The sequence below is a fragment of the Mytilus edulis genome, chromosome 11 (genome assembly GCF_963676685.1).
Source record: "Mytilus edulis chromosome 11, xbMytEdul2.2, whole genome shotgun sequence".
In the NCBI taxonomy this organism is placed as follows: Eukaryota; Metazoa; Mollusca; class Bivalvia; order Mytilida; family Mytilidae; genus Mytilus; species Mytilus edulis.
Window position 1 is genome coordinate 66944277 of NC_092354.1, and position 72089 is coordinate 67016365.

At 31.7% G+C, this 72089-nt stretch overlaps 1 protein-coding gene and 1 long non-coding RNA gene across 2 annotated transcripts; both read right to left on the reverse strand.

Annotated features, from left to right (window-relative positions):
• Window positions 1-25356: 25356 nt before the first annotated feature.
• LOC139496101 (uncharacterized) lies at window positions 25357-27124 on the reverse strand. Its single transcript, XR_011657541.1, has 3 exons — window positions 27113-27124; window positions 26250-26267; window positions 25357-25556 (listed from the first exon to the last, which is right to left on the reverse strand). It is a non-coding gene; the product is annotated as an uncharacterized lncRNA (long non-coding RNA).
• Window positions 27125-30386: 3262 nt separating this feature from the next.
• Window positions 30387-46981, reverse strand: LOC139496102 (collagen alpha-1(XIV) chain-like). Its single transcript, XM_071284562.1, has 7 exons — window positions 46832-46981; window positions 38267-38565; window positions 36583-36880; window positions 35251-35452; window positions 33955-34052; window positions 30856-30936; window positions 30387-30439 (listed from the first exon to the last, which is right to left on the reverse strand). Exons 1-7 carry the CDS (start codon window positions 46887-46889, stop codon window positions 30408-30410), a joined length of 1068 nt encoding a protein of 355 aa, XP_071140663.1. The 5' UTR covers window positions 46890-46981; the 3' UTR covers window positions 30387-30407.
• Window positions 46982-72089: the final 25108 nt, after the last annotated feature.

Genomic DNA, 72089 nt, shown 5'->3' on the forward strand with positions numbered 1-72089 from the left:
TAATAGTTTGTTCTGTCTATTCGAAAAACGTGTAACGTCAAAATGTGGTTCAGAAAAAAATATTACAGCCATTCCTAAAAAAGTAATAATAAAATGCAAGAGTAAGTTTGTGGAACAGCCTTTAATTCACACTCATACCTTTCTGATTAATAATCCATGTGGCATCATTTCCCCATCCTGACCGGACTCCAATACCACGAATGTCAAATGTTTCACCACTCGTCCAATCAAATACTACCATTCCATTATAATTCCGAAGTACGAACCGACCGTCTGAAGGCCATGATAAATTGAAAATTTGGAATGCAGTACAACTTAGTAGATACGGAGTTGAATAGTGGGGTGCACTAAGTATATTACCAGGACTCTTTGTCAACCAAACATACGAATTAAGATTGGAATTCCCACCAATAACAATCTCTAGAAACTTTGATGATGTCAATGTATATGTTTCTGATAGTAACATAAAAACATTATCACATGCTTTAATAGCAAATATTAAATATCCGTTTGTAATTTCGGGAAAATCGTATGTTGACAATTTTGTATAGTAATTATATATATCTGGTACATTGTATGAGTTGACATTACCACTATTTAATGTTTTAATCCACAAATTGTCAAGCTGTTGCCCTGTGAATCATAAATTTAAAAATGTTTAACTATGCATTTTCTTATTAAAGATTAATAGAAGTAAGCTTCCACATAAACATCATTCAGTATACATGTATTCAAAGTACTGTGGATTCATTATTATCCGTTAGATACCAATTTTCGTGGGTTTCGTGGGTACAGGAGAACCACGAATTCAAATGTTTAACGAATAACGTATTTTCAATATTCTTTGAATACAGAGATTGGCATTACCATGAAATTAAATATCAACGAATATGTAAACTTTCAGGTATCCACGAAAATTGATACCCATAAAAATAAATGAATCCATAGTAAGATGAGTAACTAGAAGTAAGAAAATGTGGCATGAGTCCCAATGAGACAACTCTCCATCCAAGTCAAAATGAGAAATGTTAATTTTTTAATTTATCTGTAGACATTTCTGTTTAACGGATAATCTCCCCATTTATATTTATAATTAAAACTGAAGGGATTTAATTCTACAGTTTTTTTGCATACAAAACTTAAAATATTATTTTTTTTTATTAATTTTGGTAGAACACAAAATTTTAGTTTCAAATTTAGGCGCACTGAGTCTTATTATTTTTTTTTCCTTTTCTTCTACCAATTTGATGGATTAAAGTGTTGACTTTCTTAATAGTGATGTTTTTTTAAATGTGAACGATACTAGTGGGACATTCAAACTCATAAGTCGAAAAATAAACTGACAAATTCATGGCGAAAAATAAAAAGACAAAAAGACAAACAAACAATAGTACATTAAACACAACATAAAAACTTAAGACTGAGCAATTCAAAACCCACCAAAAACCAGAGGGTATATCAAGTGCTCTGGAAACTAATAATCCTGCTCAACATTTTGTACCCGTCATGGTTCTCATGTTTGAAAAACAATTAAAATAGGTAATAGAATACATGAATATTCACAGAACAAAATAAGTTGACAACATCAGAACAATACAAACACATATATTTGTGTGACTGATGGGCTTTTATTAGTCACACATGTTGATCTTTTGTTTTCTATGTTGTGTCGTGTGTGCTGTTGATTGTTTGTCCTTTTCAATTTTAGCCATGGCGTTGTCAGTTTGTTTTAGATTTATGAGTTTGACTGTCCCTTTGGTATCTTTCGTCCCTCTTTGATCATTTCATCATTCCGTCTAATTCAAACTTAGCAACACAGTTATGTGTCTTCACCATTTACAAATCTATATATTATTATTTTACCGCCTGACATAATTAGAATGAAATGAAAAAGGGTCTTGATTCAAATTCAGAATATCCGTTTATATTTCATTGGTACCAATAAAAAGGGATGTGTTCAATTAATAGACACCATCTGAAAGTACTTCAATAATGTATCTTTTTTACACGTCATGGACGTTTAGTAAAGCTCTGACAATATTGTGGTCACGATATAGTACATGGGGTATACAATTCTAAATGAAGTCTTAAAAGAATAAGAAGCATATACGAAAGGTTGTCAGAATCCAATACATGGATTTTATGTAAATAGTTATCAAAAAAAAGAGGGACGAAAGATCCAGAGGGACAGTCAAACACATAACTCGAAAAAAAACTAACAATGTCATGGCTAAAATTGAAAAAGACAAACAGACAAACAATAGTACACATGACACAACATAGAAAACTAAAGAATAGGCAACACAAACTACTCCAAAAAACTAGAGGTGATCTCAGGTGCTCCGGTTGGGTAAGCAGATCCTGCTCCAAGGTATCGTTAATGTATACTGTTTAAAAACAAAACAATTTCTGGGTTTGTTAAACAAAGAAACTCGAGAGACATGTCCTTATTTAGCATGTTCAGAGAAAACACGTAGTATGATTGTTAATGGAACATCTCTCCTCAAGAGCCCAAATAAATTAGACCATAGCAACTATAGGTCGCCTTCAACTATGGGATTAAAACATAAACATTAAAGCGATAAAGGTTCCTGACGTCACAAGTGAATAAAAATGCAACAGAGAAAACTAACTACCTCAATCATACTCAATAAATTAAAAAAAACTATATTAGGACAGCAACCACTGAGTTACAGGCTACCCTTGAAAAACATACATACTCGATACTGTGAGGCGAAATTTTATGGATGTCTGCGGGTGATTGACACTACCTATAATCCGCAACAGTTGCGGAACATAACAACATAAAAAATACATGAAAACAATGAAAAGACCTTGAATCATCATATTGGTACAACGTGTACAACGTTTACAAAAACGTCATGTTTTAAGACAAAACAATCTATACTCATCCTATGGATTTTGTGCAATACATCATAAAGAGTCAGAGAGAATGAAGGGCTGGTATAATGTTTGTTTGGCAGTAGCTGTATAGAAATACTATTACTATTAATTTGGCTCGTTTAATTTTCTTAAAATTTTGACAAAGTATTTACTTTGACCCTTTGACAAAAATATAAAGAAAAACAATTGAAACAACCGTTTAATCAGAAAAATTACACTGGTTATATAGCAGTTTGACAAACACTCATTTTGATTATTGAGAAGCTTAATATTCCCTTAAGAACACAACGTCATTAAAACGTTCTGCTGATTTTACAGAGTTATCTTCCTGTAGTGTAGTGTTAGGTACCACCTTAAGTTGACAACAGTCGTACCAATATAACAAATATTCAGAATCCTAATTGCAATAGAATATTAATAATATTCGAATAATTGAATTTTGGAAGTAACGCGTCTTCTGATTGGCTGACGTTATTTTCTTATCAGCCCATAGACATAATTTAGTCATGTGACCGTGAATTTATTTAAAAGACCGATAAGAACCCGAAATTTGACAGGCGCTGCAGACAGCATCACCGTTGAAAAGAATAATGTATTAGGTTTGTAATATATATGTGCTCAAACACATCAAATTAAATGATAACAACTGTCATATTCCTTACTTGGTACAGGCATTTCCTTATGTAGAAAATGGTGGATTGAACCTGGTTTTATAGTTAGCTAAACCCCTCACTTGTATGACAGTCACATCAAATTGAGTGATAACAACTGTCATATTCCTTACTTGGTACAGACATTTTCTTATGTAGAAAATGGTGGTTTAAACTTGTTTCATAGCTAGCTGAACTTCTCACTTTTGTGACATTCGCATCAAATTACATTACATTGACAACGATGCGCGAACAAAACAAACTAACATATAAGATAAAAATGTGAAAGATGCACAGATTTATCATAGTACAATAACACAATGACGAAATGTAAAAGTACAGGGCCACGTCATATATGTAAAGAAAAAAGAAACATACAAAGGCATATAGACAAAGCACAAAGCAATAATTAAAGACACAATGATGCATTTTGGTAAACTGTATTCTGTCTTTAATTGATGTCGTTGGTTCTATAGTTCATTGATAAAATATGAGGACAAAACATTTTTATATTATATTCTTACATTTTAAAAAAGAAATACTATTAATATCATGTCATAGTAAATACTTACCAGATGTATAAGTTATTGCAATAAATATGAAGGTACTAGATAACTTCATATTTCTTTATCCTGTCTTAAACATCAACAACTTATGCTTAAAGATTTTCTTCGCTACTTTGTTTTAATCAACAAACGCTAGCCAATCACGTTAAGTATAATCAGGAAGATTTTAATGCCATTTATGATACTGCGATTTTTGATTTTATATTACATCTACAATGTATGCCTTAAATTAAAAAACTATAAAAACGAACTTTTCTGTTTTTGATTATATATACGGATTAGTAGTCGATATATGATTTTCCTTGTTGTCACATCAAAAGATTAATAAGTTTTCCTAATCATTTTTGAATAACGTTTTGTTTTTTCATAAAACCTTATATATAATTACTAGTAATACTTGATGGTATGTTCTTTGGTAAAATGTAAATATAATTGAAAATGTGTTTTAACAAACATCATTAGATCATTTTAATTGGACAAATGATATATATAGCAAGGACTCTATTCACTTTTACGATTTGTATGCTTCAATACATATCAGAACTTAATGTCATTTGCATATAGTCTGAAAAACAGAAAACAGCAATGAAAAGTGAATAGTGGAAAGTGAGACTTGCCATGTTTTGTGTATTGAATTAAAGGAGTAGGGGCAATAAGGCCCTTATTTGGCCCAAAAATTACTGCAAATTTAAAATTTATCATACATATTTTAAAATTACTGAAAAGTATCTCAGGTAGAAGGTATTCAGAAAAACAAAATAATTTTGGACATTAAACAAGTTACCATGGCAACAAATCATGCCTTAATTTGCATATTTTGTAAAATTTTGTGATTTCCTTTGTTTTTCATCAAATTTTTAAGTATATATTCGATTGGAAAAGTATGTGCGCACCCAAGAAACAACTTTATATTTGGTGAGATTTTGTCAATAGTAATGATAAAGCTTCAGTTAAATTATTTTGTTGTTTCTTGGCTGCGCACGATGTTTCCACAACAGAAATAAAGATAGAAAACTGCATAAATTCTGAATTTTCATCGTTTTTGTGAAAACAGTATATATTATGACGTAATTGTGACGTCATCACATAAGAATATTAATGTTTTTCATTTATATTTCTTGACCCTATGCATTTCTAAAGATTATGTTACAATTTGAAAAAGTTATCAAACATTTTGTTTACTTGGGCCAAAACCAGGCCTTAATGCCCCTACTCCGATTCGTAATTTTATATATTTAGTCCTTTGAAAATTATTGTTTGTATGTTCTGTGTGTGTCTTTTGTATGTGATTTTGTCTGTCTGTTATTCTTCTGATTTGGTTGTGTTCTTTATTTTTCGTTTACTGTGTGTCTTGCCTACCCTTAAGCTACTATTGTGGTGGCACCCAAGGGCTTAGTATACACAATAAGTTGAGATAACAAATACCATTTGGCTCAAAAGTACGATTACGACTTCTGTATAATTCCATGAAAACGAATGATTAAGCCAAAAAACCTCCCTCGAAACCATGAATAATCTTATTTTTTATCTTTCCGATAAACAATGTGTCATAGAAATATAGTTGCTGTAAAAAAAAATAATTATTAAAACAAACTACCGTTGCAGCTATAATTGGTAATTTTTAAAAATTATATGTACATATAATAAGACCACATCACCTACATTGTACACGTTCAACTTTAAAACGCAATACATCAGTCATAATCTTTTTAAGTCAAATAACATTTAGGTATTGTCTCATTCAGAATAGAAATAGCATGCTCATGATAGCCAGTTGAAATGTTTAATTATTTAAAAACTGGCATGGTATTTTGTGTTTTTTTCTCCTTTTTTTCTTCTTTCCCCCCAAATTTGTCATTATAGGAGCTTTATAATAGATCTACTGAGGATAGGGATTGTTCATCAATGAAACAAATTCACTACATGAAAAGAAAAAAGAAAAACAAACATACAAAACAATGGAACAGCGCTTTTATTTTACGTTCTTCATCTCAAAATCATAATAAGATATTCAACACGAAGACAAAAAAAACTCTCCTCTCACTGTAAGTATATCAGTATCCCAAGCATCCATTTGAGAACCGTTTTTTTTTTAATAATATGGAGAGACTGTAAGTTGTTACATAATATTATCGGGCCCGATAAAGTAGAACATACTTGAAAGTAAAACAAACTAGCTTCCATGCATCGGTGTACTTAAAAACAATGCAGAATAATATACTTTGGTGATATGTGACCCGCCATGACATTTGCAGGCTTATGGAGGTAGAACGTCATTGTTAGAAAAATTATAAACATGATAAATATCTAGATTCAATAAAATACGTATTTGTGAAGAAGAGATAAACACTTTTCTTGGCTTCTTTTTTGCGGACGCCGACTTATACATCATATATAAGTTTTGAAGAAGTTTTACTTTATCGTTTGAAGTGAAATTGAATCTACATTTTAAACTGATACAAAAAAAAATCAAATTTCTGCTCTATAGATTTCCTTTCATAAATGAAGTCTGAAATATATCTATAATAAATGCACCGTATCAAATGCATATATGAGAACACCTAATTATAAACTGTTACGCGTCGCATACTTTGTACAGAGACATGCATAATAAATCTAAATTAAAAAAGGAATTTTTAAAGCTTACTTTGGCAAATTTTACCGCAACTAACTTCATTTCAACAAGTTTGATTTAAGTGTTCTAAAATAGAGCTACAAACAAACAAAATTAAAGATTTTCTTTCATAAATGAAGTCTGAAATGTATACATAATAAATGCACTGTATCAAATACATATATGATAAAATTGAGAATGGAAATGGGGAATGTGTCAAAGAGACAACAACCCGACCAAATAAAAAACAACAGCAGAGGGTCACCAACAGGTCTTCAATGTAGCGAGAAATTCCCGCACCCGGAGGCGTCCTTCAGCTAGCCCCTTAACAAATATATACTAGTCCAGTGATAATGAACGCCATACTAATTTCCAAATTGTACACAAGAAACTAAAATTAAAATAATACAAGACTAACAATGGCCAGAGGCTCCTGACTTGGGACAGGCGCAAAAATGCGGCGGGGTTAAACATGTTTGTGAGATCTCAACCCTCCCCCTATACCTCTAACCAATGTAGTAAAGTAAACGCATAACAATACGCACATTAAAATTCAGTTTAAGAGAAATCCGAGTCTGATGTCAGAAGATGTAACCAAAGAAAATAAACAAAATGACAATAATACATAAATAACAACAGACTACTAGCAGTTAACTGACATGCCAGCTCCAGACTTCAATTAAACTGACTGAAAGATTATGATTTCATCATATGAACATCAGGCACAATCCTTCCCGTTAGGGGTTTAGTATCATACCATCATAACATATATGAGAAGAACATAACCCGTGTCATGCCAACAACTGTTTTTAGAATAAATGTGTTTAGTTCCGATGCAAAGACCTTATCAGTGACTCAATATTAACGCCAAAATATGCAATCTTTAATGACTTGGCAACAGTATCGTAATTATATCCCTTCTTAATAAATTTATTCAAAGGTTTTGTAAGTTTCTGAGGTGAATACTGTTACCTTTGTGCTTTATAAAGAATATTACCATAAAAAATTGGATGTGAAATACCTGAACGTATTAGAAGTCTGCATGTTGAGCTATATTTACGAATGATGTCTTTATACCGATGATACAATTTAGTAAATGTTTTGACTAGTTTGTGATATCGAAAACCCTGGTGTAATAATTTTTCAGTAATACATAAATTTCTCTCGTTAAAATCTTAAACATTGTTACATACACGAGCGAATCGTACAAGTTGAGATATATAAACGCCGTAAGATGGTGACAAGGGAACGTCACCATCTAAAAACGGATAATTAACGATAGGAAATGAAAAATCATCCCTTTTATCATAAATTTTAGTATTCAGCTTTCCATTAGTGATAAAGATATCAAGATCGAGAAAAGGGCAGTGGTCATTGTTAGTATTAGCTTTATTTAAAGTAAGTTCCACAGGATAAATTTCATTAATATACATACTGAAGTCGTCATTATTGAGAGCCAAAATATCATCCAAATATCTAAAAGTATTATTAAATTTGTTTATCAGATGTTGTTTCGATGGGTCTTTGCTTATTTTTGTCATAAATTGTAACTCATAACAATACAAAAACAGGTCCGCAATAAGTGGTGCACAGTTAGTCCCCATTGGAATTCCGATAATCTGACGATATACGGAATCCCCAAAGCGAACAAAAATGTTATCTAGTAAAAATTCAAGGGCATATATAGTATCAAAGCATGTCCAATTAACATAGTTTTTTTGTTTATTGCTACTAAAAAATGACCTAAAAGAGTTTGAAGATATATATTCACATTCTGATTTTTTGAATGCCCATTTAATTAGGTATGTGAATTTTTTCTTAATGAGAATGTGAGGCAATGTGGTATACAGGGTAGAAAAATCAAAACTTTGAACAGATTTAAAATCACCAATATAAGCATGCAATTTATCAAGTACTTCCAACGAATTCTTGACACTCCAAAAGTAATTTATTCCACTATTTTCGAAGGCCTTATTTGAACAATTTATTATCAGGTTTTTAATTGTACCAAGTGTGCTGGTAAGAAGAATAGACAATTTAGTAGTTGAACAATGGCTTGAAGACGAAATAAATCTATATGTGTAAGGGGTTTTGTGTAGCTTCGAAGCCAATACATAGTTGGGACTTTCATTGTATTTGGCTCTGCTTGTAAAGCGGTGACTAAAAGTTTATGTTTGTTACAGATTTCGTTTTCTGAAAATGGAGTCAGTTGGAATGTTGGTGAATTGGTGATTTCCTTTTTCAGAACCTCAATGTAAAATTTACGTCAAACAATAATAATATTATTAGCAGCTTTATCTGCCGGGACAAAAACAAATTCCTTAGCTAGTTCTTTTAGTTTATGTTTGATACGAGAAATAACTTTATTGTGGTTATTGTTTATAGTAAAATGTTCTTTAAAATGTTGAATACGTATATCAACTATCTTCATTACTGAATTAAAAAAAGAGTCCAAAGATTTTTTGTCAGCTTTTTCCCGTTTTATCCATTTCATACAGTAAGTATGGAGTGAGTCGTGGATGATATTACGACACTCATTCCAATTAATAATTGACGGGGGACGATATTTAGGTCCTTTACTGAGGAATGATTTTAACTCTCGGTCTTGAACGATGTTAAGATCTCTAGTTATAACATGGGAAATGGGTCCATAAATATATTCGGAATTACTGCAATTACATGAAGTAGGTGTATTTTCACTGATATTAACATCTTTACACAATTGACTATAATTAAACACAAATTTCCGGGTAGATTTCTTGTAAATATAACAAATGAGAGGTAGCTTAGTATTGTCAAAATATCCAGGAATTTGTTCTTTAACAGAATGGTCGTTAAATATACCGGCAATATTTACAAAATCAAAGCCTTTATTGACATACTTAATTTTAATAAAATGTTTTTTATGATCTTCAGGGCGATCAATTTTGGGAAATAATTTAGAATAACAATATGCCATAATAATTTGAACAATTTCATTAGAATTTCATGAGAACACCTAATTATAAACTGTTACGCGTCACATACATTGTACTATGTTTAGAGACATGCATAATAAATCTAAATTAAAAAACGGAATTCTTAAAGCTTACTTTGAAAAAAAAAAGTAAAATCACAAAAATACTGAATGCACTGAAATACTGACAAATTTTAAACTAACTTCATTTCAACAAGTTTAAATTTCATGATCTAAAATAAAGCTAAGAATTGTTTTCTTATTGTAGTAAATTTACCTCTTTTAAATTTTATTCAAATACGCTACTGATCACTAAGAGCCAATAAATACAATAATTTTGTGTTTTATAAATTAGTGCCTTCTATAAATTAAAGTCGTCATAGAACAGTCTCATTTTCATACCGGTATTCGAAATGACTCGTTTCATTGCTATTGCAACAAATATGTCATAATACCATGACAGAGAGTTTTGTTTCGGAATATTCTAGGAAAATATACAAAATCAAATTTTAGACAATGTACCCTCCTAAGCCTGGGAATGGCCAGTCATATATAGTTAACGGCGTTTTTCTCACAATGACGTTCTACCTCCATAAGCCTGGATAAGAATCAAATGGAGTTACCAATTTGGTACATCACACTTCTAATAGCTAGTAAGGTCTAATATCGAAATGTTGGTATATAGACATATTCCGAAACCCTTATAACTTCTTAACATGTAAATGTACTTCACACATGCTATATAAATTTGTATAGTGTTAATATGTATATGTGAGTTCTCTGTGTCAATTGTTTAAGTACGGATAAAGTGTGCATTCATTCATTTATTCATTCATTCATTCATTCATTCAACGAAAGTAAAATTGAAAAGTTAAACATTGACAGCGACAAAGGCCAAGACTATGTGTGGTGCGTCATTTAATAAAATAGTACACAAACTTGCCTAAATTTTATCCTGTGTATTATGTGTCATACATAAGAGAAGATATGTCAAGAATAAATATACCATAACTTTTAAAATACAGAAGAGGGTATATACATATGCTTTGCTTTTTGGTATTCATATTGCTCCTTGTTTGCCGTTCTGTGACCTGTATGTGCTATTCCTCTGAGTCATTTACTCTCTTGTTAGGGGTTGTTTCGTGTTATTTTATATTACAATGGATGGCCTATTACAGGTTGCACTTTGTAAATACAGCTGGTTCAAACACCATGCTTTCTTGAAGAGATAGTTGATAATAATTGATATTTTTTGTGTTAACCTACTAGTTCCAAGATGTGGTCTCTATGCTTCATCTCATTAAGACACAACTTGTAAATTTCGCCAGTATAACTTTAAAAGGAATATCGTTAAATTAAATTCTGAGAAAGACCCAAAGATAAGGATCGAGAAGTACATATCTTTAGTATAAAATTAAACTCTTTGATGCATATAAATGTTAAAAATATGCATGTGCCTTACAGCAATATGTTCTAAACTTTGTAGGACTATAATTGTATGTGAATTGTCTCTTCTGGGATGTATTGGGTTTTATATTACACATCTGCATAGTATAAAAGAGGGACGAAAGATACCAAATGGACAGTCAAACTCATAAATCTAAAACAAACTGACAACGCCATGGCTAAAAATGAAAAAGACAAACAAACAACAGCACACACGACACAACATAGAAAACTAAAGAATAAAGAACACGAACCCCACCAAAAAACTAGGGGTGATCTCAGGTGCGCCGGAAGGGTAAGCAGATCCTGCTCCACATGCGGCACCCGTCGTGTTGCTTATGTGACAACGTTAACAAATCTGGTAAATAGTCTAATTCGGTAGGTCACATTCATGAAAGGGAAGGGGATTGTAGTCACGACGTAAGGAACATATCCGATATCATTTTTGAAACGGTTATTCAATAACGGTCAACAAACTCGTGATGGCGTCCGTAAAATTTACGAAGGGATGATTTCAACTTCACCATTTTGGAACTCTTGGTTTAATAGCTTCCTTGTGAGCAGCAACCCTCTATCAAGAAAATCATGATAGTAAATGCAAGCACGGGAATATCGTATCAATTGGGAGATATATACCCCGTATGCAGGTGCTGCTGGAATGTTGCTACTTAGAAATGGAAAGTTCACAATTGCAAAGCTGAAATCACCTCTTTTGTCGTAAAGTTTTGTTTTCAACCGACCCTCATTGTCAATTTCTAGATGTAAGTCAAGATATGAGGCCGACTTAACTGTATCTGTAACATCCTTTATCTCTAGCTCGATTGGATAGATCCGTTCCACATAGTCACCAAATTTTGAATTATTTAGTGAAAGAACATCATCTATATAGCGAAAAGTAGAGTTAAAGGATATTGCTAACTTCTTATCTTTCTTCCTAAGAAGTTCCTGCATGAAATCAGCCTCATAATAATAAAGAAACAAGTCGGCAAGTAGAGGAGCACATTTTGTTCCCATTGGAATGCCGACAGTCTGTTGAAAAACACGTCCTCCGAACGTAACAAATATGTTGTCAATCAAGAAATCAAGCATCTTGATAATGTCAGTTTCAGAGAATTTTTGTTCGAATCAGAGTGATTCTTTACAAAGTAGGATTTATCCCTCCCTAAGACAAGATACTTGTATCTACGTTGGCCATTCTTTTTTACGAAGCAAAACAATACCAACTCTTTCAATTTGTCTTTTAGTTTGGAATGTGGAATACTAGTGTACAGAGTAGAAAAATCAAATGTTTTATTACTGTTACAAGATGAAAGAGAGTTAAATTGTATGTACTCTAAAAGATCTTTGGAATTTTTAAGTATCCACATCTGATTCACGCCCCCTCTAGAATAGGCAGTTTCACAATAACTTTGAAGCCCGTCTTTGATTGCTGATAAAATAGATGTTAATAATTTAGAAAGAGGTTTCCTGGAGCACTTGGAAGACCCAGCAATATACCTTTGTTTGTAAGGACACTTATGTAGTTTTGGTATCCAGTACAGTGATGGCAGATCCAGTTCTTCATCTTTGGTTGAAATTCCAAAGGAACACAGAACAGACCTATGATTATCCAGGATTTCCTCTTTGGTAAGTGTCGTGAGGATATATGTTGAGTTTCTAAGTGAATTGTCAATACCTAATTCGTTTATCAAGCAGTTAATGAGTTTTACATACAAAAACGATGTTGTGTGGGGCCTTATCTGCGGGGACAACAACGTATTTGTCATGGAGGTAGAATAGGTGTTTTGCAACATTTGGGTCTTTAAAGATTGACTTAGCATGGGCATTGATAGACCCATTCAGTTTCTTAATTCTGATTTGTATCAACGACCGCACTGCCTTAATCCATTCGGAAAGAGTGTCTACGTCTTCCTTCTCGCGCTTAGCCCATTGCCTGGCAGGCATAATCCTCAACTGAATCCATCAAAATTTTTAATTTGTATTTCCAATTGATGGATTTAGGCTCACGATATAAGTGGCACAGTTGATATCATATGATAAAATGAGGTCAAATTGGATAGTACATAGTCTATATTTACTTGAGTGCAACCTGAATATGTTTATTTTCACCCAATTTTGAATAATGTATATAAATCTTTCATGTCTTTGGACTTTCATCTTATTTAATTACCAAGTCTTTATTTTTCAATTTGGACGAATGTACTGAATGCTCTAAGTGTAAAATCTGGTATGATTATACTTCAAACGATTTAAAAGGCAGCACCATAACATGATTAACAAGTTTGAATAATTTTCTAAGATCGAATAGGAAACTTTCTTTGGATCTTTTATAATTGCAGCTTGTTTTGACGGACAGATATATAACGATAACAATTGAACAAATCAAATTTGTGATTATAATAATGAGACAAATAATATATTTTTGTGTATTTTTTTGTAACCATATGTAATTTGTGCTGATTTTTCTAAAGTGCTTTTCAAACTTAAAAGTTAAAATTCAAAATGTTAGAGTTTTTAGCAACAGTGAATTACAAACTTATCGAAATGAAATAATTGCACTCAGAAATTTTCGACTTTCAGATTATTCAGTTTATAGTCACAGAAAAGACTACTAAGAACAATGTAGCAATCATAATGTTATTTCATACAGCACAATATTACTGCTACGGGCCTACAACTTGTATTGTTTTTTTGTTATTTTGATAGAAACCCAGTTATGAGGTATAAATACGTTTTCCTATTTAACTGTTAAGAAATGTTATCTACCTTCCAGTTGTATATACTTTCAAAGACATACACCTGGACGATTGTAAATGGTCATTAACGTTAAAATAAACAATTAAGATATGATTGCCGAAGTGAAACATTTTAAAATCATTTTGAAGTTCGAACGATTAAACTACGATTGATATATATAGCCGTTGGCTTCCCTTTTTAGTTTTTCCATTTTTTTCGACTTTTTTTAGCTGACCATACAGTATTGTTAGTGAAGGCGTATTAAGGACGTACCATTGTTAACTTCTCCGGAATTGGAATTCTGGTAGAGATATTTTATTCACAACCAAACCTCATATTCCTGTCAATATATACATTTGAAAATGGTGTTAATAATTGCCATTGGCATCAAAATTGATTACACACAAAACCTTGTCAAAACATCAACCCAAACCTGATTTGACATACGGGTTACCAGGTTTAATGTGATTATATGAGTATGCGATCTTGAATATATGTATTAAAAGAATTAACATGGAGGCTAGAAACAGCAAAAGCAAAAAATATAATGAAACGTCTCTAGTTTAGCAAACGGCGTGCATCTTCCAGTATCTTCTTTGATGTAGTTTGTCGAAATGAATAATATTATATAACACTCTCTTTAGAATTAAAGTTCGATCATTGTTGCCATCAAATAAATGAATACAAATCTATCACTATAAATAAAATGTATGGATTCCTTTGAATAATCTTGAAATTGTAGGGTTGGCTTAAGCATATGACATTATATTGTTTAAAATGAAATACATTAACACTTTTTATATATTGTATTTGAAAAACTTTCAAGTCATTCCTTCGACATGCAGGAAAATTTGTACCGTTAATGTTATTTCAGTAAACACGTTACTGTAATGCCGACAGATTAAAAACTAATTATGTGTATACTAGTCTACAATAATGCCAAGTTGAGTTGACATTAAGTTCCTGTTGACCTTAATTCTTTTATGATAAGACTTCAGTCTGAGACTAATCTTCTAGTACCGACATTTCATCTGATCAACCGCATAATATAACGAGTTTAATCATATATAGCTTTGTATAAGGCAACTTCAAAAAATGTTATATAATCTCTTATTAGTTATTTTTTGTCATTCGTCAAACGTATGAAATAGAGAATCAAATCTGTTTGAATCCTCCTTTCGTGATTGTAATACTTTGACGATGCTATAATGGGATCGAAGTTGCATATACATTTCAATTTATAGAGTGTTAAATATTCCGTTACTTTGATAACTGCTTTATAATAAAGTAATAAAAAAACGAGATTATAAATTAGTTATTACGAGCCTTTCATCGTTTTGATCTTTAACTAAGTTTGCAGGAAATATCGTTTTAATTCTAGAAAGCTTAAGTTTGACATTATTTTACACACATTGATTTCATGTTTAGCTGTTATTGGTGGGGTTTTTTTTCAAACTCATACTTGACAATGTAGAAAACTTATTAAAAATAGTATTTCACATCCTAAATTGTATGGTAATATTGTACTTAAAGCCTGGAAATCATTATGTGATCCGTGTAAACTTATCGAACTTTTAAACAAACATATAAGTGAGGGTTATCGTACCAATATAATAATTAGATAGTTTTCATTGGCACTAATATCGATTTTGTCATTAGCAAATTAAAATATAGCTTAATTGTATCTTCTTTTGAGGCGGGATATATAGAGACAAAGATACATCATTTTTTATCTCTATAGAAGTCGCTCCTCACTATCCTACTACCTATCGATACATTATTTGTGCATTTGCACAAGTCATGTCTTCTCTGACTGTTCATGACGTTAAAATACTGATGTGTTTTAGTTGATTTTAGTCTCTGATGCATGATTTGTTATTATTAATTGTTTTCGGCTTTTAACTAGCTTTCAGTTACTGTGAGTACTCTCAAATCGTTTCATGTTAATTCAACCTGATGATACTGTTTATAATGCTTTTTAGTTATTTTATATTTATATGGAACTTGTCTATATACCAGCTTTGATCATTTGGAATATCTTCTAATTTTCACTTACTACATTTGTATAAACTTCAAGATTTACCTGTATTATTAAAACCGGTTTTTTTTTTCCAAAAGTTATAATTTTCGAAGGGTTAAATATTTCGCAATGGTGTCTTGCCATGGTTTTGTATGGACTTGTTTGTTTGCTTTTTGGCCTTGAACGTTTTTCCCTAATATTCTATAATATGTTATTAACTGTGCATTTGCATTCAGATATTCAAATTTATTCGTTCATATTGTATTAATTTACGTTTTTTTTTTTATTGAGTTAAGCCTGCCAATTGATATTTTATCGTGTGTTTTTCTATGTTGTGATGTTATGCTATTGTTTCAGAAAAAGGGAGAAGGTGTGGTACCATTAAAACGTTTAATCCCGCTGCAAATGTTTGCACCTGTCCTAAGTCAGGAATCTGATGTACAGTAGTTGTCGTTTGTTTATGTAATTTATACGTGTTTCTCGTTTCTCGTTTTTTTTATATAGATAAGCCCGTTGGTTTTCCCGTTTGAATGGTTTTACACTAGTAATTTTGGGGTGCGTTATAGTTTGTTGTTCGAAGTGAGCCAAGGCTCCGTGTTGAAGGCCGTACATTAACCTATAATGGTTTACTTTTTTAAATTGTTATTAGGATGGAGAGCTGTCTCATGGGAACTCACACCACATCTTCCTATATCTATTGAAATATTTCGTCATCATTTTTTATGAATAACATACGCATTTTATTGATAAGAATTGTATGCTTGATATTTTTTTTCCATTTAGGAGATAAATGTTTTGTATTTCTAAAAGCTCCGACGACATCAATTTGTGATTTAATGGTCGCAAATTAAGTTTAGATAAGTGGCTACGCATTAGTCGAGACAGTAAACGGATAGTGTAACCATCAAATCACTAACTGATGCCATCGGAGTTGAAAATACAATATTGTTATCTCCATTCTTATGATACTGATATAAAACGAAGTTAAATCATACATATAAAATCTGCGGTATATCGTCTTGGCTTGTGTATACGTTTTCATATCATCAATTGCGAAATGAGGCCATGACAATTGGTGACGTTATCCTATCAACATCATCAAAAATAAACGTTACAAACAATGTTGTATTCGTTCTGTGGTAATGTGTGCTGTCCATGTGCATCACAAATTTCATTGATTGATTTGTTGTTTTTTTCAAATGTTTAGTAATAAAAGTAAGTTCCGCAATGTAAATGTAAATGCATAAGCATCTTTCTATTTAGGTTAACATTTTATTATACAGGTTATTAGTAACGTTCTGCATTTGTTTACATCAGCTTCTGTATTTGTATTTCATGTTTCTTTGTTAACTTCTATTTAATCTTTAGACAATAAAGTATCTATCTTTCTATCTATCTATCTAGGTAAACATAATTAGCGTAGATCAGAGGTACATACAATCAGGTAACACATATCTACGGAGGGAGCTTAGTAGTATTTTTCGATAGACAGTAAGCAACTTTTCATATTTTTGCATTATCCGCCAAGTGAATCCGTTCATTTTTTAAACATTAATTAGGCCGTTAGTTTTATTTTTTGAATTGATTCACATTTTTATTTCGAGGCTTTTTATAGCTGACTATGCGGTATTGGATTTGGTCGATGTTGATGGCCGAACCTATAGTTGTTAATAACTGTGTCATTTTGGTCTCTTGTGGAGAGTTGTATTATTGGCAATCATACCATGTCTTCTTTTTTATATAAAGATTTCACGATCATGGAATATCACACCTCGTAAGTTCGCCGTTTAGACAACTACTTTGTAATCTTAAATTCAGGCCGGGAACCATGTTAACAGTAGGTAAAACACATTCGTGGTGTATCGCTAAGTTTTTAGTTTTCTATTTTGTGATTTTTGTTATATTGTTTGTCTTTTTGTATTATTGAGTTTGACTGTCCCACTACTATCTTTCGTCTTTCTTTTAAGGTAGGTTAGAAAAAATACTTACACACATAGATTTTAAACATATTCCTGCTAACTCGGTGGTACAATATCATTCAATCGTCAAATGCATCAAATACTCTTAACATGTTCCTCTATCATTAGTACAATGCAGATGCATGATTATTCATAGTGTTTTTTTATTATGTAATAAAGTAACTACCAAAACTACAAAGTTAAAACCATTTCTTACGTCTTATTCAGAACTGTGACTAGCTCACTTGACCAATGATAACCATTAAAACGTTGACCATTTGTTAAAACACGTGTCATTAAAGCGCAACGTAATACAGTGTGAATCAATTCTTACTGTTGTTGTTCTTCTTTCTAATTGTATTTCGTAATTTGAAATGGCAGTTGATTTTCTTTATTGAACTATTTCGAATATCTCTTTGGTTTCTATCGCATCTTATTTGGAATGGAGAACATGCAGAGTACATCAAACATCGTTTCATCGTTTTGTTTAATTAATTGTTATTTAATATTCAACTGTGAATCAATTTATGCATAATGTATTAAATTCGTTGTCGAAAACAAGTGCCTATTTGGTATATTAAGATGACACGGGTTACATGTATGGTCTTGGCATATATGTTATGATAGCATTATACAAAACCCCTTACAAGAGGGATTTTGCTTGATTTTCATATGATAAATCAAAATCTTGCAATCAGTTAAATTGGGTTGAGGTCTGAAGCTAGCATGTTACTAATTGCTAGTAGACTTTTGTTAATTTATGCATCATAGTTATTTTACTTCGTTTCTTTTGTTGTCTTTTATGACATCGAATTAGGACTTCTTTCTAAAGTACGCCGCTAGATTAAAACTGACGAGGAAAGGTAACACACGGCCACCGAAAGCTTTATTATTGTGAAGCCAAGGTGGTCGTGTGGTCTAGCGGGACGGCTACAGTGCAGGAGATTTGGTGTCACGATATCTCAGTAGCATGGGTTCGAATCCCGGCGAGGGAAGAACAAAAAAATTACGAAAGCAAATTTACAGATTTACAGATCTAACATTCTTGGGTTGATGTTTAGACGAGTTGTATATACATAATGTACACAGCCATGTATCACCATCATTGCTGGTGATCCGATGAATAAATTTGCTGTCGAGTTGTCACTGAATCAGACGTACTTATTACTATAATTATTTTCTGTGACTGTATCTTGCATTAATTTGTAGGATCCTTTACTATAGATTATTGAACTGATCTGTAACAATAACATCTCCATGCCTTATATATTATGTACTGTAGTACGCCGCCAGATTAAAACTGACGAGGAAAGGCAACACACGGCTACCAAAAGCTTTATTATTGTGAATCCCAGGTGGTCGTGTGGTCTAACGGGACGGCTACAGTGCAGGCGATTTGATGTTTCAGTAGCATGGGTTTGAATCCCGGCGAGGGAAGAACAGAAAATTTGCGATTTGCAAACACTAAACTTTATAAATAGTACATGCTATTGCAGAACCAGTATCAGAACTAGTTATATTTGTTCCAATCTATGTGTAATTACTACAAGTACCATCCTTGAAAAAACCCAATTTAAAACTGAATAAAATATATAGTACTTATTCGGTTTATAGTAAGATATTCAAAAGGCAAAGATTTAATCATCTACATTTTGCTCCTATGACCAACATATGTGTTATAATTTATTTGTTTTTTGTATTACTTTCGAGTACGTTAGTGTTTGAAGTGCTGTACTGTCACTTTTTTGTGTGAAACCTGTTATCTGTTTAATTTCATATCCACCCGTTTACATGTTGATATCAAATAACCGGAAGAACACACATTTCGACGAGTTCTAAACTGATTTAGATATAAAAAAAGAAGATGTGGTATAATTGTCAATTATACAACTCTCAACAAGAGACCAAAATAACATAGAAATGAACAACTATGGGTCACCGTACGGCCTTCAACAATGAGCAAAGCCCATACCGCAGAGTCAGCTATAAAAGTCCCCGCAATGACAATGTAAAACAATTCAAACGAGAAAACTAACGGTCTAATTCATGTGCAAAAATTGAACGAAAATCAAATATGTAACACATAAACAAAAGACAACCACTGAATTACAGGCTTCTGACTTTGGACAGTCACATACATGCAGAATGTGGCGGGATCATCCCAACCCTTCCCCTAACCTGGGACAGTGGTATAACAGTATATCATAATAATTTCAACCATAAAAGACTGCATGAAAAAAAACACGTAATCTGCATGGTTTCAAACGGAAATTTGTCTCATAAACATTCATGTCATATCTTCTAAAGTTTATTTTTATTTTCGATTGAAATGCAGACATACTCATTGCAGACAAATGCTAGCTGAAGTCTTAAACTTGTAGCGATGTTAAATATGTTGGCTCCCTCGTTGTGACATGAAGATGAAGAACAGATTTAATAGCACCGACCCTATGCTATTTGTGCTGGGTTTTTTTTCTGAAATAGTTTTGTGTTGTGGATCGATAATATATATCCTTTTATAAACCCCTGTTATGCTATTATACAACAATAGTGAGGTGTAATTGTTAACTAGAGGCTCTCAAGAGACTGTGTCGCGCACCTTGGCTATGTGCATATTAAACAATGGACACAGATAAATTCATGACAAAATTGTGTTTTGGTGATCATGATGTGTTTGTAAATCTTACTTTACTGGACATTCTTCTTGCTACAATTATCTCTATCTATAATGAACTTGGCCCAGTAATTACAGTGGAAAATATATTCTAAAAATTTGCAAAAATTTATGAAAATTGTTAATCAAAGTGCTGGACAGCACCTCTGGAAAGTTTGCAACTGTATATGTGTATTATTTCAAATAGGTTACAGACGTGTATTATTTCAAATATGTATTTAATCACAGTTTGGATTATTTCAAACTGAACAATTGTCTCGCCAGCACTTTTCAAAAATCACTTTTTATGCCCCATTTATGGGCATTATGTTTTCTGGTCTGTGTGTCCGTCCGTTCGTCTGTCTGTCCCGTTCAGGTTAAAGTTTTTGGTCGAGGTAGTTTTTGATAAAGTTGAAGTCCAATCAATTTGAAACTTAGTACATACTAGAACACACCCGTGATATCGCGGTTCCATGACTGAATTAAAGTATATAAGCCTTATTTTAGTATTGGGATTGTCATCTGATAAAGTCATGCCGATTATAATATGCACAGTTTTCTCTGCTTTCAAAATCTTTCTGTTTGAGCCGGTCGACCTGGAACTTATCAATAATTGGTCATATTAATTATTTGGAAAACAAAAGGTCCTGGAACGCATGGGGTAATCAACAGCATTGACCTATATTTATTAATTCTGTATTATGTCATGCCCGCTAACAAGTTGAAAACTGTACCTATACGCCTTATCTTAAGTCCAGATTTTTGTATTCGTATTGTCATCTTAGAAAGTCTTACTGCTTTAAATACTACAATAGGGAACACTTTGACAATATTTGAATTTAGTAGTGTCAACCCTGTGATTATGACCCGTGTATAGAGCAAAATCCGAAATACACCGTTTGGTGGTTCCTGTCAGATGAGAAACGTACAGATAAGGTAATGGTAATAGGTGAATAAACTATTGGTATCGGTATCGGATCCGACCCGGAACTTGTTAATTATTGGCAATATTAATTGTGTGGAAAACAAAAAGGTCTGGAGTGGTGAAATTTTTAATCAACACCATTGTCCTATATTGGATATATATGAAATTGAATTCTTTGATTTGTCCTTTTTATCCCATGACGGCTGACAAATTGGACTTCGGTATTTTAGTATTATAGATGTTCCCTGTGATATAATCTTTCTAATTTTAATGCCAAATTAGAGTTTTTACTCCATTTTCATAATCCACTGAACATAGCAAAGGATAGTGCAGATGGGGCATGCGTGTACTATGGACACATTCTTGTTTTATATATCTATACTTCTAAATCAAAAGACCGTTTTTATGTTCACCTGATAAATGTATAACCGAAAAAAGCTACAAATAAACTCATCATAGATACCAGGACCAAATTTAGTACATACGCCAGAAGCGCGCTTTGTCCACAAAAGACTCATCAGTAACGTTCGAATCCACAAAAGTCAAAAAGGCCAAATAAAGTACGAAGTTGAAGAGCATTGAGGACCAAAACTCCTAAAAGTTTTGCCAAATACAGCTAAGGTAATTTATGCCCGAGGTAGAAAAGCCTAAGAATTTCAAAAAATTCTAAATTTTGTAAACAGTTGATATACTTTTAATCATTGTCTCTGTGTTAGGACGACACATTGTTAATTATAGGTCAATCTTAAAGAATCATACTACCCCAGGAATAAAGTGTGAGGATAAAAACTTCTGCATTGTTAAGCACTAAGAAAGTCATTTTGCTAGTACATGGACAAATGTTATTAAATCATTTTAATAATTTCTACAGCACTTGTCTTTAGCTTGATTTCGGTCTTGATACACTGAACTATAATATTCTAAGAAATAGATGATGACTCGGTTGGTTTTAAATTATACGGATGCTATAATGATACTTATTCTCATTGAGACAATGTTTTTCTGTTATCGGTTTGCTCCACTTAAGAATGCTGAACGAGTGAAGGTCCTTATATCCACATTGGAATGTGAAACAGCTTGTATTTAAATAACGGAATTACATGTTTTCAAATGATTTTTGGCATCAAAACTTTCAGATCGATGTCAGTTAAACAAACAAAGTGCACTTTTCTATTAAAGCCGGTATTTACCTTTACTCGTTCTTGGTGCGAGACAGAAGCCATGTATAATTATCGATTATTTTATATTCTATCACCAGTGTATTGTTAAAATTAATCAAACCATTATCACTTGTCAATTATCCGATAACTTGCATTTGTCAAATATCAACATGTTCTCCCATACCGGACTCTTTAGATACACTCGGGCTTTTACTTATTCAATAATAAACAGTTGTAAATATCGTACATAGTAAAACAATAGTGCGGGAAATGTTCATTCATGAAATATTCATGAATGAACCGCGGTCTCGAGTAGATTTTTTTTTTGATTTTCTCTTCAGCCAATGGCCGATCCGCAGAGTAGTGTTTGTGATACTTATGTTCAAAATAAAGTTGAATTCATCTGAATTGTCGGTGAACATTCATTCCTTTTTTATCTGTAATCTTTTCAAAAGAGTAGCAACTCAAAAGAGTTAAGAATCAGAATTCGAACACTAGTACTACATTATCTTGGAGCAGAACATTGCGATAGTCTGTCTCACCGAAAGCAACCTATAGCAAACTTTCCAAAAAATTACTATAAAGGGCAATAACTCCTTAAGGGGTAAACTGACAATTTTGGTCATGTTGAATTATTTGTAGATCTTTCTTTGCTGCTCATTATTGCTGTTTACAGTTTATCTCTATCTATTATAATATTCAAGATAATAACCAAAAACTGCAAAATTTCCTTCAAATTACTACTTATAGGGCAGCAACACTACAACAGATTGTCTGTTTTGTCTGCCTAATAGATTATCTTTCCCTATGTCAGATTTGCTATAAATGCTTTGGTTTTAGAGTTATCAGCCAAAGTCTACATTTTTACTCCTGTGTTCTATTTTCAGCCATGGCGGCCATCTTGGTCGGTTGGCAGGTTCACATTTTTAAAACTAGATACTCAAATGATGATTGTGGCCGAGTTTGGTTAAATTTGGCACAATAGTTTCAGAGGAGAAGATTTTTTAAAAGAATACTAAAATTTTAGAAAAATGGTTAAAAAATGACTATAAAGGGCAATAACTCCTTAATGGGTTAACTGACATTTTGGTCATCTTGACTTATTTGTAGATCTTTTTTTGCTGAACACTAATGCTGTTTACAGTTTATCTCTATCTATAATAATATTCAAGATAATAACCAAAAACTGCAAAATTTTCTTAAAATTACTAATTCAGGACCAGCAACAGGTTGTCCGATTTGTCAGAAAATTTCAGGGCAGATAGATCTTGATCTAATAGATTATTTTAACCCATGTCAGATTTGCTCTAAATGCTTTGGTTTTAGAGTTATCAGCCAAAATCTACATTTTATCCCTATGTTCTATTTTTAGCCATGGCGGCCATCTTGGTTAGTTGGCAAGGTCACGCCACACATTTTTAAAACTAGATACCCCAATGATGATGGTGGCCAAGTTTGGATTAATTTGGCGCAGTAGTTTCAGAGGAGAAGAGTTTTGTAAAAGATTACCAAGATTTACGAAAAAATGGTTAAAAATTGACTATAAAGGGCAATAACTCCTAAAGGGATCAACTGACCATTTCGGTCATGTTGACTTATTTGTAAATCTTACTCTGCGGAACATTATTGCTGTTTACAGTTTATCTTTATCTATAATAATATTCAAAATAATAACCAAAAACAGTAAAATTTCCTTAAAATTACCATTTTAGGGTCAGCAACCCAACAACAGGTTGTCCGATTCATCTGAAAATTTCAGGGCAGATAGATTTTGACCTGATAAACAATTTTTACATGTCAGATTTGCTCTAAATGCTTTGGTTTTTGAGTTATAAGCCAAAAACTGCATTTTACCCCTATGTTCTATTTTAGCCATGGCGGCCATCTTGGTTGGTTTGGCAGGTCACCGGACACAATTTTTAAACTAAATACCAAAATAATGATTGTGGCCAAGTTTGATTAAATTTAGCCCAGTAGTTTCAGACGAGAAGAATACTGTAAAAGAATACTAAAATTTACGAAAAATGGTTAGAAATTGACTATAAAGGGCAATAACTCCTAAAGTGATCAACTGACCATTTCGGTCATGTTGACTTTTTTGTAAATCTTACTCTGCTGAACATTATTGCTGTTTACAGATTATCTCTATCTTTAACTTTATATTCAAGATAATAACCAAAAACAGTAAAATTTCCTTAAAATTACCAATTTAGGGGAAGCAACCCAACAACAGGTTGTCTGATTCATCTGAAAATTTCAGGGCAGATAGATCTTGACCTGATAAACAATTTTACCTATTCAGAGTTGCTCTAAAGGCTTTGGTTTTTGAGTTATAAGCCAAAAACTGCATTTAACCCCTATGTTCTATGTTTAGCCATGGCGGCCATTTTAAACTAAATACCCCAATGATGATTGTGGCCAAGTTTGGTTAAATTTGGCCCAGTAGTTTCAGAGGAGAAGATTTTTGTAAAAGTTAACGACGACGGACGACGACGGACGCCGGACGCTTAGTGAAGAGAAAAGCTCACTTGGCCCTTTGGGCCAGGTGATCTAAAAAGAGGGGCGAAAGATACTAGAGGAACAGTCACTCATAGATCAACGCCATGGCTAAAAATGAAAAGAACTACAGACAAATATATGTTCACAAGAAACAACATTTCAAAACTAAAGAATGATCAACACAAACGCCACCTAAAACTGAGGGTGATCTCAGGTGCTCCGATAGGATAAGCAGATTTAAAAAATGGTTTCAAAAATATAACAAAACAATGAATACAGAATCTTTATTCATAATTTGTTTATCTTTCCTCGATTAGTTGGATCGATCTATTTAATCCATCTGTATTTTATGGAGATTACGAACAGCATAAACCATCGTCATTGCCTTCGGAACTCTCGCAGGCATCACACTGGGTCTGTGTAGCGTTGTTAGTTACTGGGCATATAGTAGGTAGAGCACATCCACAGACTGAAAAAAACAACGAATAATTATGTAATGTACCTGAGCAAAACGAGACATAGAGTAGGTAGAGCACATTCACAGACTGAAAAAAACGAATAACTATGTGCTCTTTATATGTGAAATCATCAAGCATGGTCGCCTTTTTTTATGCCGTCACAAAAGAAAGTTCAGAGGAAAGCAAGAAAATATTGACGTCATAATCGATTTTTGACCAATGAATAGTTATCAAAGGTACCAGGATTATAATTTATTACGCCAGACTCGCTTTTCGTCTATATAAGACTAATCAGTGACGCTCATATCAAAATATGAAGAACTGAGAACAAACGAACCACACATTGTTTAATTTTTTATACAATGGATGCAGAAAGGAATGAATTTACGAAGAATAAGAGAAATGCAGATATACTAATTGACAAAGGCAAATCACATTTCAAATGATCCTCAAAGACTTAACTATTTAAACGGTAAAGATCAGTCAATTGTATACTTTTCTATATGGAAACAAACAAAAATGCAAATATTATCCGATCGAATGTCTAAGGACATGTATTTGGTTTGTCCCAGGAAGTATGAAACACAGAACAAGTGTATTGAAAACAAAATCGTTATAATTGTGAGACAAATGAATACTAATAACATAGTAATCACAAACAAAAAAGGACAATGGTAAAAATTGTACAAGAGAGGTATACTTACATCCGGATGGTAAGATAACTGAAACATAACAGATTGATTTTATAAAATATTTTTGTGTCAGTGTCATGTTATTGGTATAAAAAATTAAAAAGATACAATAATATAAAGTTGAATTGTTTACCATTTTGCTATGTCAGGGTCATGTTAATGGTATTTAAATGCAACATTAAAAATAGCAAATTTTACTATTTACCTCATTGAAATATTAGTGTCATGTAACTGACATAAGATGTTTTTAAAGAGACTTTATTCATTAATATTTTATTAAACAAAAAATGATGTTAAATAAATAGGTTCTGTGAAGAATATAGTATAAAATATAAAAAAATTACCGAACTCAAATTTAAAAAGGAGATTTTTTTTAAATAACTGACAAATTCAAATGATATCAACGAACAGAACAGGTGAAAAATTAATACCCTAATCGCCTGTGTGAGTACAATTAGAAGTGTAGCATCTGTAAATTATTCACTGGGTCGATACCTCTGCTGATAAACTACCAGTCCCCGAGGGTACAATCAGCTAAGTAGTTAGTATTTCGGTACTGACATGATTTAACAAACAAAAAATTGTCCGTTTATAAATTTATAAATTATTAAGAAACTAAGGTTTCAACTCCTTCAGGCAAATTTGGCTTTAGATGAATTTAGCTATTTGTTTTAGGTATTTTTTACATATAGCTCTTCAAAGGTTTCGGTACCTATACATCTTAGGATTTCAAATAATTGGCTTTGAGCGTTCATGATTAAGGTAAATCAAGAAAATCGCTTCGGACGCAAGACATTAATAACGTGTTGTTTTTAATATTATTATTAAAACTCAGTTCAAAAGAGAAAACAAACATTTGACAAAATTATACTCACTAACTCCACATTCTACAAAATGAAAATGTAATTAATCGTCTAAAATTTAACAATGCAATACATGAGGGTATAATGAAAGGCAACAGTTGTATACCGCTGTTCATAATTCATAAATCGATTGAGAAAAAAACAAATCCGGGTTACAAAATAAAACTTAAGAAAACGCATCTTATATATAGGAGGAGAACTACGATACAACAGAAACACAACATAAAAATGTAACACACACAGAAAACGAACTATAATATAACAATGGCCATTTTCCTGTATATATGTTACGGGGAGAGGGGATTATATTATTAACTAGCATGGCACTTTTATTAAGTCTCCCAAACAAAGTTTGGAGACTTATTGTTTTTGCTCAGTTCTTTTTATTTTTATTAGGTCTTTCCACTTTTCTGTGGAAAGACCTATTGTTTTTCTTTTGATTATTTTTTTTTTTCTTCCGCCTAATTTTGTTCTTGCGATAAACATTTGTTTCGCAATATGTCGCTTAGATATTTGGTATATGATATCGAACAGTTTATGCGCTTTTGAAATTTACCCTGCGTAAACGAATACTTTTCTTTGTAGGAGTTATCTCCCCAAACACTGTTTTCCTTGTTAGCGCATCTCCTTCGCAACCGTAAAAGATTATGACAAATTTATTTTACAAAATTGCTCGTTATATCCTTCGCATGATTTGTCCTATTTTGACCGAAGCGATATGACCGCTCCATATGAGAGTTATTTCCCCTTATGCATCTGATATAAGTGATATGAATTTCTATCTTATAAATCATAAGTGATAGAGACCTAGGATCTTTTGATTTGAGGTCCTTGGTCCCAAAAAATGAAAATTAGGTCAAGGTCAAAGGTCAAGGTCATATTCTAATATTTGAATTTGGCTTATTTTCACTTATATCCAAAGACTGTATAAGATATCAACAAATTATTTTTACTAAATTGTTAGTTGCGACATGTCGTAAGATGTAAATTTTGATTGCAAGCGTACGTTGAATGTAAAAGGGAGTTTTCTCCCCTCTTGTATTTAAAAATACGCGTTTGGTGATATAACTCATTAACTAAATATAATAAAGACCTATGGTCTTTTGATTTGAGGTCCTTGGTTTATGACCTTGAAATTGATCTCAAGGTCATAGCTTAATTTGACGTTCTAGATTTTGACCTTTGCTTTTATTCTATATGTATACATCATAAAGATATACAACTTTTAGAAAAAGGTATCAAACCATTTAACCTTGTAAAAAACAACCGGAAGTGACCTTTTGTAAACCGGAAATAGCTATTTTTTTGAACTTTATTAATATAAAAGTATATAGAACCAGATATTTTTGGAATCAGTGTCAAGTAAATATTCAAATATAATCGGAAGTAACATTTTTCAAACCGGAAGTAACAAATTATCTCCCTTATTTAAAAAAAATGTATGGAAACAATATATTTTTGGAATCAGCTTACTAGGAGCTATCATTTGACGATTGAAATGACATTTTAAACTTAGTTTCACAACTTTTCATATCAAAATACATTGTTTTGATGGAAAGACCTTCAATGGTTCTCTGAACAATTTGTTTTTAATTATTTTTCTTTTTCTTTTTCTTTTTATGTCACCCTGACGGAGGTCGGGTGACATATTATTATTGTTCGATTCTTTTTCTTTTCCTTATTAATATTATTATTCCACACTTTTTTGTCCAGACTATTTCTCGGAATTTAATGGACCAATGATGATGGAACTTTACCATAATGTTAACCCCCATGTACAGATGTGCAATCGGGGGTTGGCATTTCCAATATGGCTGCCGTTGTCATGGAAACAGAAAGGGACGATTAAACAAATCAATTGAAATTAAATGGAAGTCCCTGGGGGTCATTCCCGCCCTGTTCAATTTGAGAATGTGCTATTATCTTGTAAACGTTCTAGATCCCCACCCCTAAACCATATATATTCTTGTATGGGACACTAAGGCTAATCAAATGAAATTAAAGGGAAGTTTCTGGGGGTCGCCCCCACCCTATTCAATTTGAGAATGTGCTATTATCTTGTAAACGGTCCAGATCCCCACCCCTAAACCATATATATTCTTGTAGGGGACAATAAAACAAATGAAATGATATAGAAGCAAAGTCCTGAGGTCGTCACCACCACCCCCTTCTATTTGAATACTTCTAAATGGTGGAGATCCACACCCGTAAGCCATATATATTCTTGTATGGAACCAAAAATCAAATCAAATCAAAATGGGACCATATGAATGGCGAGTTATGGGAGAGCTTTGTTTGGGAGACTTCGTAACAGCATCCTGTTACAATTACTTCTTGTCTTTACTTCGGTTTATTTACTCATTAGATTCATACACAAGGTTATTGTCAAATCATTCCGTTTATGTATTTTTCTCTTTTCATTGCTTGGCCCATACGTATCCATATATGTTATTTTCTTCTCTAGGTAGGATTGATGTCTCGTTGACTTATTCGTCATTTCACCTTCCCCCAATCATGTATCAAAAGTTACACGTAATTATTAAATTGGTTGCAATGCATTACATTGAATCCACAGTGAAATAAAAACCGATAATTTCACAAGTGAAATATATGTGATTATTTCATTCATATGGTGTCATACAACAATAGGCCTTGTCAAAAAGTCGATAACAGATCAAAATCAAATTTTCAATGCGTCTAAAAAAGATATAGTTATTTACATTTTCTACTTATATTTATATTAAAAAAAAAAGTAATTTGCCAATTTAATAAAAAGGAGAACTAATCAAAGAAGTCAAATATAAAAAATCATTCAGCTCGCGCATTTGTAAAGTGTGTTGTTCGGGTCACTCGTTAAATATTTTTCTTTATTTGAATTCTTCGATTGGTATCAAAGACAAGAAAATCTAAAAGTAAAACTTTTTTAAATACACATTATCTTGGATAGCTATTCAAAAAGGTCACATGGTTACCTGTAGTTGTTAATTTCTGTGTCATTTTAGTCTCTTGTGGAGAGTTGTATCATGGGCAATCATACCACATCTTCTTTTTTATATTTGCCTCAAACATCAATAAAGAAATGTGTGTTTCGTCTACATACGACTCATCAGTTTTACCCAAATTAAAGCAGAGGGAATTCCAAAACAAATAAATAAAGGCAACAGAGAACAAAAATCCTGGTTTCAAACTAAAACCAAGGAAACAATCAAATCATAAAGAATTTCAAAAGAGAACAAAAACATTTTCTTTGATACAGTATCCAATTGAGGATCATATATGAGTTTATCCCCTATCTAGTAAGAAAGTTTTACAATAAATCTAACTTACTTTCACTTTGCTCTAAAAGAGAAAACCAGCATTTTACACATTTACTCAATTATTAGTAATAGTATAAACTAACATTTTATAATATCGTAATGTTTGTTCTTTTAGCGAATCGCAAATTGCTGAAAGTGTTGGTTATCCTTGTGTCGACGTTTAATTTTTTTGCACTTTTGACACGATAAAGGATATGTGTCAATTCCAATCCTACTCAAGTGTTTAGATTTTGTATGCTTTTTTTTATATTTTGTAATGTATTTGACTATTTTCTCTACTTTTTCTTTAAATTTAGCCCTCGATTTTTTTTTCTATTTTTGCCTTCTTTTCGTTTTTGTTTCTTATTTGTCCCTATCACCTATTCTGCGTTTCTTTATCCTTACATTTTTTTCTATTAACCCCATCATAACCCTCGTACAATATTTGTTTATATTTACCTTTGATAATTAAGGCTGTGTCATTGTCAAATGCCGATCCGTTACACACATCACACAGAGAAGGATTGCCTGGAAATTGTGCTACAAAAAGAAATGCATAACATTGTAAATAGTGTAAAATATACTCACACATATCATATGTGGATTCTTATTCTTTTCATAACGCACAATACGTCATTGTTAAATACAGATTGTAATTTGTTAAGTTTCCTTAGCTGTCGTATTTAAGAAGGTATTAAGGGACCGATTTGTCGGCTCTCCTTTGATTCCATTTGAGAGCATGGTCTCGTATTTAGGCATTAAGGGACTGATTCGTCGGCTCTCCCTTGACTCCATTTGAGAGTATGGTCTCGTATTTAGGCATTAAGGGACTGATTCGTCGGCTCTCCCTTGACTCCATTTGAGAGTATGGTCTCGTATTTAGGCATTAAGGGACTGATTCGTCGGCTCTCCCTTGACTCCATTTGAGAGTATGGTCTCGTATTTAGGCATTAAGGGACTGATTTGTCGGCTCTCCCTTGACTCCATTTGAGAGTATGGTCTCGTATTTAGGCATTAAGGGACTGATTCGTCGGCTCTCCCTTGACTCTATTTGAGAGTATGGTCTCGTATTTAGGCATTAAGGGACTGATTCGTCGGCTCTCCCTTGACTCTATTTGAGAGTATGGTCTCGTATTTAGGCATTAAGGGACTGATTCGTCGGCTCTCCCTTGACTCCATTTGCGAGTATGGTCTCGTATTTAGGAATTAAGGGACTGATTCGTAGGCTCTCCCTTGACAACATTTGCGAGTATGGTCTTTAGGAAACGTTGATAGTCATTCGGAAGGGGAGGATTACTGATCCATATCAAGAGATAGAAATATCTCTTACACGTAAATGACACCCTTGTAGATTTCAAAAATATGCAGGCTACTCCCGGTACATGACAACGCACATAACCGCAAAGTGGCAAAGGGATTAATATAAATTCCAATAACTTTCCCAATCCACTTTAAATAAATATGTTTTAAAAACGATCAAGGGAAATAACCACTTCATTCATTAGTACGTTTGTGTCAACCAATTTCTAAAGCTTCTTTGTTTCAGGTAAATGTTAAATTCCATTGATCAATCTTGCCTTTTACAAACGATTAATTGATTTAAAGAGTTTCTCCCTGAACCAGTGTGTACCACCAAGGTAGTACCCAACACCGTCACTGAAATTAATTTTGTTCGTTTAACTTTTATAAAATTTTGACAAAGTATTTACTTTGACCCTTTGACAAAATTATAAAAAATATCAAAACATTTGAAACAACCAATTTATCAGAAAATAACACTGGTTATATAGCAGTTTGACGAACACTAGTTTTGATCATTGCGAAGGTTAATATTCCCTTAAACAACACAACGTAATTAAAACGTTTAGCTGATTTTACAGAGTTATCTCCGTGTAGTGCTAAGTACGTATCACAAGCCCAGCAGTCAGCACTTTTTGTGCTGACATGAATTGTCATTGATATGGTTATATTTATAAATTTACTGTTTACAAATTTTGGATTTTTTTGAAGAACTAAGGCTTTTCTACCTCCGGCATATATTACCTTAGCTATATTTGGCAAAACTTTTAGGAATTTTGATCCTGTAGCTCTTTTACTTCGTACTTTATTTGGCCTTATAAACTTTTTTGGATTTAAGCGTCACTGATGAGTCTTTTGCAGACGAAACGCGCGTCTGGCGTATATATTAAATTTAGTCCTGGTATCTATGATGAGTTTATTTACAACCACTGGGTCGATGCCACTACTGGTGGAGATTTATTTCCGCGAGGGTATCACAAGCCCAGCAGTCAGCACTTTTTGTGCTTTATTGTGCTGACATGAATTGTCATTGATATGGTTATATTTATAAATTTACTGTTTACAAATTTTGGATTTTTTTGAAGTACTATTCTATCTCAGGTATAGATTACCTTAGCTGTATTTGGCAAAACTTTTAGGAATTTTGATCCTCTAGCTCTTCAACTTCGTAGTTTATTAGGCCTTTTAAACCTTTTTGGATTCGAGCGTCGCTGATGAGTCTTTTGTAGATGAAACGCGCGTCTGGCGTATATATTAAATTTAGTCCTGGTATCTATGATGAGTTTATTTATAACCACTGGGTCGATGCCACTGCTGGTGGAGATTTATTTCCCAGAGGGTATCACAAGCCCAGTAGTCAGCACTTTTTGTGCTGACATGAATTTCATTGATATGGTTATATTTATAAATTTACTGTTTATAAATTTTGGATTGTTTTGAAATACTAAGGCTTTTCTACCTCAGGCATAGATAACCTTAGCTGTATTTGGTACTTTTAGGAATTTTGATCCTCTAGCGCTTCAACTTCGTACTTTATTTGGCCTTTTAAACTTGTTTGGATTTGAGCGTCACTAATGAGTCTTTTGTAGACGAAACGCGCATCAGGGGTATATTTTAAATTTAGTCCTGGTATCTATGATGAGTTTATTTGCACCTTAAATAGTTTCCAAATGTGCTTAATTGTATAATCATAGTCTTTCATTTATTCTCAGATATTAAATTGAGAGTATAAATTCAATGTGATTCGTTCGTATCAGCAGATTTTACTGTTATAAAAAAAACTTTAACCAAGCGTATGACATTTAAATCATCGTTATAGATTCATTTTCTTATAGCGTACTGACACCATGTTGTTCTGGACAACAAATATATAAATAATGCAATACGTACCATATGTATTACACATGTAAAAAAAACATATTAAACTCCACAGCTGCAACAAGTGTGTTAAGATATTCCTCCACTCGAGAAAGCTTGATTTTAAAATTTAAAGCGCGAAACTTGTCGATTTTTTTAAATGATTAAAATGTAACTGTCAAGAGTAGAGGAAAAACGTAATATTCGAGTTATTGTGGTGGATTATTTTTACCTTATGATTTTATTCCTTCTTTTTTAAGATTTGAAGAAAGTTATGTACTTTTTATATGGCGTCTCACACCGATCAAGAAATGTGAAAAAAAGAGCAAAATTTAGGGAAAACATGTTATGCCTACATAGAACTAAAGGTATACAAGGTAATAATTAATAATAGCGACTTACCCCATTCTGACATACAATAAACTCTTAAATCTTTACTGGTATTGTACATTATGTCTCTCATACAACGGTATTCGAATAAGTCATGAGCAATGCATCGTCTAAAAATAAAATTAAAACATGGTCATTAGCATTTACCTCCTGATATATCACATATTTTCAAATATTAAAGTTAAAATGGTCCTTTATATTTTTGATATTTTTGTAATTCATACTTTGGAATCCTTTGGTTGTATGAAAGTTAAAAATGAGGGAAAACATAGCTAACTTTTTGGTTGAAACTTTTAACTTCAGGTCATATTTAATAACTGTGAAAGCACACATGATGACTAACAATCTGTAAATAAAAGTACTATTGGACATTTAAGGTAATATGCTAAGACATAATGGTCACAGCGAATGTTTTTAATGAATATACACTTCATTTTATTTGTGCATTTGAAAAGCAGGTTATATTGGACCAATACGTAAATTACTGTGAAAAAAAAAAGTATAATCACAAAAATACTGAACTCAGAGGAAAATCAATTCGGAAAGTCCATAATCACATTCAAAATCAAATAACAAAACGCAACAAAAACGAATGGACAAGAACTGTCATATTGCTGACTTGGTACAGGCATTTTCAAATGTAGAAAATGGTGGATTGAACCTGGTTTTATAGCTAGCTAAACCTCTCACTTGTATGACAGTCGTATCACATTCCGTTATATTGTCACCGATGCTTGAATGCATTACTATTTGTTGGATACCAAGTTTCGTGGGTTTCGTGGATACTGATTTGAATCACAAATTTAAAATGTTCTTTAGACTAGAATACAGCTTGTGGTTAAACTACGAAAACGAGTATCAATGAAAACAAATGGAAAATGCAAGTTTTCACCGGTGAATTGCATTCTGTGGAATATTCAATGCAAGAAATGCATTAATAACATTAATAACATTTAGTATTATCATCATTTCTATATATAACTATATACTAGTAATATACTGCAAACTGGTTTTAAAAGCTTGCAGTTTTTTTCTGACACAAAGATAATTATTGTGATTTAACAAATCACTAAGTTTTATAACCAGTGAGGTTAACAAAATGTGAGTCAGAAACATATTCACTTATATGATAAGTAAAGAAATATTGAACAAATAAACGATTCAATGTAAACTAAATATGAGAAAGACCATTACAATTTTTAAATCATCGTTTTAATCATAGGATAGATTTTATAAAACAACAAACGAATTGAAAACAACTGTTAAATTTCTAACTTGGTTCAGGCAAATGAAACAATGTTAACTCACCGTACAACGTAAAATCGTCCACTTCTTGTATAGCATTCCCAGTCCGTTTTATTTTCACCACCAAAATTCTCAGTTAACACAGTGGTATCATTGCCTCCTACGTTATATGTTTGGTTGACATTTTTTTCGTCACAAGGGCAAAGGTCATAGGTTTTGTTATGAAGGGTACAAGGAAAGCCGCAAAATCCATGAGGGCCGGTAGCTGTCAAATTCAAAAGGATTTACTGCAGGTTACTGACAAATGTTCAATGTTTTGTCAAATATGAGGAATAGAACTGTTTTTGGTTTATTCATGTTTTGATTTTTAACGTAGTTGTGACTGTTTAGTCTTCAAAATAGTCAATAAAGAAAGTACTATTTTGTACATGATGCGTTTTAGACAATGCTTTCTCTGCATATTCCTTCATCAGATACTTTGAACTCCAAAATTTAACGCCAATTATGTGTAAAATGAACTGAAAATAAGTCAAGCCCCCCCCTTTTTTTTTTCTTATAAAAAAGAGAAGCTATATGACCAAGGGGAATCGTCAAAGAAAAGTCAAATGCTGTCACAGTCAATTATGAGGGATTGTAAAGTTTCTTAATACCTTCAATAATTAAAAATGATGAATTAAAGGAGGGTGTGTAATGAATCATTAAAACAACCTCTTTAAAAACTAAGCCGTTGTTTAACTTGTGGACAGTCAATCCACCTGCAACCATTATGACGGGGTTTTCTAAAAGGCAAACATAACTGGATTTGTGTCGATCAAAACCATACACATGCACGGGTTGTTGTCTCCTTGACATATTCCCACTTTCCATTCTCAATTTTACATCAAAACTAATGTTAATGGAGTACCCGTCACTTTTACTGATGACATTTTGATTTGTGAGGTAAAAAAAAAAAACAACAATGCAATCCAAATGTATTCAAGAGATCAGTTATATAATTACACATGCATGAAAAGGGAATTTTCTTATTTCTTGGGCCTTTAAAATATCTTTATACGTTTTTCAAATTTTAGACGAAAAACTACAATATTGACTTGTTTCAAATTTGTATTTCTCTACGGTATGGCTTTTTCCTCATTCTGTATGACCATAGACAACAATATTGTTACATAATTCTACAGTTTACTTAAAATAGAGTTCGAACTTCATATCCTTATATAATGTTTCGTTTAGGTACGATTTTTCTTCTTTCTTGTTGTATATGTTTCCGTCGTTGAGACAAATAAAAAAAAACAGATAGGAAACTATAAACTCTTCTATTAAACGAAAATTAAATTTTGTTTTAGAAATAATAGTATGCAATTAAGATAATGTTTAGATAAGAGAAAAGGCGCATACCTGGTGTACATATTGAACTGATGAGACCCTCTAAAATTGATGAGAATCCATCAAAATTGTCTATATGGAAGACATAGCTGTTATCAGATGCCAACTCTTGTACAGCTTCCAAATTAACACCGGGTCCGACATGCACAACTAACATCTTGACATTTGTATTCTTTAAGCTATTAGCTTTGCCAAACATATCGCCTCTGCTATTACCGTCTGTTATAACAACTGCAAATCTATTGTCCACTGCACACGGGCGTCCTGCACCATTGCCCGCACTCTCGTTAAATATGTTCTTCTCTAAGTACTAACCGAATAGAATATGAAAGAAGGAAATAAAAAGCAAAAAAATATTAAACATAAACATATAATATTCAAGCATATTCGTTTCTGATAATTTTTATGTAATCTAAATTCATACGCCCACTTGTATACTTATAATTGATTACGAAAAAAAACGGCAGTGATGTATAAACCAATTTAACTGCAAAGTTATGTGATGATAATTAGTTCTGCTTTAAAAACCTCAATAGCCAAATAGACGTTTTTCCTATTATTATTATTAGACACCGGAGTTTACAACCACTTGGCCGATGCTACTGCTGATGGAGCTTAATTCCCCGAGGGTATCACAATCCCAGTAGTCAGTACTTCTGTGTTGACTTGACTTGTCATTGATATAATAATGATAATAAATTTACTGTTAACAAGATTTCGAATTTTTGAAATACTAAGAATTATCTACCTCAGGCATAGATTACCTTTGCTGTATTTGGCAAATTTTAAGGATTTTTTTTGTCTTCAAGGCTCTCCAATCTTGTGCTTTATTTGGCCTTCTTTTATTCAAGCGTCACTGATAAGTCTTTTGTAGACGAAATGTTTGTCTGGCGTAAATATTAAATTTCAATCCTGGTATCTATGATGAGTTTTTTTACAACCACTGCGTCGATGCCACTGCTGGCGGAGATTTATTTTCCCGATGATATCACAAGCCTAGTAGCCAGTACTTTTGTGTTGACTTGAGTTTTATTGAAATGTTCATGATAATAAATTTACTGTTATCAAAATTTTGAAAAACTAAGGATTATCTACCTCAGAAACAGATCTACCTTAGCTGTAAGCTGTAGCTTGTCAAAACTTTAGGAATTTGGTCCTCATTGCTCTTCAACCTTGTGCTTTATTTGGTCGTTTATAGACAAATTCTCGTCTAGCGTATACATACAACAGATTGATACTTGTGTAGTATTAAGTTGAGTTAGATTGTTTAAATGTTATTCTTCGTTGTATCCATTGTATCTAGGATTTTGTTCATAATTGGGCTTTCATTAACAAAATATTTCGTATTTCGTATGATTGAGCGTTAGGATAATCAAGATATCATCACTTACATGGGTGTGTTAGTTATCACTTTCAGTCTTTAACCCTTATAAGTAAATTATATTTTGATTCATATACTGTGGATTCATTTATTTTCGTGGGTACTAATTTTCGTGGATTGAACAAAACTTGGACTTTCGTGGATATTTAATTTCGTGGTTCTGCTTAAGTATGCATGCAAGTCTATTAAAAATTTGTAATTCGTTGATCATTTAAATTCGTGGTTCATCTGTACCCACGAAATCCATGGAAATTGGTATCCAACGAAAAATAATGAATCCACAGTATGTTGACCCCTTCTTTTATATTATTTTACCTCAAATCCTGTACCAATATTAGATCTGTCTCCACTATTTGTTATTAAATCTATTGCAGTCAGAACACCAGTAGTAGTAACGTGGTCGTTTAAATCAAATTCCGCAGTTTGAATGGGTTGATCAGAAAACTTAACTACTGCAAACTGTGCACCATTCGGTCCAATATTAGGAAATCTCTGGACCACATTTTTAACAAAAGTTTTTATCTTGTTAAAATCATCAATAGTTACGCTACCGGATTCATCGAGTAAGAAGGCAATGTCAGAGCAATTCAAACAGTTTTCAAAACTTGAAGCACCTAGAAAAATAGATATCAAATGTCAAAATCGAAAGATCAAACACATTACAGCTAATTTCTTAATGCTTATGGAGCAAAACTTTGGTTGGTTTGCTTGCTTTTTTGTATAAACGTTTACTCAAGCTTTATAAATAAGAATAATATCTTCAATCAATATATATATATATAGGCATAATTAAAACTGTATATATTATAATTATATTTAGTGTGCGTTATACCAATTACAACTGTACAATATACAAACAAAGCCAGCAATCTATTTTAAGACTTGCATGAATAAATTAAACAAACCGACATATTAGGTTACAATGTCACTTATATGGAAATAGCAGTGCTTTTATGCCTTTATCACTATCAATTTGTATAAATAAATCATCAAAGATGGACTAAAAATTACGGGTGTAAGGTTCGTGGTTAAGAGAACTCAATAATATTGAAGAAAATGTTATAGTCATTTGGGTAGACACAACATCACTCACAGGTAAAAAAAAAATTAAAATTATCATGTTCTTAATTTTCTTATGATTGTGTTGTATGAGTGCCAATGAGACAACTCTCCATCCAAATAACAATTTACAAAAGTAAACAACTATAAGTCAAGGTACGGCATTCAACGCGGAGCCTTGGCTCACAATGAGAAACAACCTATAAAGGGCCCCAAATTACTAGTGTAAAACCATTCAAACGGGAAAAACAACCGTCTAATCTATCTATATAGAAAAAAGATAAAAATAAATTAAAAATGTATTTTCCTGAATGATCTCATTTTCGAAAACAAATCGGTAGTGTTCGAACTATGTACCTCAGTTCATTATTATTCAACACTAAAAAGCTTACCTTTAATTTTTGTAACGCATACACATATAGTTAGCAATACGGGTCTTAAGAATGTACACCTCAGAAGAGCCAAAAATTTCTAAAATTATACCTTTTTTTCTTAACCTGATTTTTGGGTTTATAAGACTGTTACAAAATAATTAATGAAAAAAAATCATATGGTGGTGCACTTTTTTTTTTTTTTTTTTTTTTTGGTACGGCCCTTCGGAAATGCCCAATTTCGTTGATTATACCATTTTTCAACGATTTTATCTATTTTTGGGCTATTATAGTAAAAAAATCACAGTTCCGGAATTAAACTTTGTTTCATACTTCCTATAAAAGTGAAGTGGACCAATCTGAATAAATTTTACTTAAAAAAAAACAATATGTAGGCGTAAATATTAGAAGGTTTATCATATTTTGACGCTTTTTCGTGTAAAATTTACCATGCTGTAATTTTTTTATTTTTGTGATTTTTCTCAGTTTTAAGAAAAAAATGGGTATAACTTCAACTTTTCTTTGTTATAAATGATTGAGAAAATACATATCTAAGAAATTTGAAAAGAACAAAATGATATGTGATGTACATGATTCTTGTAAAATCATTTTTTGTATCTCTCACCCTTTTTCTCAAAATATTGGCTAAAACACTGACTTTATTGGTCGTAAAATTTGAAAACAGGATTACTCAAAAACCATTCTTTGTAAATAAACACTATTTTTACACATTTATGTTTCATTATAATATTTTTGAAATTCATTGATATTTTCCACTTGTATCACATGTTTTGGAAATAATTAAAGAACAAGACTGAACGAGACTGAAAAAGAATACATCCTTAAAATATGCATGTTCCAATACAAATCTTGGTTGTTTAGGTAAAACATATTTTTAATTCTTTTGAATAATTATTATATGTTTCGATTTATTAACACGTTATTAGAAAAAAATCAAAATCACAAAAATACTGAACTCAGACGAAAATCAATTCAGAAAGTCTATAATCGCATGGCAAACTCAAATAACAAAACGCATCAAAAACGAATGGACAAGAACTGTCACATTCCTGACTTGGTACAGGCATTTTCAAATGTAGAAAATGGTGGATTGAACCTGGTTTTATAGCTAGCTAAACCTCTCACTTGTATGACAGTTGCATTAAATTCATAGATTACATGTTTGTGGAAAAATGAAGTAAAAATGTGTGACGCAATATGTTAAATTGTTGTAATTAAAATTGAAGCAATGCTAAAGCTGTTGTTAACATACGACATGATGTTATATGTTATAGGTTATATGTTATATGTTATATCAATATTTTTTAATCAATTTTTTATCAAGAAATTAAAAATAATAATTGTAAAAAAATGCTTTTTGACTCAATAAGCGTTTATAAAGGTCAAAGTACGGCCTTCAAAACGGAGCCTTGGCTATAAGGGGCCTTACAACTACCATTCAAACGGGAAAACCATCGGTCTAATCTATATTATAAAAAAAAAAATGCCTTGATAATTTTATTTTCAAAAGGAAATCGGAAGAGTTCGACCAATGTACCTCAGTTCATTAGTCTTCAACAGTAAACGCTTACTTTTAGTTTTGGTAACGCATATGCATATAGTTAGCAATACGATTCGTAATATATGCATGTTCACAGTACAAATCTTAGTTGTTTAAAATTAACATATGTTTAATTCTTTTGAATAATTATATGTTTCGATTTATTAAGACGTACTTAGATTACATGGAAAAATGTAGTAAAAATGGGTGACGTAATATGTTAAATTATTGTAATTATAATCGAATTAATGCTAAAGCTGTTGTTAAAATACGACATGATGTTATATATTATATGTTATATCAATATGTTTGAATTTATTTTTGATCAAATAATTAAAACAAAATTGACATGTATATTATAGCTTTTTGACTTCAATACACGTGTTCTTGTTTTTTCAAATAAAATGTTCTAAACATTAACAACTCTGTCTCAAAAGAAAAAGTAAAATAAGAAAAATACATATCACCGAGGAAAATTCAAGACGGAAAGTTCCTTATCAAATGGCAAAATCAAAACCTCAAACACATCACACGAATGGAAAAAAATTGTCATAACATGATTAGTCATAAACAATATTACAAAATACTCAACATAGAAAGAAAAAACTAAGCAACCCCATAAAAAAACTTGGAGTGATCTCAGGCTCTCTAGCAGGGTGAGCAGATCCTGCACCACATTAAAAAGAGAAGCATTCTATGTTGAGAATTTCATACAAGATATTCCACAAATGACATGACGTCTATTATATACATCTGGAAAAAAATATTGCAACACTTCCGTTGAAAACAATGGAAAATGACATAATTGTAGAATATGTATAATTTGGATTTTATCAAAAACTTTTAATCCGTTTAAGGTTTAAAATTGAATTTGTGTTATGAACTTACAATTCAGGCTACTTAGTACTATAGAGACGCATCATTAAAGCTGTACTGAAAAATTTATCCAAGCATTGTCTTGTCTTTTATATCGACATTTTTATAAAGTAATTTTAATAGTAAACAAACATTTGACACACGAAATGTGTTAAACTAGGCAATTCAAACAGTTCTGATATGAGTTTAATGCATACAAAAATCTGTATTTATTGTAGAACTACTGTTTTGAAAAGATGGGTCCTGCAAAATTTTCATTTTTTGAATAATACGCGAAAACTATTTCCGTGCAGCCGTATGTCATATCCATGTATCATTAATATAAGATAAAAAGTAAGTTAATACCACGAATTCAATCTTTAACCATAAACAGATTAAAAGTATTTGGTAAAACCCAAATTATAGCCATTCTACAATCAATTCATTTTACGTTGTTTTCAATGGAAGTGTTGGAATATATTTTCTAGGTGTATATGTTTGTAAATTTCAACATTTTTTTGTCTCAAACATCACAGATTAGACTTTCATCGTAAAAACAACGCATCTGGTGAAGTAATATTGGTTCCGTTAAAGTCTATACATAACATAACACATTATATTTTCAATATTCTAAAAGCGCTTAACTTGATTTGCGATCATCAGGAACGATAAAAAAAAAATAACTTTTTAAAGTCATGTTTTAATACTTTGCAACTGTAGGGCTACATGTTAAAGACTTAAAAACATTTTGAAAAATGGTCGGATGATACTATGGTCAAATCTACCTGTGCTATTTGAAGCTTTCGTTCATAATAATGTCTTTATTTCTCAACGGGGAGTTTTAGAGTACTATGTTTTAGATTATGTTAATACCCAGTGGAGGAAAATGAACTCCACACCTTACAAATTCCATGCATCTTATGGCTTATCTGGATTAACCAATTGAAAACAAGAAATATATAAACACAGGTAGACAGGTCGGCAGGTAAGACGCTATATGACAAAAGAAGACCTGTATGTTAACAAAAGTGCCAAATGTATCATAGGACAATTATATCTGAGGAGATGCATGAACACATTTAACAATTTAGAATATATTGCAATAAGAATAGCCTTTCACAACTTTCAGCTGTTAATAATTATCTTAGAGTGATCAAGATTGAAACGAAAAGTACATGTAATTCAGTACAAGAATGACGTAGAAATTAATAACCATCTATCCCCTTACGGCTCTCAACGTTTAACAAGTTCTATACTGAAAAATAAGCTATGAAGGTCCTAAATGATAGGTGCAAAGTCAATTCGAATGAGAAAATACTAACGGACTCCCTTATGTCATAAGCAATAAATTGCATAGGTCGCCAAAAATCAAATTATTAGTACTCAGAAAACCGCCAGGTAAAACATATGTTAAATAATCAATATATGTAGCTAGAAATATTGTTGATTATGTATTAAAAAACATTTTCTGATTAGTTGTGTGTACTGTCATTTGATTTCCAAGGCTGTCTTTAACTGATTGACATTCCAATTCATTAATTATAGCTAAAAGTAAAATCACAAACTACATAACTCAGAGAAAGATTCAAAACGGAAACTTGTTAATCAAAAGCTTTAAATCATCAAACGTATTCGAATGGATAACAACTGTCATGTTCCTGACTTGGTAAAGACATTTTCTTAAGTAGACAGTAGTGCATTGAACCTGGTTTTATAACTAGCTAAACCTCTCACTATGCATCGTTGAAATAATTTTTCAAATGCAACTGTGACTTTGAAATTAATAGCAGCAGTTTAATTCATCATCATTTGGTTTGGGTTATCTGGTTTCTTGAACTGATTTTTTTTTTTTCATAATAAATTCCTACTGAAAGCTGCAGCAGTAACCAGCTTGGTATCTCCGAGCCATGTGCTTATATATTACAGCGAAAACACGTATTGCTGTTTTTATGTAATAAAGCTTAGATAACCAAAGATCATTCTGTGGTATTTAAAAAAGGAGAATAAGTATGCTTGCCAATGAGACAACTTTCCACATGGTGATATCACGTCATGTTACCTCTTTTCACACTTTGATGTTCGTTTAGAGACGGAAAATGTGATTATTTTTATGTTAATATTTTCAGCAATTTCTTTTTCCCGTAATAAAACAAATTTAGGTCAATATCCTTTAAAAGAGGGACGAAAGATACCAAAGGGACAGTCAAACTCATAAATCTAAAACAAACTGACAATGCCATGGCTAAAAATGAAAAAGACAAGCAAACAACAGCACACACGACACAACATAGAAAACTAAAGAATAAACAACACGAACCCCACCAAAAAACTAGGGGTGATCTCAGGTGCTCCGGAAGGGTAAGCAGATCCTGCTCAACATGCGGCACCCGTCGTGTTGCTTATGTGATAACAAATCCGGTAAAAAGTCTAATTCGGTAGGTCACATTCAGGAAAGGGAAGGGATTGTAGTTACGACGTAAGGAACATATCCGATATCATTTGTGATACGGTTATTCCATAACGGTCAACCAACTCGTGATGGCGTCCGTAAAATTTACGAAGGGATGATTTCAACTTCACCATTTGGAACTCTTGGTTTAATAGCTTCCTTGTGAGCAGCAACCCTCTATCAAGAAAATCATGATAGGAAATGCAAGCACGGGAATATCGTATCAATTGGGAGATATATACCCCGTATGCAGGTGCTGCTGGAATGTTGCTACTTAGAAATGGAAAGTTCACAATTGGAAAGCTGAAATCATCTCTTTTGTCGTAAAGTTTTGTTTTTCAACCGACCCTCATTGTCAATTTCTAGATGTAAGTCAAGATATGTGGCCGACGTAACTGTATCTGTAGTATCCGTTAATTTATATTTGTTTTATAGAGTGTGAATAGTTTAATAAAGTACCATTAAATTTATATTTGTATTATAGAGTGTGAATAGTTAAATAAAGTACACATGATTTTTTTTCAGCTTTTAAATATATTAAAAGATCACAAAAGATAAAAAAAAATATTTTCGTATTTAAGATTAATTAATATTTTAGGACAATAATTTAGAAAGGCGATGTGCACCGAGGCAAAGCAGTGCATGTTTCACAGCTGTGACATGTATGGTATATTTAATCCAATAAAGGATAAAAAAAAAACAAAAAAGGCTTGTATATATGTCAGTTTAAAAAAAACACGTTGCGGTCTGATAACCATTGAAAAACAATTCAACGAGATACCAAGTACCGTATGGTCTTTAAGAGTAGACCAAACCCACTTTGCAAATAGCACAGCCATGAAAGTCCCGAGACATTTTTTAAACGATAAAAGCAACAACAAGATTTAAAAAAAAAATGACCAAAGAAATACAATATACATAAAAAAAAAACGAAGACCTCCTAATTACAGGTATCAGACTTTGGAAAAGCACAAACAACATTTGGCAGAGTTAACATTTTTTGCATAAGTCCGACCCTCCCTTGATCCTAAAGAGTTATGAAACAACATAACTAAAGAACAAACTTTAGACCCATTTTAAAAAGACTTTACGCATCAAATTGGCACTCAACAAGCATATTCATAATAAATATAATTTTAGACAAAAAGCAAGTATTTTAATGCTGTCTTTCACAATGTCATTACCATTGTTCTTCCTCAAATAAGTGTTAGGACACTTATGATGTTTATGTACGTATGTTGTGTTTGAAACTTGTATTTATAATATTCAAAGGGAACTTAGTGCCTTGTGCCTTAATATTACTAAACGCTGTCTATTATTAAATTTCATGACACTACCATTAACCGCAAGAATTGGACGTATCTTCAGTTTAAACTGCCTTAAATGTAAACAGATTGACAAACATATCAATAATGAATGAAGAAGTCCATTGTTAAGTGCTTTCTCATACGACCTAGTGGACATTCAAGTAGCAATGGTATAACGATATATGATACGTGATATTTTTGCATGGAAAAATGTTTTCATTATGTCAGAAAAAACATTTCGGCAACAACGGTCTTCCGAAGTTCAAATCTGATCAATCGATTGAGAAGAAACTAAAAGGAGAAAAACTTAAAAATTACTCAAATTGCTCACGACGAAATAAATACAGTTTATATAACTCAATTTAAAATCTTTTTCTTTTCAAATAATATTTTGAAAAGCCATAAAATACGAATATTGAAAATGTTTAAAAATGTATTTAAAAATTGAGTAGTAATTTTGATCGATGATTAAAAATCATCAAGTTGACTATTAAAATACGTTATGAGGTTCGATTCGACAAGAAAATGTCAAAAAAAATCGAGAAGAAGTAATGAATCAGGCCTTGAAGGCATAAAACTTTGCTCAGTTCTCGGAGTACAAAAATCATGCTCGAAACATAAAATCCAGCAATTTGATTGGTTGATTCTTGAGTCTGAGTACAAAAATCGTGCTCGAAAGTTTTATGACAGCAAGGCCTGGTCGTATCATATACGTGTCAAAATGCGATATAGCTATTTTGTACCGATTCAGTTTTCATCATTTTTCATTTTACTCATTCAAAATAGAGATAAAGAGAAGACAAAACGACTACAAAGATAAAAATTTGAGGAATGAAGCAAAACAAAATATTGATTATTTTTAAAGTGTGCAGATTTTGGTTTTGAGCGAGCCAGATCAAAAGACCTTTTTACTATTTTTCATACTCACGAAAAAAATATTTTTAGACACAACAGTGAATAACGCGTTGGTGGTTCGAGGTATAAAAAAAGGCAACGAGGTAACTGCAAGCTAAATCAACCAAAATTAATTATTCAAGTCGATGTGTTACAATCGGATTAAACATGTTCAATGGTTCCATAGTTTGAACTGTTACATGTCAGAAGTATGAAGCAGTCGAACCAAACCCGATAACAAAAGAGTTTCCATTGTTATAGTTTTAAAAAGTTGAAATATTCCTGAAAATAATATAATACAAAGAGAAAAATGTGTGTATTCAAATATAATTTGCCAATTTCTGATTTTTTTTTTTCGTTTTAATCTTAATTATTTGACATTACCTTCAGTCTTTCCTAGAAAGCTGACCAACATTGCCACCATAACTTTGTTCCACATCATCTTCGCTGGTTAGCTTGTTGCAAACTAACTTTGAATGAAAGCGATAGTTTGCTTGAGCATTTAACAGACTTGAAAATCAATTATGAAAGATGCACATGGTTAATTCTGACATACTGTATTGTATAAAATCAATTATAATTACAAAAATGTCTTTGTTTCAATAAATGTATATATTAACTAACACGAACAAAAAGTTAACATCAAATAATTTTTTCGTTAAAACATGTAATGCAAAATTGTTCATGTTCTTATATATATAGATACTTTCTTTGCCGCACACATATCCTATATCAGAAATGGAAAGTTGCGTTTTACTATTATCTAAATTGTGTACCCTTAAGATGATAAATGGTGTTAAAACATAGATTGTAATGGGGATTCAAAGTGTAACAAAAACGGCAAAATTCAAACATGTGTTTGATTTTCTTTGTCTTTGTAGTGTGGCTTTAAACATACTTTCGTTTTTGCATTGTAATGTTTCTTAGGAAATTAAATATCAAATTTTTATAACTGTTTATTATAAGCCGTTTAAGAATTGTTAAGTGCTTTTGTATCCGTATTTGCTAATTCGTGGCTGTCAATTGTAATTATTACGGAAAGCGGAATGCTGGTAGAGAACCATCGGCCTACATAAGTACATTTAACAATCTTAGTTAATTCAGATTGGAGTCAAAGCGAACTGTCACATGCAGGGGTCTTAATTAAAATATATGTGTTGCAAGGCTAAGGATACATAAAATCAACTACTTAACATGTTTAACCCCGCCACATTATTTATGTATGTGCATGTCCCAAGTCAGGAGCCTGTAATTGAGTTGTTGTTGTTTGTTAAAATGTGTTACATATTTGTTTTTCTTTCATTTTTTTTATATAAATAAGGCCGTTAGTTTTCTCGTTTGAATTGTTTTACATTGTCTTATCGGGGCCTTTCATAGCTGACTATGCGGTATTGGCTTTGATCATTGTTGAAGGCCGTACGGTGACCTATATATGTTAATGTCTGTGTAATTTTAGTCTCTTGTGGACAGTTCTCTCATTTACAATCATACCACATCTTCTTTGTTATACTTAAACCACTCGACTCTTTGTACCTGAATCAAATATTTACTAGCCGAAACATTTAGACAAAAATACATAAAAATAATAACAACTTCATTGATACGATACAAAAACAACATAAAGTCTCATTTTAAAATCGAAAACAAAAAACCAGAATCCTTTGTTGTCCAATATGGATACTAAAATGTTTCCTGTCATAATTCAAAATATATAAGACGTCAAAGATTTGTAAATGTTTATAAATGAAATAGGACGACATTGAGTTCAATGGGATAAAACTCATAGAACTGGAATTATGTTTATATACATGTATCATAAACGTCAATGGGTTCAGTGCCTCAATGTCTCAACTTGCTTTTCATAGACGTGACAGTTTTGTTTTATCTAGAGTTAAAATAAGCTGCCGATTCTCGGCTTTGATCTAGATTGATCAAAAGAAAACGACTTCAAAATGATCTTAAAAGCTGAAATCATCTATTCTTACTGCATTTTTCCTATTAGTGTATGCGACGTGCAACTCATTTGGAGAAAGTTGGCCTAACAAGTTCGTCACCATAGTAATATTCATGATTCCGATAATTTTGCAAAGCGTGGTGACCTACATTTTATTTTTTTCTTGCTTTTTGTCATGTTATTAAGTTAAGTATAAAAGAGAATATTTCTATCAAAGCTATTCTTGTTGTTTAAAACCAGTCATTAGATTTCCAATTTTATTGTTTTTGCTATTGATACACCATAATAAGGGGGTTCTGCATGGTGTATTTTGCCTTTAATTTTTACATAATATTGGTCTGTATGCCATTTGTGCTTCTTTGTTACATGTTTGTATGTTGTTGTTTTTTTAGTTATTATGATTATAGCACAATGTTGACTGCTGCATTATTGACATTTTTACCTATTATGTCTGTTTATTTTGTTCACGCATCGTTGTCAATATAATGGAATTTGATGCAACTGGTTTGCAAGTGAGAGGTTTAGCTAGCTATAAAACCAGGTTAAATTCACAATTTTTCGAAATTCCTGTACCAAGTCAGGAATATAACAGTTGTTATCCATTCGTTTGATGTGTATAATTATTTGATTTTGCCATTTGATTAGGGATTTTCCGTTTTTAATTTTTCTAGGAGTTCAGTATTTTTGTGATTTTACTTTTTACATTCTAAAAAAAGACTACTGCAATGAAATGACCAGGTACGGAGATGTAAACAAGTATAGATTACGGTACGGCGTGCAATATTTTAGAGAAAGAAATGCAACCATACAGTAAGCTCACATTTTTTACAATTCAAAAAAGAAAACAAAAGAAAAAGTCTAGGTTAGTTTGAAAAGAAAAAAAACACAAATGCCGATATCATTAGCAAATGAAAAACGACCCAAATATTTGACAACTCAGAGACAGATGATCAAAGATTCGGCTGTTCCCTGTATATCCTTTTTGTAGTATTGCTCCTTAAGTTTCGACGTATTGATACAACACTTTTGGGTCGAATTTGATGATATAGAAAAGGAATTATTCGGACTCTTTACGAAATTTATGACGTGTTAATTTAATTTACTACCACCAAGTCGAACCTTGGATATCCTCATTTGTTCTTTGTTTTGCTACTAATAACATGATTTATAACATATGTTCTTAAAATGTCCGTTAATACCGTTCACATAGCGAAGAACATCAGGCTGTAATTTCTTCAGGCATAGTAGACCTAAGATGTGTTTAGTTATTCTGATCATAAAGCGCCTTACTTGTTTTATTTATTTATACATCCCCGCATTTCAATTATTTAGGTTCGGGAGCCTCTCAAAAAATAAGTCTGAAAAATCACTTTAGAGCAAAATAATTGATTAAATGTAATTTTCATTTGTTAAACATATGTTCGAACAAGGACTTTTGTCGAGGGTTATTGACTTGATTAACATTTTAGCTCTTGACAAACTTGTACTTTTGAAAGATTATCGACAAATTGTCCACCCACTTAGTATAGATTGTGAATTGTTTGTGTAAGCGGACTTTTGCAGAGGTCTACTAATGATTTGTTTTACGTTCTGTAAACATATGCATGAATAATTGATTGATATTAAAATACAGTTACACAATCTTAAGATATAAGTACATAATGTACGCCTGCAATCTGCAAAAGGCTATACTCATTATAATATATATTTTTGTTTAAGAATGTTTTTCTTTTATACAAACACGTTTCATGACATTTCAATAAAACAGCAAACGTGGGTGAATGCACTTCAATAATTCATTCTGTGAAAAACCGTTAGGACTGGAATTGTGTGTATTTACTTGCATAATCAACTTCAATTGGTTAATCGTTCGGCGAATGACTTTCTCTTTGCAGTTAATTTGACATCAAAACATTGTTTGTGCAGTTCATAGCCGTGATGCTTTATCTTATAATTATGAGATTTAAATTAGCATTATAAGAAAGGCGACCATACTAGAGGAACATTAAAACTCCTAAGTCGAAAGTAAACTAACAACTTCATGGCTAAAAAGTAAAAAACCATAAGAGAAAACAATGGTTCATAAATCACTACATAGAACACTAAAGACAAAGCAACATTAATCTCAACAAAAACTGGGGATGATGAATTGAATCATATTTCCGTTATGGCCATGGAGTAGGTAAATTGTCATGAAAACGTCTCGAGTCATATACTTCTGGAATAATCTTGTTTTTGTCATATATTATATTATACTGTTAATGCACTTGTGAAATTCACGCTCCTTAAAATGAAGGTCATGTACTAAATCACAAAATAAATAGCAGCACACGAACTATACTTAATAGTTAGCTGTGACATGTCGTAAATGAAAAGTTTTAGTCAGAAGTCTACAGTATCTCCCGTCATGTTTGAACAAAATTGTTTGGAAATATACATAAGTTAATATTCATAAACCATACACAGTGGAGGCCTCGTGTGTATTTTTTTGAGATTTTGATTGAAGCCAAAATTAGTGTTGAGGTTGACTTTCTAGATATAAGTGCTATAGCTTACAAATTGCACATGGCATGATAAAGCCAAATGTATTTAATATAAGGGTTAGAACTGATCTTGAGTAAACAAAATGTACAATGTATATTGTGGCATCTCTTGCATTAAAAGAACCTTAGAACTATATATAAAATTGTGTACGCAGCATACATACACCTATCATTTGAAAACAAAAGTAAAAAACTATATATATATATATATATATATATATACATATACAACTCGTCTAAACATCAACCCAACAATGTTAGATCTGTAAATTTGCTTTCGCAAATTTTTGGTTCTTCCCTCGCCGGGATTCGAACCCATGCTACTGTGATATCATGACACCGAATAGCCTGCACTACAGCCGTCCCGCTAGACCACACGACCACCTGGGCTCTCAAAAAAGAGCTTTTGCTGGCCGTGTGTTACCTTTCCTCGTCAGTTTTAATCTAGCGGCGTACTGCAGAACATGATATATAAGGCATGAAGATGTTATTGTTACAGATCAGCTTAATTATCTGTAGTAAAGGATCCTACAAATTAATGTAATATACAGTCACAGAAAATAATTATATTTATAAGTACGTCTGAGTCAGTGATCTTTTATTTCTGAAATATATGTACATGTACATATAATTAATTGTTTTGATCAGATTTAATATAGCTATTATATGAATGCAGGGTGACACGTTCTTAACCTTAGCAAATGATATTCTTATTTCTGGTTAACGTTTTCAAAAAATCGAAATATTTTTGGAATATGCATGACGAAACAAATTATATACTGATAAACTTTAGAAACGTAATACACATTTTTTCCTCATCCTCATCACATCATTAGCAAACCTTATTATAGAACTACAATTAATGCTTACCATACTCCTTAATGGTTAGAAAAATGCTTTACCTAAATTACCTGTTGTTATGGAACATACCGGATCATCGAAGTCGCACAAATATGAAATCCATTAATTATTTTTCGTGAAACAATTCTTCTAATCCATATTTATACTTTAATCACTAAAAAATGTTGTACCTCCATATTGCCAAGACTAAGGAATGAAAGTCTTAATCAGTCAATAAGAGTACTGCAGGCAGGAACATATAACCGTTCTGTTTTCAGACAATTTCAGGTCAGAAACTGGTTTTACTGTCCTTACGTCAACAGAATAGGATGACGGGATTTGTTGATGACCATCAATGACCCCATCAGTATGTAGTGACAACTCCACGCCAATTACATTTGATAATGCAACGTCATTTGCGATAATTGTTTACGCCGCAACGTCATTTGAGATAATTGTTTACGCCGCAACGTTAACTGCTACTCAACCCGACTAATGCAATGACAGACAGATTCATGCCAAAAAAGCTTCCCATATACTGAAATACCAAACGCCTTTCTGAAGAAAAACCTTTAAAGCACTTAAGTTTAAACAACTTAATTGCTCAATTAAACTGTAATGCATTCGACAGAGCTCGAGAAAAAATCATAAGTTACAAAATAAAAAATAAAACCATGCCCAACAGAATTGGTTGACCTTTCTGTAAATGATTTTGGCATTGGCTAGTTGTAGACAGTTATTGCCGTCGATAATAAAAATTCGATTGATGAAGGTATACCAGGGTATCAGTGCATAAAACATGATTTTAACTATAAAAAAATCATGAGTTCAACATTTGAACCGCAAACTTTTTCTCGGACAATTTTTGTGAAATAAATAGATATCACATGTTTTACCTTTATTTCACAAAAATTGCCTATTAGTAACTCGGATTAAAAAATACATTTAGTGTTGCGTTTTTAAGGTTCGTTAGGATACGATGTCAGTAGTAAATTTGAACCTAAAGTGGCCTCTTATCAATGATTATCTCAAATAGGTATATCTGTTTGGGGGAATTTTCCGAGATAGGACGAGACAAACTGCATAACGATGAGGTTAACAGCACACATGACATATTTAGAAGAGCAGTTAATATCTTATTCGTATTAACTCGTCAGGAATATATGACAATATTTAATTTAAGTTAGTTCAATGACATTAAAACACTGTAAAAAATATATTGTAAAATCGGAAATGATTGCGAGGTTTTATTAATGCGAAAAAGGAGGCTAGATGATTTTCGCAATAATAATAGCTAACATTGATATGTAATACAAACCCTTGTATGCATTTGTTCAAAATTGCAAAAAAATATCTTTCTCTTGTTAATGATTACTAAAATTTACAACTTTCTTTAATTGCATAAGCTCCAAATTGAAAGCGGATTGAATATCTTGAGACAAGAATGATTGATGTCTTGATATTTTTGAAGTCTGTGAACACTTAATGTCACAAGGATAAAACGATCGTTACTATTCTTTGAATAACCTTACACTGGTGTGAACATATTGGGAAAAACCTCAAGAACCTTATCAATTTATAAACAAGTATAAACTGGTGAAAGGTCAGAACTGATAAGAAGTACATAACTGCTTGTATATTTATTATACGAGTTCTGCGGGACAATCATGTTGTTTTTGTGTAAGTAATTTTTTGTAATATTATGTATTCTTTATATTTGGGACACAGATCCTGTCTCTTTACTTTTCAGATTAATTTAAATTCTTAGCATGTATCTAATATTTCGAAGATAAACAAGCTATGGTGTTTTTGTTTGAAATTAATATTTGCTCGTTGTGTATCTGATGTCAATACGCTTGTGAAAGCATTTGTTATACCTATTTACGAATGTACGCACATACAAATCGTCAGTCTTCAAATAGTATGATATAAACATAATTTCGCATTTTTAAGAGAATACATAAATGAAACAGATCATTGAAAAACATAGCTACGGCTATTTCATATGTATTCAGTATCATTGTCTTACAAAAATCTATATTAGATAAAAGGGATCTTGCCCTAGACCTCAATCTCAGTTAATTTGACCATGTATCAAAGTGAGATTACAATCTCAAATCAGGGTTTTGATCTTGCACCTCGAATAAAACTTTTTCACAATTTTGAAAATTTTATATTACTTTGACCTTGACATTTCAAGCGTTTTGGTTTGGATATGATTGAGATTTTTTTATTATCATGTGTGAGCCTGTGATATAAGTATTATTGATATCCGATAAAAAGCAATTGAGTAGGTATCCAGCAACATATTTTGATCTAATTGAAGTAAGTAGGGAATTAATCTTACATTTCACTAGAGTAAAACATTTCTGGGTGATAAACATGTATCTTAGGTGTTTGAAAGCACCATTATTTTTTGTTCTCGTATCTACGAAATTGAGGTTACATAGTTACTAAACTTGATAGTCTAATGCTTGTCAACTGGAAAAAAAGGATGAAAACTAGACTGTTTACTTCCAATAATGATTATTATCTAATATGCACTTACAAGTGATGTAAAGTTTTGTCTGTATTACTGATATATATTTTGAAAAATATTGTTAAGTCCATTATGATTTTAAGATAACTAAACGTCCATTGTACAGACCAACTAGATTAAGCAATAGGTGAAATATACCAAAAGTAAATTCAAACTCTAAGTCGAAAGTAAACGGACAAAGCCATGGCAAAAAAATGAAACGACCAAAAGACATGTACCAATTTACGAAACACAACATATAAAACTTAAGGCTCGTCAACATGAACCTAACAAAGACCAGGAATGATCTAAGGTATTCCAGACACTGAGCAGATTCTGTGTTGCCCATGTGAGTAAAACCATCTTATAATAGTATTTCGATCACATTTGGACAGAAGAGGATAGGATTATGTGTATGTCAATAGGAACACATCCGTCGTTATCAGTGATTCAGATATTCCATAACGGTCAACTAACTGGTGATGATGCCCGTAAAGTTTTTCGAAAAATTATTTCTCCTTCAATATTTGGAACTCGTCTTGGGAGCAGCAACCTACTATCAATGAAATTGTGATTGAAAATAGTAGCTCTAAGTTATCGCATCATTTGGTAGGTTTTTACGTCAAATGTAGGGGCTACTGGAATGTCGATACATTGAAATGGAAAGTTCAATAAGCAATAAACTGTATATGATTTGAGTTTTCAATTTGTAAATATTTTTAAGCAAATACTTGTGTATCGATCGGTTAATCAATCTTTACAGAGTAAATTCTATTATTTTTTTACTGAATTAATGTGTTTATTATCATGGTGAATTTGATTTCATTTTAGGCGTTTTCATGACATTATTTGTGGCCAGCTCAGGTATAAATTTGAAATACATGTTTCTCGTTTCTCGTTTTGTTTATATAGATTAGACCGTTGGTTTTCCCGTTTGAATGGTTTTACACTAGTAATTTTGGGGCCCTTTATAGCTTGTTGTTCGGTGTGAGCTAAGGCTCCGTGTTGAAGGCCGTACTTTAACCTATAATGGTTTACTTTTTAAATTGTTATTCGTATGGAGAGTTGTCTCATTGGCACTCACACCACATCTTCCTATATCTATTTTCTGAGTTTTTTAATCTTCTTTCTTTTGAAGCTAAGGTTTTCAATGAGCGTTTTCCATAGAAAAAATACTCCTGTTTTATGATATAAAATATCATGAATTGCACTTTATTCATTCTCAATACTACCGATAAATTGAAACAAAAGCATATATAAATATATAATTGATATCAATTTAAACGCAAACACACTGAATTTCCCGAACGTAGAAAAAAATTGTAAATATACTGTGTTAAAAATAATCTGTGCATATTTTACAATTAAATGCAATGGATTTTTTTGTTCTCTCCTTTAGATAGCACTTCGTTAAAATATCTTTGAATTAATGTAATGTTGACTATTTATGTCATTTATGGTCATCGAGCTCTTCGCACGTCTCGTTACTAATAAACGATTTTGGCATTGAAAGTTCCTGATGGAGGTTAATCATAAAAGCGCTTAGGGTGCATTGCATCGATAAAGGTTATTCCATCTTGTTTCCACGCAATGAACATATTACCTATCAATTTGAATCAAAATTCAATATTATGTCTTTGTCACATTTTTACAAATGTTTTAGGGAAAGACTTTTGTAATTTGTTGCGAAAATGATTTTTTTTTAATTCCGTCTCAATTATTAAAAGGGACATTTTTATTTTATTTCTATTTAGATTGCGGAGTGTTGTTTCTTAAGACATCGCTTTCAGATTTAACGAATGCTATTGAACTGCTAGTGAAAAACAATTAAAAATGCAGTTCTGATTTAGCATATAAAAAATGTTCTTTGCAGGTTATTGTTCTTCAAATTACAAATGCTATGACCATGGGTATTATTATACAGCAGGAGGAGGGTATTGTATCTGCCATACTGGCTACTATGGGCAATGCTGTAGAGAGGGTATATAAATTTATATTGATTATTCATTCTCAATTATCCGCTATCTGCTATATATCACCGATAAATGTTTTGAAATTAGTTGTTATAGCAATTGATACTTTATTTTTTCTGTAATTTATGATATCATTTTTAAAGTTCGTTTATGATCAAACATCCAAAACCTTTAGATCTGCGATTCAATCAAACTAGATTAAAACATCTTACTTGTCTAAGGTAATCAATGTGTAAATAAAAACGTAGTATACTGGTACATTTATTAGTTTCCTTCTATACATGCAACCTGCTATTATAATTAGTTTAATGTGTAATTGTCTATTTATTATTTATCAGGCAATTATAAATTGAGCAAGACTTTCTTTGTTTGTTGTTTAAAAGCTCGATCACGTTTAATGCTATTAACAATTGATTTCTTAGAAAGTGACAAATGTAAAAGTAACCCATGTCTGAATGGAGGTACCTGTATAAACGATGTTCATCATAGAAGATACACGTGTACTTGTTTAGCAGGAGATTTTGGTAGAAGATGTGAACAACGTAAGTTTATTTAAATGTATGCTACATATAGAACATAGCATATTGAAATCATCATGTTATATTGTCCTTAGCTTCACCTTATATATTCATTATATAAGGTGAAGTCAAGCAAGACAGCAACAAAAAGAAAAGATAATCTTAACAACATCAAAAGGTCATTATTTAATTTTCATCAATATACAGATGTTTAAACAAATTCGACGCTTGTTATCACAATGAAATATTTCACAGTTAGTATTTACATGTATACTTTGTATTTACATTATGTTATTAATCGTTCTGTGTTTGTTCACTTGTTTGTGTTTATTTGTCTTTTGATTGTGTTAACTCATTTGAATTAATATGTTATAGGGTGGCTTTCTATGTTGTGATGTTATAGTTATATTTAGCGTTTCTCTTTGCTGTATAGATTTATTAATAGACCGTTGGTTTTCTTCTTTGAATAATTTACACTAGTCCTTCGGGTGGGGGGGGGGGCTTTATATCTTGCTGTTCGATGTGAGTCAATGCTCCGTGTTGAAGAGTTGTTTTCATGACACTCATACCACATCTTTTTATAATTAATCATATGATAACAAAGACGCAAAACCATCAAAATGTATCGAAACAACTATTTCAAAAAGTATATTTCAACTTCGATTTTGCCATATGTATATATACATGTATACGGAGCATTTACCTGATCACCTTAGTATCAAAAGACCACTACACACCTTAACAAAGATTACTCTGTCTTCGTTGATTTGTGTTCTTTGAAATTTGGTTACATGGACTATCGATCCATTTCAATAGCTTACTCATGTTACTCTCGTCACGTGACAATACGAAAACAATAATCCCTTACCGGAATTGAAAATAAAGCTCTCCTGATGCGTTTGTGATGGTAGTTGTGAATTGAAAAATCAGAAATGAATATCAAGACAACATGCTCTTATTCTGTTTTCCTGTGATAATTTGGCGCTATAATGTCATCTTCCATTACGTATTCATGCATTCGTGAACCGTGACTATGTACATGATGCAAATAAACTGGAATTGCACAGATGCCACTTTTTTGTCATCATGAATCATTTAAATTGAGAACAAACTAATCTAAAAATGTCTGAGTGAAAAAGTTGTCATGTATTGTAAAATGCACAGTATGTTATTCCAGAAGTATGTATGTTAATTTAAAAGTGCCTTGAACAAACACGATTCACTTACATGTTTTGCATTTTTGAGTAAAAATATAATACGGAAATTCTGGTTTAAAGACCTACTAATTTTGCTGAATAATGAATAATAAGAAATATGTATAAGACGGAATTCTGGTTTAAGGACCTACTAATTTTGCTGAATAATGAAGAATAAGAACTATGTAGAAAAATAGAATTGAGAATAGAAATAGAGAACAACCCGACCAAAGAGCAGACAATAGCATAAGGCCACCATTTGGTCCTCAATGCAGCGAGAAACTAAAATCAAATATCATACAAAACTAAACATGCTTATTACTAAGCTATACTATTGAGTTTATGAATACTGATATGGCAATTATGAGATTTCTTCTTTTCTCCATGTTGAAAATCATATTTTTTTACTTTCAGATACAAAACAGCAATAAACCGCTGTTACTTATTTATGTGTATCTTTTGCTGAGCATATACGTATTTTGAGTCATGAGTGGTCACCCCACCCCATATACTTTGTTATTCCATTCATGTAATACATGATATACTCAGATTTTCAGACTATTTTGAAGGGCGATCTGATATTTTAAAGAAAAAAAAGAATGTTGCTGCCGTAATTTAAAGTAACCGAACACATAAGTGTATTTTTATAAAATATACCAATCAAACAATTTTAAGAGTTCTTGTACCGATCCTGAGCAAATAAGGTTATTGATACCGGTATTGACTTTTAGGTATAAAAAAGTAGAAAAGTTACCTGTCATGATACGATAACAGAATTTGTAAGCGCCGGTTCAGCATTTTGAATAAAAAGAAAAAATATAACACTGAAAAAAGCTTTAAAAGATTACCAAGAATTACACTTGTTAATGTTAAAGTCATTGCTGAGGGTACGAGTCTAGTGAAAATTCCATGCATTGCTGAGGGTATGCCGACTCCAGTTGTTACCTGGGAGGCTATTGGTGTAAGATACTGATATTTATCAATGTGATAATGCTTCTTTAAAATTGTGTGTACAAATGTACATTTGATCGATATTTATGCTTTGTCTTGCCTTTTTGCTGGTGTTTATTAAGAAAAATCCAAGTTTCGGTTTCTAACTAACAATTGTTAATGTTTTAATGATGACATAATTCATGTCTGCCTTGCTTGTTTCCAATCTTCATTTATTTAGACTTGTGTTTACAAATATGAAGGTGCTAGTAATGCGATGTTATTAAAAGTTCAGGAAGATTCGTACTTTTTTAGGGAAGATACCCGCCAAATGTAAAACAGATAGCCCACTACCTTATCATACAAAACATCACCATCGGAGATACTGGTTATTATACCTGTTCTGCTAAAAATCGTGCTGGACTCGATATCAAAACTGTACATGTCCTCGTAAATGGTAAGTTATTATGCAAGAAAAGGGGGAAAAACGGACTCAAACAAAATTTAAAAAAGAAAAGTCAATAAGAACTGGCGAAAACAAATTTTCATCCAACGTTACAAATTACAAAGAAATACCATAATCTTGGCTTCATACAGGCATTTTCCGAAAAAAAATATGGATTAGATTTGTGTCATTACTTGTTTTACCTCTTACCTGAATGACATATGTTTATAGTTTCGTTATTATGACAAAAATGAATGAGCAACTCAACCATACAAAATAGAATAATGTATTAATTAATTGTTGTGCTATTTTCACACATGTCCTGATCGATGCGAGAAAAGTATATATTTCTCTTCACCAGTGACACATTTGTGCGCGGCAAATGATTAGTCGAAATTCAATATATATTTTATATTGTAACGTCATGATAAAAGGCGACCATGTCTTATAACGTCACATATAAGGAACACCAATTTCTGAAAATATTTAACAAGGAATGATCAAAAACAATAGTGAAACAGATTCCACCACTATACATCTCGTGTATGACGATATTTCTCCGTTCACAACAGTTGCATATTAAAATTTAACTGTCTAGTATGGAGAAATACCGTAACACACTTGTTGCAGCGGTGAAATCTATTTTTAATAATTGGGATTTAGCAGCAAAAACTGTGTAAACATCTATCACAGACAAACAACACCACTGACCAACAAAATTTAAAAAAAAAACATCTAATAATTTTACAAAGACGCCTAAAAAAAGGGTTAATAGTTTATTGTATATTGACAAAGAGGCCGATTAGTTTACCAAGTTGTTTTTTAAACAATTGATTGAGTGTTTTTCATAGTTCCACAGGTCTAATGACCTTTTTAAAACTGATATCGACGTCAACCTGAAATAATCAATTAGATATATTCGTATATTTTGATAGGCAATAATGTTAATGTTAAAATTGATAAATTATCGACTTGCACCGCAGAACACATACAACTCTAAATTGTGCAGTTTGTATCATTTTACCAATTTGCCATTAAACCTCTTATTCCATACACAATATAACAACACTAAGTGAATAATAATGAACATCTTCTCATACCTACGATGTAGGTCTGTGTATATTTGCGTTTATTTGTTTTTTCTTTTGTTTTAAGATACAAAAATCAAAAAAACGACAAACAAAAGTGATTAAGTTTCACTATCATGATTTTTTTTAAAGCACATGTTAAACAAACGTGTTAACGTTTTGCGTTTTTCTATTTCTCAAAAACCAAAACATAAAACGAAATGAATTAATTTTTCCTTTTTGATTTCACTTAACAAAGTTTTTTGTATTTTTTCTCATTTTTTCTCGTTTTAATAAAAAAAAAACTTTAGATTTAGAAGATACATGACAAATGATAATGACATAACTCTCCACAAGTGACCAAATGTCACTAAACGCGTTAAACAAAGCCGTTGTCGCATAGTAAGCTATAACAGCCGACTGTTTTTAAAAGTTTATCATTAAATGAACAACAGAATATGCCTATTAAAAATATATTTATTAAAGTAAATCTTATACGGTGAAATAAAGTATAGAATATTAGAGCTAATAGCTATTTCAGGTACTGTGGATCTTAAGCAAAAAGAGTAAAATTCGACCAAATTTGGTCCCTAAAATATTTTTTTCGCAGAAATATAGCCAAAACATGACTCACTACACTTAAAGATTAGGTATTCCGCTAATCATTCATGAAAAAATATCTCTGGGTAAACATATTTTAAATCGGTGGCCGATAATTCAAATTGGGTCATATTAGGGGTGTAAACTGTTTATGTAGACCATTTTTTTATATGTTTGCTATCATACCAGACAATTTCCACCATATAAACTAACTAACATGTTATATTGATGTTGGTGTTTGTTGAATATGTTTGTTCAAATGACTGACCTATGGTTGACAATAAAAAAAACTTAGTGCAAACCTTTAAAAAAGATGGGGTGGGGGTAGTGACATATTTTTAAAAAAAAATTTTTTTGCACAAAAAAATTAGAAATAGAGAGGCAGTAAAATCAAACAATTTTGGGATGGATGCTTCAAATGATTTTCTTTAAATACAGAGATAAACAAAATGGGTTCATTACTAGGTTCATTATATTTATGGAAAATTTGGGTTTTATGTTTAAAAATTGGGGATTTAGAGAATCAATTTATTTTACAGCGTATTCTTCAAGTAACTAAGTAAAAACTCGTTTGAATCAAAACTGAACATATAACTTTGTAATTTTTTTCTTCAATTCAATTAAAGTAAAGGTTAGAGGACAAAATACTACATCGTTGTTGAAAAACCGTAATTTTGGAATGAAGTGAGCTTTAGGCAGATGCTAATTTTAATAAATATCAGTGGCAGTGCTACTGTTGTTCTTTCGTACATTATTCATGCTTTAATTATTTTCAAAAGAAAAAAGATTTTGGTATTTCCTTTTGAGTGTTTTTTTGTTGTTGATACATGTATATATGTTAGCGGCAATAAGTGAAATTAGGCATTAAGCTTAAATCCAAGGCAATAACCTAACGCCTAGGCATTAAGTTATTGCCTGAAATTTCAGGCATTAAGCTTATTTCCTGAAATCTGGTGATGATTATTCACCCTATTGCCGAACATATTTTTCGGCAATAACAAAACTCTGGAATTTATGCATATTTGGTTATTTAATCTGGATATAAAGTCATTTCTTAATTACATTTCTAATATTACATGTATAAATATACATTCTTTTAATAGATTTTCAAATAAAGTAAGTTTATTAAGTAAGTTAGCAGTTAAAAAACAGAATTTACTCATACTTGTTTTTGTGGTATTACAAATTATAAAAAAATATTCAATTTAAAAAAGGAGGAGATTCTATAGAATAATTAAAATATTTATTTGAAAATTTGTACACTTCACTAGTCAAAAGTAGACAAAATTAAGAATTAATTTTTTGCTCACACCATTTTCCTTTTTTATACGACCGCAAAAATTGAAAAATTTTTGGTCGTATATTGGTATCACGTTGGCGTCATCGTCTGCGTCGTCCTCGTCGTCGTCCGAAGACATTTGGTTTTAGCACTATAACTTTAAGAGCCAGTTTGCCATAAAACCATGCAAAATCTCAAATTTCGTCCAAATTGGTAGTAATAACTTTGCAACATTATATATAATTCCAAAATCTTTGGGTATTTAGGAGTTAAGATAAAAAAAAAATTTTTGGTTAATTCACACTATTTTCCATTTAACAGCCTTATTTGCATATTTGTGAATTATAAAAAAATAATGCAAAAAAATCACCAAAATTTAGATACTTTTTAAAGGTCTGAATAATTGATATATCTCTTAAATATAGCATTATCTTGTTATATTTTGCAAAGAACATTATAAAAAAAAAAGAAAAAATGCATTTTGACATACTTTTTACCTTTTGGCAGGTTGCCAGAGAGATTCGTGCAACAGATGTCTTAGATAACTTGCATGTAGTACATGTACTCAGTAGGTGTTTTCTCTCAAGATCATATTCATTTTTTTAAACTTTTAGGATTTTTATAAAGGTGCATATCAGTTCTAAGACAAGTAAAAAATTTTAGCCTGGCAAATAATGGGAAGTTAGTAAAAAAATGCCCCCAAATATCTATAAAATGCACTATTGTAATAGTTTTTATGCCCTTAACATTTTAACTAAAACTGATCAAAGTAGACTTATATTTCGGACAATAACTTTAGTTTCAGTGTATAGATCTTTATGATTTTTTTCAGAAGATTCAATAACACAAAAGGAAGCTTTGGAACGATTTTGGGGATGATGGTCTCTACCGTTTAGGAATTAAGGACCCAAAAGGGGCCCAAAACAAGCATTTTATAATTTAAGGATAATAACTTGTGTATAAGTATTTCAATTGCTCTGATATTGTATCATAATGTTTAAAACCACAAGTAGAAGGTTTGGATTCCTTTAAATGGGTCATGGAATCAAAGTTAGGAATAAAGGGCCAAAAAGGGGCCAAATACAAGCATTTTTCTTAATTCAAGACGATAACTTGTGTGTAATTGTATGGATCTCTTTCAAACTGTACCACAATACTCCATATAACAAAGGGGAGGCTGGGATTTAGTTTTGGATTAATTGCCCAAAATATGTAGGAATAAGGGGCCAAATAAGGGCCGAAAAGAAGCACATTTCTAGTTTCCAAACAATAACTTGGGTTTAAGTACATGTATATGGATCTCTCTGTAATTGTTCTACAAGGTTCTATACTAAAAAGGAAAGGATGGGATTGTTTTAAGGGTTATTTCTGAAAGGGGGGTTTCAATACGTTTGGGGGGGATTTTTTTTTTTAAATTAAGGGATTTCTTTTTTTTTTTTTTAATTTTGAAAATTTCAAATTTTGAAAATTTTCAAGAAGAAATCTTTAATTGCACAGTATTGTGCAATAGATTTGTTGATCTTTGGCCACATTGATTTTGTAACAAAAACCTTTTTTTTTCTTCAAAAATTCAATCACAATCCAAATTCAGACAGCATCAAGCTTGAACATTGTGACCATATTTAATTTGCCCCAACTGTTCAGAGTCCAACCACTGCGGTTGTATAAAGCTGCGCCCTGCGGAGCACCTGGTTTTCACATACTTTCAATTGATGACAGTCTTTTAAAAAGCTTGTTATATGAAACAAAGTTGTGAACATACTTGTACTTCAAAAAATCTTCCTCTTTGAAACTTTTGATTGGAATGCAACCAATTATAGGGCCAATCACTCTTTGCGTGTCTTGATTAGAAAGTTGTGTCTATTAGAGTGTATGTAAAAAAAATGTGGCCATTTTTTTTTTTTATCTACGAAAAAAGATTATGTTTGCATATATAATGTGCCATATAAAAGTTTTTGATTTATATCTCAGATTAAATCAAGATAAAAGAAAGACATTTGAGGTAACCCTACTCTTCAAAAATCGAAAGCTTTTCCAAAATTATCTTGAATGTTCCCTCTCCAAAGAGCATCTCTTTCGTGTTTGTTGATACTTTGAGATTTTCATTTTTAGTCCCTTAACGGCTAACGTCTAAGTGGACTTAGGTTTGCACTGCGTGTCTGTCAGTCTGTCTATCTGTCAGTACGGTAAATCAGACTTTTTTGTGCTTGTAGATTTTGATTTGATTTATCATGACAAGTTACAGGTCAAATTCATTATTCACGCTTTAAGCTTTTCTCTTTGTTCAGTTCAAGCCCTTTCTCTAGAATTAAATTTTTGATGAAATACTTATTCATTAGAAGACTTCTGTTCAAACGGAAATAACTCATTTTTTTAAAGACAAAATAACATTTTGAATGTTTTTCTTTACGGTAGACCACAATAATATTATATGTATATGAACAGTAAAATCTTACCATTTTAATGACAATATAAAAAAGATGATGTGGTATGATTGCCAATGAGACAACTGTCTACAATTAAGAGACCAAAATGACACAGACATTAACAACTATAAGTTACTGTACAGTCTTCAACAACGAGGAAAGCCCATACCGCATAGTCAGCCATAAAAGGCCCCGATAAAACAATTCAAATGAGAAAACTAACGGTATATAAAAAATGAACGAAAAACAAATATGTTACACATAAACAAACGACTTCCACTGAATTACAGGCTCCTGACTTGGGACAGGCACATACATAAATAATGTGGCGGGGTTAAACATGTAAGCGGGATCCAAACCCTCCCCTAACCAGGGAGAGTGGTATAACAGTAAATCATAAGAACGAACTATAAAAATCAGTTGAAAATGGCTTAACTCATCCGATGGACAAAAATACAAGTGGACGTGGTAGGGTAATTGTATGTCTGCTCTACAGTTTAACCATTTATCTGTGTATATTTGTTTTTATACAACCGCAAAAATTGAAAAAAAATGGTCCTATATTGGTATGACGTTGTCGTTGTCATCGTCGTCGTCATCCAAAGACATTTGGTTTTCGCACTATAACTTTAGTATAAGTAAATAGAAATCTATGAAATTTAAATACAAGGTTTATGACCATAAAAGAAAGGTTGGGATTGATTTTGGGAGTTTTGGTGCCAACAGTTTAGGAATTAAGGGCCAAAAAGGGTCCAAAATTAAACTGTTTGCTTTCATAAAAAAATGAATTATTGGGGTTCTTTGATATGCCAAATCTAACTGTGAATTTAGATTCTTAATTTTTGGTCCTGTTTTCAAATTGGTTTACATCAAGGTCCAAAGGGTCCAAAATTAAACTTAGTTTGATTTTAACAAAAAAATAATTCTTGGGGTTCTTTGATATGCTGAATCTGAAAATGTACTAAGATTTTTTATTATGGGCCCAGTTTTCAAGTTGGTCCAAATCGGGGTCCAAAATTAAATTTTGTTTGATTTCAACAAAATTGAATATATGGGGTTCTTCAATATGCTGAATCTAACCATGTATTTAGTTTTTTAATATTTGGGACCGGTTATCAAATTGGTCCAAATTGAGGTCTTAAGTGTCTAAAATTGAAAATTATTTGATTTCATCAAAAAATTGAGTTCTTCGGGTTCTATGATATGCTGAATATAACCATGCATTTAGATTTTGGATATTGGACCATAAGAGGTAAATGTTAAATTATTTTTTTTTAAAGTTTTTAAGTTTAAGTTCTTAGACCACACTCATTGTGTTGTGTCAACTATTTAATCCCAAACCAAATTCAGAGCTATATCAAGCTTAAATGTTCTGTCCATACTTTCCCCAAATGTTCAGGGTTCAATCTCTGCGGTCGTATAAAGCTGCGGCCTGCAGAGTATCTGGTTATTACATGTGGTTATGAAATAAATTTTATTGCAATTTGAAATATTTGTGTTTGTCTTAGCTGGTAGTAATAGGCCAACTATATTTTACATGTCTTATTCCCAAGCCTCAAATTGCTAGAGATTACATTCTAGGAGGAAACTTAACATTACTGTTATGTCCACTGTTCTCCCAAAATTGACATAGGGATAACTAACTGGTTCATGTCAGCGTCACAAAATTTCAGTTTTATCAGGAACTTCTAGGAGTAGTCTCTTTATATTTGGCATAAAGCTGTATCATAATATAGAAAATATAGCACTTTTCTAGGTAAGAGGCACAATTCTATGAAATTCACAAAACTATTAAATCTTCCTCTTTTCTGAAAATAAATTACATGAATGTACAAGGCTTTCACATTTATGATTCATTATCAAATACAACATGTTTTAAAAATTTAAGACTGAACTCAATTGTGGCCACTTTGAATTTAGACAAAAGGCGTCTAAAAACTAGACTATTATAAAATGCTAATTTTGTGAAGAACTCATGGTGATATTACCTGATGAGTGTGCATAGTATTGTAAATAAAACAGCCCATTTTAAAGTTACTAAAGTTATTTTCTTTTGAATAGGTTAATATTTTAAACATATTGTAAAAATGCTCAGTTTAGGGGCAAAAAATGCTCAGTTTAGGGGCAAAAAATGCAAAAAAGCGGTCGCCCCAGGTTTACCCCTTTAGTATATTTTCTAATTTAAACTTAGTTGAACTTGGTTTATTCAATTAATATAACCAGTTAACATTAGTTCAGTCATTATTTTTCTTATATTTTGACTATCACATACTTTTGAAAAGTTTCTATTGAAACAGATAAAAAACTCAAAAAATCGGCAAAATGGCCATCACGCCTATCTTTAATTATTATTTTATCGTAATAAGGTATCATTTGCCGAGCACCATTTTCTAGCATTTTGTAGATGAATATATAAGCTTCATGAAATATTACATTTTATTGAAAATAAAACATGATCTTACAAGATTCAAGCCTTTAAAAATATACAAATTGTGCTGAATCGGCACTTTTTCAAAACCATGCAATTTCAACCTGTCAGTAGGGGTATTGAGAAATCTCACAACTTTTTGAATTATCATAATTTCCTTTCATTTCAAGTTGTTTGTTAAGATATATGTTATCATTAAGCTAAATTTTTTCTATAAAACAAAAAAAATCAGGTCAAAATACCTTAAAATAGGCTTAAAATGGCCATTTGTCAGTACAGAACTGGACAATTTTCAAATGTTCGGCATACACAAATAATGGCTGAATATTTTTTCAAAATATTTTGCACAAATAGTTATTACATATAAGGTATCTAAAATACAAAATATCAGCCTGATTGGAATATTTTGGATTTGGACCATTTTGCATGGTTTTATCACAGACTGGCTCTTAATAAGTTTAATAGAAATCTATGAAATTTAAACACAAGTTTTATGACCACAAAAGAAAGGTTCGGATTGTTTTTGGGAGTTTTGGTCCCAACAATTTAGGAATTAGGGGCCAAAATGGGCCAAAATAAGCATTTTCTTGGTTTTCGCACCATAACTTTAGTATAAGTAAATAGAAATCAATGAAATTTAAAGATAAGGTTAATGACCACAAATGGAAGGTTTGGATTGATTTTAGGAGTTGAGGTCCCAACAATTCAGGAATTAGGGGCCAAAAAAGGGGCCCAAATAAGCATTTTTCTTGGTTTTCGCACCATAACTTTAGTATAAGTAAATAGAAATCTATGAAATTTAAACACAAGGTTTATAACCATAAAAGGAAGGTTGGGATTGATTTTGGGAGTTTTGGTCCCAATAGTTTAGGAATTAGGGTCAAAATTGAATAATTGGGGTTCTTTGATATGCCGAATCTAACTGTGTATGTAGATTCTTAATTTTTGGTCCCGTTTTCAAATAGGTCTACATTAAGGTCCAAAGGGTCCAAAATTAAACTAAGTTTGATTTTAACAAAAATTGAATCCTTGGGGTTCTTTGATATGCTGAATCTAAAAATGTACTTAGATTTTTTATTATTGACCCAGTTTTCAAGTTGGTTCAAATCGGGGTCCAATTTAAACTTTAAACATATAATACACGATGGTCTTGAAGTATAGATTTTGCGTACTGACGTTGTTTATCATCTTAATTACGTGTTATATTATCCCTTTTTTTTTGTCTTTATTAATATTACTTTTACTGTTGTCTGTTTTTTTGAGATATCCTTTTGACGTAACTCTGTGCTTATGTATCCCATCATACTTTGAACGACAAAATTATTTTATGATGTGACTCTGTACCTATGTATCTTGTCATACTTTGAATGACAAAATTATTTTATGATGTGAATCTGTACCTATGTATCTTGTCATACTTTGAATGACAAAATTATTTTATTCATTAATATTACTTTTACTGTTAACCAACTTTTTTTGTGATATACATTTTACGTGACTCTGTACTTATGTATCACGTCATACTTTGAACCACACTATTATTTTATATTTATTATTATTACTTTAACTGCTAAGTCAATGTTTGTTATATCTATTTTGCGTGACTGTATTTATGCATCCCGTCATACTTTGAACGACAAAATTATTTCATGTCTACCTGTGCGAATTTCAAACGCGCAATTTTACACCAGTACCCATACCCTCCTTCCTTGATGGGTGCATTTTACATAGACAAATATAATCGTATAATATAATCAAAATGAGGATGTTAATTTGATGTATGCCTTTTTGTGCTTCTTCGTTACATTTGTTGTTTTTATAGTGATTAAGATGATAACACAATGTTGACTGCTGTACCCCTATTTTTGACATTTTTACCTATTATGTCTGTTTGTTTTGTTCACGCATCGGTGACTATATAATGGAATTTGATGCGACTGTCATACAAGTGAGAGGTTTAGCTAGCTATAAAACCAGGTTCAATCCACCATTTTCTACATTTGAAAATGCCTGTACCAAGTCAGGAATATGACAGTTCTTGTCCATTCGTTTTTGATGCGTTTTGTTATTTGATTTTGCCATGTGATTATGGACTTTCCGAATTGATTTTCCTCTGAGTTCAGTATTTTTGTGATATTACTTTTTGTTTGATTTCATCAAAAATTGAATAATTGTGGTTCTTTGATATGCCAAATTTAACTGTGTATGTAGATTCTTAATTTTTGGTCCCTTTTCAAATTGGTCTACATTAAGGTCCAAAGGGTCCAAAATTAAACTAAGTTTGATTTTAACAAAAATTGAATCCTTGGAATTCTTTGATATGCTGAATCTAGACATGTACTTAGATTTTTGATTATGGGCCCAGTTTTCAAGTTGATCCAATCAGGATCCAAAATTATTATATTAAGTATTGTGCAATAGCAAGAAATTTTCAATTGCATAGTATTCAGCAATAGCAAGAAATCTTCAATTGCACAGTATTGTGCAATAGCAAGAAATTTTCAATTGCACAGTATTGTGCAATAGCAAGAAATCTTCAATTGCACAGTGTTTTGCAACAGCGAGTATTGTCAATTGCACAGTATTGCGCAATAGCACAAATATCTAATTGCACAATATTGTGCAATAGCAAGATATTTTCAATTGGAGTTATCTTTCTTTGTCCAGAATAGTAGTTGAATCAACTTAAATCATTGTTTTATACAATATACAATGTATATTCACTTTTACTACCAACTGATAAATTAAAACAATCTTTACCATTCAGTGATAACAAGCACTTTTTTACATTTTAATATTTTATGATGTATTTAAATGAGTAGTTATTGTTACAAACTCCATTAGAAATTTGAATTGAGATCAGTTTTGGAATAAGGGAAAGGGGGATGTAAAAAAAAATTGGGGGGGGGGGGGGTCAATTTTTCTCATTTCAGATTTCATAAAAAAAAAGAAAATTTCTTCAAACATGTTTTTGAGAGGATTAATATTCAACAGCATAGTGAATTGCTCAAAGGCAAAAAAACAAATTTTAAGTTTATTAGACCACATTCATTCTGTGTCAGAAACCTATGCTGTGTCAACTATTTAATCACAACCAAATTTAGAGCTGAATCCAGCTTGAATGTTGTGCCCATACTTGCCCCAACCGTTCAGGGTTCAACCTCTGCGGTCGTATAAAGATGCACCTTGCGGAGCACCTGGTTGAAGTTTGTATTACATGCATTCCTACTATGTTTTTAGACAGTATCTAATGTACTTTGTGATATAATTATATATTGGGAGAGGACGTCACTTATGTTGTTATAACTTGTGTCAAATCCCTTTTGCCACTTTTTAAATAAAATATGTTTTAACTAGATTGATTTTATTTATACAATTGCACTTTCTTGAAATATACCATAAGTTTATAACTCACGCCTATATTTCGCAAAAAGCAATATAAATTGCAACTTTTGTTTCACCAAATGAAACTATCACAAACACAATGTATGGGATTGTAAACCAGAATCCTATTGTCCCGTTGTAATAGTTTGTTGATTTGGTTCATCAATGATTCTCGTTCTCGTTTTCTTTATAGATTTGACCGTTGGATTTCATGTTTTGTATTGTTACACCCAAGTCATGTTGGGCCCAGTATAACTTGTTGTTCAATGTGAGCCAAGGATCCATGTTAGTTTTTTTTAATTCACTGATATCAACTTTTATTGCATTTGACAATACCTGTCTTAGAACTTTAAATATTATTTCATATATTAAAATACTGTAGCATATTAATCTATTGCAATAAAAAATCATAATATCTAATAAAATTTGTAGATTTAGCTAACAAAGTCCTTATATTTGTATAAAGTAACATTCGTTTATAGTGGAAAATTGTTTTAACGTTGAATAAGCTACAATTAAAAATTGCTTGCTGGTCCCTCTCTGTGCTAACCATTATATTACGCTGGTTCATTTCCCAATCAATCTGTCACTAAGGGAAGATAAATAAATCGATTTTCGTTCATAGTCTTTTTCAAAAATAAAAACGGTTCTTTATATTGGTATGTAATCATTTTAAACGTTTCAAATTTATGAAATTATATTCGTACATCAATGTTTTTGATACACCAATAACAAAAACTGAAATATATTGAATTGATACATTTTGTAATTTGTCAAAATTATATCAGAAACCTAAACTTAATTATAAAATAATGAACCTGTTAAGGGGAGACAATACTCGCATAACTTTTTCGAATTGGCACATAATACAACGAAATGTCACTCTTGCATACAAATGGCACATCAATATAATTAATTATCTGCGAAATCGCCCCCCACCTTCAATGATGATTCTAAATTATAAATATAACCAAAAGTTGTTAATCTATAGATAGTTAAGACTAATGAAAGCTAACCCAATGTAAACATATTTCTTTGCAATTTTTTAAAACTTCCTCAGAAAAATACTCGAGCCACTTGACTTTCATAGCTCAAAATTAACGTTTTTACACAATATTTGAATAAAGTAGTTGAAGATTATTCGCTTGTCAAAGTGTAAGACGCAATAAAAATCGTATGCTTGCACCATCCTACCGAAATACGGATTGAATTAGGTCCTGAACATTTCGACATTTCTTCGTATATTTTGAACAAAACCGGTTTTGACCAAATCACAAGTACGTGTTAAGATCCGACTAAATACCTATTTTCCAATATGGTCAGGTAAAGTTGCTAAATACTGAAGTGATTAATGTCCTGAGACGCCTGTAAGTCCAAATTGAACACACTTGTTCAGCAAAACGGTGTTGAGGAGGGCTTTTTGAGAATTGTCACCAAGAACATTCTTATCAAATAGCACTCTGATCTCCTCATCTGTTAATGGCTGGGACCTTTTAAGGTTTGTTGCCCTTGCCTATTTGTTTTAATAGTTTTTGCTTTGC

Coding starts and splice junctions, on each gene's coding strand:
- LOC139496102 (XM_071284562.1), bottom strand. CDS start 46,889: ATGATGTGGAACAAAGTTATGGTGGCAATGTTGGTCAGCTTTCTAGGA. Junction 38,566..46,831: donor CTTTCTAGGAAAGACTGAAG/GTAATGTCAAAT, acceptor CTATTTTTCTAG/GTGCTTCAAGTTTTGAAAAC. Junction 30,440..30,855: donor CACAGCCTTAATTATCAAAG/GTAAATATAAAC, acceptor TTTCTCTTTTAG/AGCAAAGTGAAAGTAAGTTA.